The following is a 72,089-nucleotide window of genomic DNA, read 5'->3' as shown; positions in this document are numbered from 1 at the left end:
ACGATCTCTGGCTAAAAAGGTGATCCGAGCTAGATTCTTCTGGCCGACTTTGCAAAAGGACGCGATCGACTTTGTCAGAAATTGTCCGCCCTGCAAGATGCATGCAAACTTCCACATCGCTCCACCCGAAGAGATTATCAGTGTAACCTTTCCATGACCTTTTTCGAAATGGGGGTTAGACCTACTCAGACCTTTCTCTCAAGCCCCTGGACAGGTTAAGTACCTAATTGTGGGAGTGGATTACTTCACTAAGTGGATAGAAGCAGAACCACTGGCTACTATCACAGCTCAAAGAAGTCAAAAATTCCTATACAAAAATATTATTACTCGGTTTTTATTCCGTCACTCTGTTACCACAGATAATGCTACACAGTTCACCGACTCTACATTCAGGAATTTAAAAGCCAGTATGAAGATCAAGCACCAGTTCACATCGGTAGAACATCCCTAAGCTAATGGACAAGGTGAAGCAGCCAATAAAGTTATATTAGCTGGATTAAAAAAGTGTTGTAGGATGCAAAGGGAACTTGGGCAGAAGAGCTCCCATAAGTATTATGGGCTTACTAAACAACACCTCATTCTACGACTAGAGAAACACCCTTCCGACTTGCATATGGAATAGAAGCCATGATCCCAGTAGAGGTCAATGAACAAAGTCCAAGGGTCAGATTTTATGATAAGGTCAGGAATATTCAAGCCCATAAAGAAGAATTTGTATTTCTCTCAGAAGTCTAAGAACAAGCCCAAATAAAAGAAGCAGCATTGAAGCAAAGGATGTCGGCCAGATATAACGAAAAGGTCATACGGAGGAACTTCGCCACGAGCGACCTGGTCCTGATAAGAAATGATACCGGGATAAACAAGTCGGGCGAAGGAAAGCTCATTGCCAACTGAAAAGGTCCTTACAAGATATCCGAAATCTTGGGGAAAAGCTATTTCAAAGTGTCCGACCTGAACGGAGCCGAGCTCCTAAGGTCGTGGCACGCATGTAACTTGAAAAGATATTACAACTAGAAGCACACCTTGCTCCCTGATGTACTCTTTTTCCCGACTTCAAGGTTTTTTCCTGAGAAATATTTTTCTGAAGGGGGTTTTAACGAGGCATCAACCAAGGACTAGGGGTAAGAAAATTATTCCCTTAGTAGCAAAGCATCTTTGTAAATTACACTTCATCAATTAGAATATCTCATTTTATTCCATTATTGTTTTCTACGATACGCATTGACTTAAGCTCCAAAAAGCGCAAAAATGTGTTGCCTGACCTACATGGTCGGCAAGATAAAGAGACAAGGTATAAGTCAGTGTAAAGAGGTTATAAATGACGATCATACAAAACTCGGAACCAAACTACTTATAAGTCAGAAAGCGTCCGAGAAGAATAAAATGCATCACGAAAATAACCTAAGTTACAAAAACGATTCAATAACAAAGTAAGTTGAGCGTTAGCACTAAGTAATGGAAAACAACAAACCTTTAAAAACCTAAGGTAAAGGTTACGTATTAAAGGCTTTCATAAAAGCCTCACAAATAGCTCAAACAGCAAACGAGTTATCCGACATGCAAGCAAGAATATTAAATCCTAAGATAAAAGGAAAGCTCAAATATATAGAAACCCTTTCAAAGTAATTATAACTACTCATGGTAACCAAAATTTATCAAAGTCCTATAAAAAAGAACTAACAACAGCAAAACCAAGAGTCATTAAAGTCCTTCATAAAGGACCAGAGTCAAGAAAAGCATATAAAGGCATATAAAAAACTACACAAAACAGAAGTGTTCATAAAAGGACCCATAAGCTGGGCCTTAACTGAAGTATCAAACAGAGCCAATTAAAGGATTCTGATCAGGAGCTGGAGAGGAGTCAAGATCGGCGGAGGAAGTCGGAGGGTTCTCCTCAATGGGAGCGGCTTCTGGCTGAAAGGAGGAACTCGGCATCACCTCCTCAGGAGCAACGACTTCTCGAGGAGGGGACTTAACCAAATGTTGTCCCGAAGTCTTAAGCTCGGAGTCAGTAGGATGGCGGGGCAGAGAGACAATCCTCCCATCGACCACAATCTTGTCGGGGTGAAGAGGAGACATGTCCAAGTCGAGAGCAAGAACCCGAACTTGATTCTTTAAAATTTCAAATACCTCCTATGTACCCTCAGCGACTAACTTCTCCAAATCAACATAACCCTCCCTAAGCCGCTCTATCTGCTTCTTCAACTCCAAGTTCTCCCTAAAAATTCTAACATAATTCTCCTCAGCCTTCTTCAATAATCCCTCGGCCAGAGCACAGGAAGCCGCAGATTGCCTTTCCCGATCACGAGCTTTAAAGAGCTCAGCTTCTAGACTTACCTTCTCCTCCTCAAAACCCTTCTCGGCCTCCCGAAGAATGGCCACCTTGGCCTGAAGGGCCTCCAAAGAATGCTGAGTAGCATACAGAGGAGTTCTCTCAAACTCTTTTAGCAGGTAGAGCATACTCCAGCAGTTCGAATCCCCCTCGGATTAAGACCTGGAGGTGATTTTTTATAGAAGCGTCATCCATAGCAATAAAGCTATGAAGAAGGATGTGCTTCTCACAAAACTTCACCCCATCAAATTCGGCGTGATTAATATTGAGGGCGTCAGATTCCGAGGTCTTCCTCTTTTTAAAGTTCGGCTCCGAGAAGGGAGGAACTAGAGGAGTGAGAACTAGAGAAAGAGGAGGAGGAAGAGGAGAAAGAGGAGAAAGAGGGTTTACCAGCTTGCTCTGAGAAGATGTACCCGAGTCGAACTTAGTCGGAGAAGAGGTATCTGACTTGCTGCTCTCCTACAGCTGAGCAGCTCGGGCATGTACGTCCCTCTTGGCCTCCTGAACTTTTTGGTAAGCCTTGAAACCGCTTTTCATTTTTTTCTACAAAAAATAATGATACACATCAACAAACAAGTCGGAAAAATGAGCGAGTTATCTATAAAATAATGATAAAAACTACCTAGCTCAGTACGGACAAAACTTGGAGTCCCGAGAAGGAACATTTCAGTGTCAAGGTTTGGAGTCCGTCCCCAAGCCTCTCGGAAGAATTCAACCACAGCCTCATCCGCCTCATCCAAATCCATTAAATTGTATTTCTCAACAGGGGCCGCCTCTACCCAGTATAACTGGAAGCGGGACTCGTTATTCTCATTCAGAAAAAAAGGATGGTGACCCTTAACAGCACAAACTTTAAAAAAAAGTTCTTAAAGTCATGGAATGACTCATCAAAGATAGAAAACACCTTCCGACCTTGAATAGCTCGGAAAGAAACCCACTGTTGTTTATTTTGTTTGTTCGAAGCGCTAAAAGGCTTCGTTAAATGGAAAAGGTAGAAAAAGATTTTCAAAGAGGTCGGGAACCCAAGTTTGCGACTAACGAGTTGATAAATTTTGAGAAATCCTCACGAATTCGGATGAAGTTGTGAAGGAGTCACTCTGCAATGGGATAATACCTCTATTTCAAAATCGGAGAAAGTGAAGGTAACCCCAAGTCGGGTAAACAGGCAGTCATACATAAAAGGAAAATGGAGTTCTGACTCAAGGGCTCACCTAAAATAAACTCGATCCTCAGGGTCAGGGGCCACTATTTCATATTTTGCCTCATCCTCGCTAGACCTACAAATCCTATGGTGCTTTCGGAGTTCCTTTACAAAAACATTATCAACTATGGGGTGGGAACAGAGAACAGATGAATCTACCCATTTCAATAAATCCTCAGGAACCTTAGAAGACATATTTGGAGAAACGAGAAGAGACATATAGAAGGAAATACCTACATTGCACAAAAAAAGCATTACAAACAAGTTTGAAACAAGGCAAACTTTCTTTGTAAAAAAAGGGGTGCAACTAATAGCCATAAAGACATAATCTTTGGAAAAACACAGTAAAACACACCAATCTTAGGGGCATCCTAACACATGTGGGAAAATACAACAGCGATACGGCCACAAAGGTACATTAAAGCACCTTAACCCATCAACAGGCACAAGTTCATCAAACACATAAATTGCATTCCAATAATAGACTCAAAAAACAGTAGAAAGACTATAACGCCAGAAAAAGAAAGATAAAGCAGAAGGAGATACCAACCTCTTTTCTCAATGAAGGTTGAAGACAGATAGTGGAATGGTAGGAGCAGCAAAGAAGTTTCTCAGATGCTCTGCGTCCCTCAAGGTCTATAAAGAAAGAATGAAATCCCAGTGCAAAGAGGTTTGAAGGATAAAGAGAGGCTTGAGAGAACGAAAAGGCGCGAGTATGGAGAGACGAAAAAGGAAGAAAGAGAAAGGGGGTGAGTATTTAAAAGACCCAAATGGTAAAATTGTAAAAACCCTTTTTCCATTAAATGACGTGCACGGTTACAAACGTAACCGTCTCCCACGTGTCCAAAGGGGAAGCCAAGAGACGCAACGATTTGCATTTTGAAATCACGTCGGTTTTTCGATTTGGACATGGAAACCGACCTGAAAAGATCCAACTTTATTCATACTTGAATCTGACTTAAGCAAAAAGATCGGACTCAAGTAAGGGCACTGTTCACCCAAAAATATAAGTCAGACCCAAAAGTATATAAAAGTCCAAAAGACGTCTTCCACATGACCGACCTCTTTAGAGGTTGGACAGAACTCTACAGGGAGATAATTCTCCCCTGAGAGAGTTATAACTTATCCCTAATATCTCTCACCCACTTCTAGAAGAGGGAGCTCAACAACCCTAAGATAAAGGGACGGTTATAGATCATCAGAAGTGGAACTACTTCAACGGTAGTTATTGGCTCATCACCTATAAATACACTGACACTCTCAGGTGTTATTAAGTTCCAATACACTTAAACCTGCTAAGGTCTCTGCTGACTTAAGAATTGGAGTACTTTTTAGGTACCACCCCGCACCTTCTCACGAACCACTCGGACGACCTCTACCAGACGTAGGCCAAGTCAAAATTCGCTCGATTAAGAATTTAAGCCTCACGTACAAATCCAAAGACAATCCGACTTCAAGTAACCCCTGGAACACTAGCTATATACAAAATCTTAATTATTAAATCAATCACCACCAGAGACAGACCCATATATAATGAAAAGAGTATCCTTACAAATATTTTTAAAAAACACTAATACTTATATATAAATGTATATATTTATCCCTGATTATATTATGTTGCCCCCAAAATAAAACATAAATGATTTTCTTGTATTTTATGTTAGAAAATATTTTTTAAACTTAACATATAATAATAATTATATTGTTATATTTAATTTATTATAAAAATTAAAAATAAATAAATAAATAAACTAAAAAATTATTGATAATTAATTTTATTATATTAATTAACTAGTTAATAATTAAATTAAAATTTAGTTTTTTAATTAAATACAACTTAAATTATCAGTAATTTTTTAAGAATATTATTTAAGGTAAAAAGCATATTATCTATATATTATATATTATATTAATATTCATAATTAAAATAGTCTTGATTATAGTAATTATTTTAGTTAAACAATTTATTTATACTATAAAGACGATAATAAATAGACTTCACAATTAAATATGACATAATAAAAAGTAAAATAATTGTTTAAAAATATATATAGAAAAATAATATTTAGTCATATTAAAAATAAAAATAAAATTATTATAAATTACTTTTTTATTATTTTGAATATTATAATATGTGTGAAATTATCTTTTCATTATTTTAAATATTATAATAAATAATTATGTGTACATTTTTAGTTTTTATCAATACGTATAAATAGTTTTAATTTAAAATTTTAAATATTTCTAACAAATTTAAGTAAGTCGAGTGATTAGCTTAGTTGTCCGCTTAAGTAAGCGTCGAAAATTTAAATTTCGTCTTGAATGTGTAACAACTCATTGATCAATTGCAAATCCTAAATAGAACTCAAATTAATTCTTAACTTGTTATTTATCCTGGGAATGAAGTTGTTCCGAGAATTACCTGAAACGTTGATTTGAGTCTGAACGTGAGGTCAATACTCCTTATGAGATAGCGTCCGACTTATTCTTGCGACGAGGTGTTTGCCGTCCGAGTTCCTCGTGAAGAGGTGAGGAATGGTACCTGCAAGATGTAACAGCCCAGACCACCCGCTAGTACGATATTGTCCGCTTTGGCACACAAGACCTCACGGTTTTGCCTTTGACGATAGGGATGATAGCCGATGCCCCCCACACTCACTCGTCAAAACGCGTCATGCTAGCGAGAGGTATCCACACCTTTATAAGGCATGCTTCGTTCCCCTCCCCAACCGATGTGGGACCTTACACAAGAGACTTCGATACTTAAGTTAACAAGGGTTTTAGGCAGGATTTTAGTAGAATAGAACGTGTGTATACTTGAAGGGGTGTCAGTGTATTTATAGTAGAGTTTGATGACCACCTTTTTTAAAGTAGTTCCACCTTTAATTGATAGATAACCGTTTCTTTTATCTTTAGGAGTTTGTTGGGATCTATCTTTCAGGAGAGATAGAGATAGTAGGAGAGATTTGGGGAGACAGTTACGTATTTGGATAAGTAACGCGGTTTTTTTTTTGTTGTTGCCCATGGTATCCCCCAAACCCGACAGGTCAAGGACTAATCCGTCGCGGATCTGAGCTTCATTTAAGGGTCTACCGCTGGCCAATAGGTTGTTGCATGCACAATGCGGGATTCGAAACCTCGACACTTGCTTAAGCGGATGAGTGAGCTGACCACTCGACCAACCCAAGTTGGTTAGTAACGCTGGTTTTTGTCGCCATGTCCGACCTCTTTAAAGAGGTTGGGTAAATGGTAGAGGCCATCCTTTTTTGGGTGGGCCTTTTTGTTCTTGTTGAGATTGACTCTATGTTTTGGGTTAGGATATGAACAAAAATAAAAAAAATATCTATACCTAAATTTTATTATATTTTTGTCTCTACTACTAAATATTTTTAGATCTACATATCAATAATTACCAATATAAAATATATGTTAAAATATAAAATGTATATTAATTTTATAACTGATTTTTAGTGTATAGATAATATTTTTATAATTTATATAATATACTAAACTAATCAAATGGACATTTCTTTTGAAAGAGAGAGAAACAACTAACAATTGGTGGAAGCATATAATTACATCACTTAATAATTGAATTAAACTAATGTAACTAGCCACAGTAGCAAGTAGCTATAGAAGCTAGCTAGCTATATATAAAAGAATAAGGTTCATGAAGATTATTTGAAACCAGATTAGATATAGAGAAAAAATTTATACACTAGCAAAATTTATTATTTTTAGTTAATATTTTTAAATATTATTGAATAATTAGTAATAAAAAATAATAAATAATTTTATTGATGCTATAATATTTCTCTTAGATATAATTATATAGGAAGCTTTTTATCTATTTCAGTGTACTTTTTAGAATATGACTATTTTATTGTTTGTAACCAACCAGATTTAATATAGAAAAATACAAATGATCTAGATTTAAGAAAAGAAAATTTTGTGGACATTCACAAAAAAAATTATATGGTAGGCATGCAACCGTTACATTTTTTGGACAGTTTAATTGATTTGAAAATGTCTTTTTTGTCCAAATTAGCGTCAAGCTAATTTGAGTAGATATATTTAAAATTGTATCATTGGGCAAGTTAGACTGATGATTTTGTTGTAAGATTTCTATTCTTTTATAAAAAATGAGCTTACATATTTGTTTAATAAAAAAAATTTTCTTAATAGAAAATAATACTCTACTGATAAGGTAAGTGTTATTAATTTGTTTTATTGGAAAAAAATGATATATTGACTGGAATTGTCACTAAATATATTTTTAATATAATTAATTGAATGTAAAATAAATTAAAAATATATATATTTTAAATGACTAGAATAATAAATAGGATAATTTTAATATTAATATAAACTAAATTTAATTGCTCAAGTAGGCACTACTGTAATAATATTAATAAAAATTTGTACAAAAATAATGTTATTTATATTTTAATTTTATCAGCTAAACTCATTTCAAAGTTTAAGTATTAAATTTAATGTGCTAAATTTTTAAGGATAAAATAGAATTTCATAATAAATTAATTTTATCTAATATTCATTAATTAAAGAAATAAATTTATTAAAATCTTTTTTAATAAATTAATTAATGATAAATCTTAGGAAAAAAAACTAATCTTATCATTTTTGTTAACTAAATTATGATATAAGATAGTAGTATGGATGGTTTCATGAGCAGGACTTATTAAGAATAACTTAGAAATTAACAATAGATAAATAATAAGGGTTGATAGAAAAAATAAATAATGAATTATGTGCATCGTTAACATTATTGGTGAAAAATATTTATTAAAAAAATAAAATATTAAGTCTTTAATTAACATCTTTAAGTGAAAGATATATGAAAGCTTAATTTGGTAAAAGGGTTAAGTACGATTTTGGTCTCTAAGGCATGGGTTAAAAATTTATTTTTTCTCCAGCCTTTTTTTCACTATAAAATGTTTCCAAAGATTTAACTTAGTTTAAAATCGTCATTTTTACTAAAATTTTAATTTTTATTACCAAATTACCCCTAATTAAAAAAATATAAAAAAAACGGGTTAAAGATTGGGAAACAGGGAAAGAGTTAATCACGCTGGGAGAGGTGGGTTTTTAATGGAAGAAGAGGGAAAAGGGAAGGTGGGAAAGGGGAAGGGAATCCGTCGTCGCTGCTCCTCGATGTCGACGCTAGCAGATCCGGGAGGGTGGACGTCGTGTGCTACTCGCTACTCGCTGTTTCTACTTCTCCTTCTCGCTTGGTCGCCGGTCATTGCTGCTCCTCGCCGGTCGCCGCTGTTTTCAATCAGATTTGCTATCTTCTTGGTCTACTTGACAACCATTCCTATCACTGGAACTAGGATTAACCCAGCTAGGAGTCTTGGTGTTGCCATAATCTTCAACAGAGACCATGCATGGAATGATCAAGTATGTCTTTTTTGTCTTTGGCTTTTTTTTCTCACTCATTTCTTTCTGAATTTCATATGTCCTTTTCTTCATTGTAGTGGATTTTATGGGTTGGACATTTCATTAGAGCTGCTCTTGCTACCGTGTATCACCAAATAGTCATTCGATTTTTCTTCTGTTTATGTTTCTGATTACATTGATTTTGCTTCTGATTACATTTGGCATTTCTTTGTGTTTCTGCTTCTGTTTATGCTTCTGATATCATTGATTTTGCTTTTGATTTTATTATTGTTGCTGCTGGTGTTGTTGTTGTTCTTCTGCTTCTAGTTGTTGTTGTTGTTTCATTATTACTGTTGCTTCTGCTTTATTTCTGGTAGATTTTGGGGAAGGAGGGAAAGGGGAAGGAAATTCGGGTTGATTTTGAAGAAGAAGGGAAAGGGGAATGGTATTTTAATCCGAAGGACGATTTAAAACTAAGTTAAACCTTTTGAACTATTTTGTAGCGAAAAAAAGGTCAGGGACGAAATAAATTTTCAGCCCCTACCTTAGAGACCAAAATCGTACTTAACCCTTGATAAAACTTCTACTTTTTAAAAAGTGTAGCATTTATGTTTGGTAAATCAAATTAAAAATTATTTTTAATAAACACAAGTAACAACAATTACGTTTGGTAAAATAGCTTTTAAAATTTAAAAGTACTATAAAAGACATAAATTTAAACGTTAAATTTGGAAATTAGTTAATATATGAGGTTATATTAAACTTTTAAATTTTAAAAAATACAAGCCAATTTTGAAAAGCTTATTAAGAGGGAGTAATGGAATCCAAGTAGCAGAGTTGAAAGAGAGCAAGAAAATCCAAGTAGTAGAGTTGATGTTAGCTGTGACGATAGACGAGAACCCAGTAACAAAACTGCTGATAATAACAGGGAATTGCACACACACAAAAGCACGTGCAGCAAAAAGGAGTTAGTTAGAACTGACTTGCTAGATCAGTAGAGTTTGTTAGAGGCAGATCAACAAGGTTTGTTAGAAGAAGAGCCAATTAGCTCTTCCAGAAATCTCTATTAAAATCACTTTATATATTACAAACTTAGTATCACTTCAAGTGTAATCATCTAATAATCATTCTGAAAAATCTCAACACACTTTTTAACTCTCTCTTCTCCTTCTTCTCCTTCTTTTACCTGTTTCGTGTTTTTCTTCTCAAGAAATCTGATACCTCACAAAGCTCCATTTTAGTTGCTTTTGAAATTATTTCGATCTTTTAAAAACTGCAAATATAAGCACATACTCTTTTTGATTTACCAAACACAAAATGAAGAATTTTGTGCTTTTAAAAAGTACAAACACTTCTTCAAAAAGCTTTACTAAACCAAACTATAGTCAAATTAAAAAAAAAAACTAGAATTATAGACTCTCAAATTTTGTAAAGCCATAATAAATTATTTTTTATATATATAAGAAACCATTTAATAAATAAATTTAAAATTAATATTAAATTTATTTTCGTTAAGTTTTATTAACTAATTGCTTACACTTGTAAGTTAAGGATAATTACTTATGCTACTTATAATTATTGATTAGATGAAAAATTTTAAAATCATAATTGTCTTAAATTAATATTCTTTTGTTTGCACTTTTCTCTTATTTTATTTTATGATAAAATTTAATTTAATATTTTAAAAAATAATGATAATTCTTATGAAAAAAATAAATGAGCACATATAAATTTTTTTGTTGTGATTTTTTAGAATCTATTTAGAATAATCATCTTTTAATTTAGATTTTAATAAATATTATTATTAATGGTTCTTTTCATACCCTATGATAATTAAGAAAAGTAAACGAAACGAAAAGATCTTAATATTAGTAAATTAAAGATGGACGAAGAAAATATTAAATGAAAAAAATATATCAACTTTATTATTAAGATGTATGTGCAATATTTTTTACTTATATTGTGTATTAGTTTTTTAAGATAACAATATTTAATTTCACCTTTAATATATTATAAATAAGGAGATAAACAAAAGCAAAGATATAAAAAATTTAAAAAGAATGAAAAAAATAATAAAAAAATATTTTTAATTATAGAAATCTATTTAATATTTATCACCAGTTTTTTTTTTCTATTTTTCTTTGTTTTTCTTGTTTAAAATAATATAGTAAAAGACAAATTTCAAAAATATATTATAAAAATATTTTTAAATCGATATGTTTATGCTATATTTAAATACTATTATATAAGAAAGATGTAACACCCTACCATACAGAGTCTTATGCTTAAGTCATAATTCAGAGATGGCAAGGTATTACGACCTCTAAAACAAAAATTTAGTACGTATAGTAGTATGAATAATTGATTATAACTAGGAGCCTTTGTAGAAAAAGGGGTAAACAAAAACCGTAACTCGAACGCGCAACACTCCGATCGATAACGTAACGAGCAAAGGATAAGCTAACGCAAGATCATATATATAAAGAGTGTCAAAAACGGGAATATCAAGACTCAAAATCCGGCTGCGAAGATAACCGGTCCGAGCATAATAATATATACATATAATAAAATAAGGAAACCCCAAAGGAAACCCAAAGGGACACAAATACATACAACCTATTCTCCAAAATCCCCTCTAGAAGGAGTCATCACAGTTTGTATTATTTAATGGAGATAAAAGTATCTAAACAAGATATATAAACCAAAACAGAGTCCCAAGAACAAAGGATCTTCGCTAATCCAGAAGTCTCCAGCATGCCTCAACGAGAAGCCTCGCGTCCTGCATCTGAAAACCACAAAATCCGCATGGGTGAGAACCAGAGGTCCCCAGCACGGTAACAGCTTCCACATATATAATACATAATAATAGAGGAAAGCCAAAGGCAATCCTAGAACTTCCTCCAGATAATATCAAAGCTTATAAACAAGCTAAACCATATAAGGGTATCTGACTAAAGATTCTTCAGTCTAACTAATACTTCCCTTTCCAATTCCTTCAAACCTCCCAACCACCAGCAGGAGTATATAATAGCAAACACAATTATATCAGACAAAGAATATACAAATAGGAGCAGTTAAGACATTTAGACAATTAGCAAGTAATATGCAGTCAAATAGGCAATCTCAAACAATTCACATAGTATGCATATGATGAATGCCTGTCCCTAGTGGCTGATGATATCATCTGTCGGTTATAGAGCCAACCCGACAAGTCCTGGTAGCTAACCATTGGACTGTCCCTCTGTCGCGCATCCCCAACTCGAGTTATACTCGTTATAAACTTGATCATAAACATGATCCATATCCATCACCCTCACTGGTGAATATTTCGGGGGCGAGCTCATCCGGGTCTTTCACAGTGCCCGGCCACACTTACGACATAGGGTCAACAGAGTCTCGAGCCTCCACCTGGAGCACGTGGTGGCTAGCCACTGCTTCCTCCCAGGGATCTCGTGCCTCTGATAGTGGAAGTGCAAATCTCAATTATCAATAATTCAGCATAAGCATGCATAAATTCTCATCCATGGATCAACATCCATATCAGCCATCCGGCTCACGGTTCAGTCCAGAACCAGCCAATATTCATATTATACACAGCCTTTCCGGCTCATGGTTAAATCCATAACCAGCCGTTTCATTAGCAATTACAGCCTTTCGGCCCATGGCTTAACAAGCACTTCCACCACCATCCTCCGCATCTCACATAATCATCTTGATCCTCATTGATCATTCATTTTTCCCTTGCTTCACTCGCAAGTTACCTCATTCACTAGCCCCTTTTTAATAGCTAGGCATGTCATAATGATTTAAGACATAAATGGTGAGATCGGAGGCTTAGAAGTATGAGATTTGGCTTTTAAAACTCAAAAATCAACTTTGGGATGAAAACAGGGATACGCGTACGCGCACTCCACGCGCACGCGTGGATGGCCTCAAAAACTCATCGACGCGCAAGCGTCATGCACGCTAACGCGTGGATTAAAGATTTGCCAATCGACGCGCACGCGCCAACCACGCGTACGCGCGGGTGTTCTCGTGCCCCAGGCACAACACTGGCACAGTTCTGGCATAACTCTCTGGAAAATGGCTGGGCATTGGGTGCAGCACAATCGGCGCGCCCGCGCACATCACGCGCACGCGTGGATGGCGCTTTCTGGAAGATCGGCACGTACGCGCCAGGTACGCCCACGCGCAAGGGGTCATTCTGCTAAAAATTTTCTAAGTTAAAAGCTGCAGAATTCACAGATTTAAACCCCAATCTTCCAACGGACATAACTTCCTCATTTTAAATCGTCTTTCACCCGTTCTTTGAACGGCATGGACATCCCGGATCCAATTTCATTTCTAAACAGATTTGGTACAAAACGGAGATCCGTAGTCCAAGTTATGTCCCGCCAAAGTGTGCCCAAAAACCATATTTTCATACAAAACCACAAAGTGCCAATTTCAAAACAAGCCATTTCCAACTCTTTTCAAAACCAATCAAAACATGCCAAGTTCATCCCGTTTCTTTGAAATCAATCAAAATATATCAAATTCAACATCAAGCCTCCTCAACTCACACATTGACACATTACCACAAATTACCAAAATCACTATCTCATCATTTTACCCCACTTCACCCAAGTGGCTCAAACTCAAACACATTGACATATCATATACTATTCCTCATGCCGATTCTCAACAACACTAATTCCAATAAATTATTATTGTACACAATCAACATCATACTCACCATCAACATGGTTCAACCCACAATTCAACCATAACCAGTCATCAAGTATATATATCACAACATGCATATTTCTCATACATCATACCACTAAGGCATTAATAATCATCATCACATATATGACCACATCATATATCTCAATCATTCAACAACATCAACAATTCAATGCCTATCTTAGGGCCTCTAGCCTAAGTATTTCCTACCACATTACATATTAGATACGGGAAACCGAAACCATACCTTAGCCGATTTTCCCAAGCTCCCCCGGAGCACTTCCAAACCACTTATCCACAAGCTCTCAAGGCCTCAACACCTCCAAGAACAGATTTTTCACCACCAAACCCTTTTCAAGCTTTTCAAAGTCACCAATCAAGCTCCAATACCCACACATACACAACCTAAGCCACAACCATCATACTCATACACAACATCTCAAAACCCAAACATCATAGAACAACAAAATCACACTAGGGTTGAGAATCTTACCACACCCGAGGTCCAAGGAGACAAGATTAACCTTCTCTTTCAAGAGAGTTGGGTCCTATAACATCAAAGAACCCAAAATCTCAACATTTTACCCATGAAACTCGAAAATAAGGGCTGGAATTTCGAACAGAAACACGTGGCTTACCTCAAGATTAGTTGTATGGGTTTTGTAGAGCTCTCCGCGGTGAACGCGTGGCCGCAAACGGAGCGGCAATCGGAGCTCTAGATCAAAAGTTATGGTGGTTTGAAGATCAAGTGAGAGATAGAGGTTTGAGAGAGTGTTCTTCCCCCATTTCCTCTCTTTTTCAGCGTGTTTGGTGTTGTGTGAGGAGAGAGAGAGTGCTGAAAACTAGGGTTTTGGTTTAGTTATGTTGGGCCAAGGGCCCACTTTGGGTCCGGTTGGACCGGTTTGGCCCGTTCGGTCCAATCTTGGTCCGAATTCTATAAAATTGGTACCGAAATTCTCGTCTCAATTTCCTCTATCATATTAAGCCATAAAAATATCATTTTTGGCTTTCTAGAATAAATTCTCATATATGGGTTAATTAGCCGTTAATTAACCGGGTCTTACAAAAGAAGTCATTATATGTCAGGCAAATATGATTGTCTTTTTAGTTCATCTATACTTATTAAAGAGAAATAATATTAATATTAAATATATTGAATAACCTAAAGAAAAAAAATAAAATAATGCTATACATCTAAGTATTTTTGTTAACTAAGTATAACCAAATTAGTCTAACATAACAAATATCAGTTATAGCTAGTATTATTTCAAATTTTATTGTTTAACTTGGTTAGACTTGGTTCATGAAAAACTTGGATGTGTAGCATTACTTAAAAAATATTTTATTTGGATTAGAATTTTTTGTAAAAAAATACTTTTTAAAATAATAAAGTATTTTTATTAAATTTTAAACATATTTATACATTTAAAAGAAAAATTTGTACTAAAAAAATTATTTGATTTTTCTAAAAACCAATAATACTTTGATTTAGAAAAAAATAGAAGTAAAATAAATTTTAATTATTTTCTTTACTAGGCATATCATTTATCATAATTAATAATTATAATTTATACCTTTAAAAATAAAAAATAAATTACTCAAATTGAATAATTTTATTTGAACAATGAAAAAGTAAATTGTAGCAACATAATGTTATTATATTTACAAATATTAAATTTAAGTCTTTATAAATTGTAGCAACATAATGTTAATAATTTACAAATATCATAACTTCTCAAATTAAAAAATAATATATAAAATAGATACATAATTATTTAATAAATTTGTTATTGGTGAATTTTTATACGTTTAGCTCAAACTACTGCAAGTAATTTTATTTTTAAGCATTTTGTAAACAAAATTCTTTTTTTTTTCAATGAGATTTCACAAACAATATAACTCATAATAAATAAAGAAATAAAATTTTTGCACATGGCTTTCATGTGCAGCAGTGCAAGTTTCTTTAAGGTTCAAGCTACTTATGTTATCTTTTTATCTTTTTACTTTATGATTGAAGGGTTATTTTCGTCTTTTTATAAATAGTTACAAGACAAAAAAAATCAACGTGCAACTTAATCGTACATGGAACATTAAAGTTTTAATAAAGTAAATGAAACACCTTAAAACTTTTCAATCATATTTCCAAAAGAGCAATGTTAGTGAATCAAAAGGGTATTAGTAAAAAATCAGCCAAATATCTTTGGGTGGATTCAAAATCTGTACGAATTAATATATATGGATGTTTCTTCTACTAAGTATCAAAATGTTTCTTTTTCATACTAAATGGATGTTCTTTTATATATTTTTCGAATTTTTTTGTATTACAAATGTGAATGTCTTTATTTCTTTAAGAATTTCATATTTTTTTAAATTTTATAGATATTTAATTATTTTTGTTAAAATATAATTAGATGTTTCTTTTGTTAAGTATTAGGATGTTTTTTTTTTAAATTAAACGAATATTTTTTTTTATAATCCCTCTCATGGCTATCCTCCCTACGATGATGAGAAGCACGGGGCTTGTAGCCATAGTCATCATATGCATAATCATCACGGTCATGTCCTCCAAACCTGGCAGGTCTATCATATCCTCGATCACCATAGTTTTCAATGCTGCCATAACCATCTCGAAACTTATCATATTCTGGGAACGTGTCGATATCGGCTTCCCTGTAGGCATCAATCTGATTATACGGCTCATGATCAACAGAAGATCTTGAGACAATCATGTCCCATATTATACCATAATGAAGCATTTCTATCTATAAAGTATAAAATAATATACATTACATATACAAATTTGTCCAAGATTTTATATTACTGTAGTGATGATAAGCAACAAGCAGTTGCACTCACCGATAATTTGGCTCATAGACCGCACCATAACCCTCAAGAGCCTGTGGATTCAAGAAAATAAGATATGTCAGCAACAAATAATCAATCATGAGAGGAGTGTTAGGCAAATCCAGTCCTTATCCTCACTGCCCCAACAGCTAGCTTTCTTTCATGGAGCTTTCAACTGCTTCGAACGCGTTCTTGCGAGTGACGCCGCGGTTGAGGGCGTCCCGGAGAGTATAGAAGTCGCCGGCGCTCCCAGCAACATTGGTGAGAGAAAGAGGTCTGTGTGTGATTGTTGGAGGTGGGTAGGTTAATGTGAGAGAGAAGAGGAAGGCTTTTATAAGTTTTAATTAGGTTTACTTAATTAATTTTAATTTTTTTAAATTTTGAATTCATAAATTTAAAATTAATTATTAATATAAATTAATGTGATTTTGTTTAGTTTTTGGTTGGTAATCTCTCGGTTTCATATACTTTTTCTATATTTGAAGACCTACTAATAGACCTTGATCATGCTACATAGATTATATGAGAAAGTTGAACAAAAAGAAAAAGGAGGGTTTTGAATAAACAATAAAATGACATTATTGCCCTCACTTCCTTTAATTAATACTTACATTATGCTAGTGATGAGATTAACTTATGGCGGTGATTGCTTTGTGTGCTGTTAAACGCACTCTTGTCCTCTTCCTAAGAATTGGCAAGTGATCTACATTTACAAACAAATTGTCATTAAAAAAAAGTCCAATTAGTGAAAGCAACATAGATTTTTCTCTCATTAATTCTGTATAAGGTTAAGCAAAAGAAAGGGGTTAATACAACTCTGATTGCCTTTCTTAAGCTCTAGTTTTGATGACTCACCAGTCACCCCTTTTGTTCTGTTTAAGTGTATCTTTCCGATATGATAGTGATATGCAATTACAAAGTACAATGCATGGAATTTTAGGGCATTAATTGCATGATATAGAGGATATATATGCAAGAAAGTGAAGCTTCATTTCTCTCCTAACAAAATATAAAGTTAATCAACCAAATCATCACATCCTATTATCCAGAGTCAACAAGATTAGCTGAAAAAGTTTAGGGTTGATATCAACCGTATATAGCGCACAAGTGTTTTTTACTCATATTGGATTTTTTTAATAAATAAAATAAATTATTTATTAACCAATATAATAAAAAGGTACGTGTATTTTTACTATTTTTATCAATGACAACGGGATAAGTAATAAAACTGAAAAAGATAAATATTTAAACTAAGATATATTGGTAAATAACAAATTTTATTTATTTTTTAAAATTTTTTATTATTGTTTTACCGATTTTTAGTAAATCGAAATTGTTTAATATCTAAATTTTGGGAGCAAAATTTACTCTTCTTTACGAGTATCAATTTTCGAAAGTGCATCAAAAATTCTTTAAATCGATTAAAATAACAAAAAAAATCTGAAAATGAAAGCAAATAAATTTGAAAGTGTTATGCACCGATTAACAATATAGCCAACTTGAAGCTTTAGCTCGGGATACCGCTATGCTCGGCCTCGAGGATTCGTCACTTCTTAACCAGCTAGAACGTTGGAGGGAGGACATGCACAAAACACTCGGACGATTAAGTCAGTAGAGTTTTTGAAAATATAAAGGTAAAAACTTAAAAGTGAACTTTTTTCTATTCTTGCTTTTCTGTGCTTTCAATCTCTTAGGGGTGGAAAAAAAACAGGCGATCTGCCAGGAGTCTGTAATCTGGCTTGTATTTAGTCTGATCTGTTATAAAAGAGGCACAAATTTAGGCTCTTTTAAAAGCCTTAATATGTTAATAGACCAAACACAGACTCAATAATTAGTCTTATTGACCTGTCAGGCCTGTTAAAATATAATTAAATATATAAATAATTTTTTATTATTAACAAAATTATGAGATATTTTAAATTTATTATATTTTATTATAAATTAGTATATGTTCCCGTATCTTGCACGGGATAATACATAAAATTATATAAAAAATTTTTATTAAAATTTAAATAAAAAATATCTATAATTATTATTATTATTATAAATATTTTACAACTTAAAAATATTAAAAATAATTAATATTTGTTTTAATCAATTTGGATTGGGTGTGAATGGTCATCTCATTTATCCGTTTAAGCAAGTATTTAGAGTTCGAATCTCGCCTTGTGTGTATAACAATCCATTAGTTAGCGACAGACCCTTAATAAATAGAGCATTAATATGTGGTGGATTAGTCATCGACTTGCCAAGTTAGGAAATCCGTAGAAAAAAATTGTATTTGTCTTTAAAATAGATTAATTTTCCATTAATGACAATATTTATGGACTTTTGTTTTGTTGAAATTTACTTGGGACAGTTTTATTTGTTGGTATCATATTCATTCTTGAAGTCAAAACAATATGATCAGCATTGTTACTTGTTAAAACTTCATATTTTATGAAATGATTTCTAAATTTTCAAATTCATAAACTTATGTCATTACAAAAGTTATTAGATTGATCGATTAATATTTCTTGGTAACATAGTGTACCGAAACACCATCGTTGAATATTAGTTAGTGCAAAGAGAAACCAATAACAACTTTTATTATTCAATATATAATTTATTCTATTAAAAAATAAATTAATATTTTCTAAACTTGTAAATACATTTTTTCTAATTTTTTACACTATTTTATTTGACAATATTTACCATGAAAAAATAACAAATGACCATACTATTTTATAATATATATATATAATGTACAAAATAATTTCTTATCTTGAAATTAATTTTGGTTAGTGAGATAAAATTTAAAATATTTTTTTTATTTTCTTACTCAAATTTAAATTTAAATTTAGAATTGATTAACTCATTTTTTTAATTTCAATAAAAAAATAAATTGGTTCGATACAAAATATTGAGCATTTAATAATTTCAATTATTTAAATTTTAATTACCAAAAATTGAATTAAAAATTAATTATAAATTTAATAATCAATAATATATATTATATTATATTAGTACGTAAATAATAATATCTAGTGTATTAATTATTTATTTTTTTGATATAATTAATGTATAATCTATTGAGGATTGATTTATTATCCAAAATTTTTTTCATAAACTTTGTAATATGTGAAAATAGTGATCTTATTTTTTATTATTACTTAAGAAATTCTTCATAATTTTTTAATTATGTAATTAACTTAATTCATAATCTTTATTATTGCTTTTATACTAAAAAAATATCAATTTATATTATTTACATATTTTTCACTACTAATAAATAAATAAGTATTTGCACTATTATACTTATTGTCCTAGATAATGAGTTAAATTACTTGTTTGGTATGTTAAATAATATTTTATATATTAAATTTATTAAATATTAAGATGAAAAAATTGTTGAATAAATTATATAAATAGTCATTACAGAAAAGAAAAAAAATATATATATATATATAATAATCCTTCATATATATAATGTCATATATATATTAAGATTATCTATTTTAATTATGTGAGTAATTATTGTTATTTTCACTTTTTCATTATATTAGAAAATAATATTTAAAACTAAAAAAGAGATAGTTAATTTTTTAAAATATTTAGTATAGTATTTGCTATAACAATGACTTAAAATATTAATCTAAGATATATTTGGGCCTAGTAAGACCTCAATGCAAGCAAGATCAACTAAAATCCATTGTTAGGATCCCAAATCCGACTTAGGTTCATTACCTTAAATGCCCAACGTAGATGAAGTCCACGCATCCTCTCTTAAATCGGCTCAGATTGGATCTCGTTGCTAGTTAGATATGGTAATGAGTACTTAGGGAAACGTGAGAAGCCCACTTTCCATCCCTCACTCTTATTTAAAAAAAATGATCCGTTCCTTCTCTGTCATTGCAAGTTCTTGTTTAATTACTCTTTAGGGAACGCAGATCTCCTCGAGTATCTACGAATATTCTTTGAAAATTTTTGAAAAAAATTAACACAAAAATACATAATATAATAATCATAAAATAATCGATTCAATATAATTCAACACAATTTATAACATATTCGTTATGAAAAATAACATTTCAAAAGGAGAAAACATAAAAATATATTTCAACATAATAACATAACATAATTTTTTGGAACGATACTGAGCGACGTAGTGACGGACTTGAGAGGCAGAGAAAGTGAGTTAGAGAGAGAGGATCGAGACTGAGAATGAATCTGAAAGAAAAAGAAAGAATTTGAATTAGAGGCAGAAATTAGGGTTACTAAATTCAAGAAATGAATTTATGTATATATAAATTATGATAAATTAATAATTTTATATTTGCGTATATTTAATATGTTCTATGGGGCAGGTACTTATGTCCATGTCCCCATTAGGGTGACAAACAGAAAAGCCCGCCCTGTCTTGCCAAAAGCCCGCCATCTGGGGGCTGGCCTGCCCCGCCTTGCTTAGTAAGGCGGTCCTGAAAATATCTCAATTGCCTATTTTATTCATAAATTTATTATTTTAATGACTAATAAATTAATCAAATTAATTAATGACTAATAACTTGTATTTAATGCGTTAAAAGAAATAAATCGAGAAACACTCTCAGAAACATGCCACGTCAGTTCCATTATTAAGTGTAGAAATCTGATTTTTATATAATAGAATAGATATTTTTGTATATTTTAAATACTTTAAAAGATTAAAAATTCTTATAAATATTAAATATGACATATTACATATAAATATTTTTGTTAAAAAATGATTTTTATTTTAAATAATATTTTTATTTTTGTAAAAAAAAATATCAAGCCTTTTAACAGGTTTTAAACCAGGTCAAGCTGAACAATAGGCTAGACCTAATACTTTATAAAGTGCCTATAGTAGGCTGCAGGTCAGACTCAAGCCAATTAATTACATGACAGGCCAGGCCTGTTAAGAGTAAAGCCTGGCCTGACCTGACCTGTTTCCACCCCTACAATCTCTTGTCCCTTAGTTAGTGGTTGTCCCTTTTTTATAGATGATTGGCACAGTGATGTTGAGTAACGGCCTCGCTAGTTTGCGTTTGTTTTGCTTACGGAGATATCTCCTGATTTTGAATTTATTCCAAGATTGTTGTTTGCAAATAATTCAATTCCGAGATTCTTGGTTGTAGTGGTTAAATCTAAGTTTTACCGGATATAGTCCAGAAAGTAAAATGAATGGAATTGAAATGAATAACATTAAATTTAAATAAAGTATTAATCTGCCTTCGATAAGATCGAAAAACTTTTAAAATCAAATACAAAATATTGAATCTTAGAAGAAAACTGAAAAAATAAATTTGCTGAAAAGATAAATTTGCAGGAAAGATAAATATGACAAGAATTTTAAAGGAAATTTAAAATACATGGAAAGAACCCTACAAAAAAAAAAAAAACTCTTAACAGATTCAGAAATTCGCTAAGAATACGAGTGTACGAGAGTGTTTTCTAATACGAGATTCCAACCCTTATTTCTTCAAATCTTACCTATTTATAACTGTGTAACCAATGTCCAATGACAATATTGTGTATATGTTCATTCTCCTAACAATCATGTTTTTATCTTTCTGAAGTTTTAGTTGCCATCGGCATTATGACATACATGAAGTATATAACATAACTAGCTGGTAAACAACTAAAAGCAGCAAAATGTTTAACGGGCTTCAATTTCGTTGTAACAAAGATTAATCTTTTAAGGTTTTAGCATGTCTAAAGACTTCGGGAAACTGCTAGTAAAAGTACCAGTAAAGAACATTTACAAAAATGTTTTGCAATCTATTTAATTTGAGGTAATGGATTAATATAATCTCAATATTAAAGTACAAAAGTTATGTTTCCCCTTTCTACAAAAATTGAGAATCATTCCTGGGAAATGTTTAAAGCACACAACTTGAAAATTGCACAAAATCTTGAGAAGATGTAAGACATCATTCTAAATCATCGGTGACAAGTAACAATCACTGCAGAGTCATATAACCAAACAATATACACTTTTTACCATTTACAGAAATCAAACCAACCACTGTTAAGAGGCCAAATGAATAAAAACTCCTAACTGGTGGTGTTATCTGGTAAACGTTTCAGATCCATTTCAACTTGGTGGATTGTCCATTGCATATTCTCCAATTTCTGCACACCACCAATCAGACAATTTAAACAAGATCATCGCTAAGGAGTATTGATATGAATTTTAGCTCCTGCTTTCTCAGAGTTTCAATTTTGTTCAACAGATGTATATTTCTCCTACAATTTCTTATTGCTGTCCCAAATTTTGTGAGGTTGATATATATGTATATATATCTAAAAAATGTAAATATAAAATATCATAAATTTTCAGCAAAATAAATCACCTTTACGATGTCATGATACTGCCTTGCAATGTTGTCAAAGTGAGGATCAACACCTTGGTATTCACGCAAGCGAGTTACCTGGTACAATTGCCAGAATACCAACCAACACAAATATGATGAACAACCACAACAATGGAGGAAAAGACAATCCATAAGAGTCATGAACATAATAATACTATATGACTACCATTTAGCTGCAATCACATTCCGAAACCATTTAAAAGGTATAATTAAAATGAGACCACAAGCTAGGTGTTTAATTTCCAAATTTTTCAACCATGGAACTGGAGACATAGGGAGTAGGAACATACTGCTTTATTATATGCAATCGATGCTTCTTCAGTTGCCTCAACAAGATATTTCCTGAGATAAAAAATGGATAAAAGATAGTTGATTAATACTATATCAAGAACTGCTTATGAACTTACAGATGTCATCAGTTGTACCTTATCTTATGAAGCGCGGGTATAGAGTCCTTTGTATAAGTTTCAAGCAGGAGAATATGTTCCAGAACCCTGATATGCAATGGCAAATATATCTTTTATTAAACAAACAACTTTCTACCAATAATAAAAAAAATAAAGTTTAATTTACTCTGGAAAACCTCTCCAGTTCACTTAATTTTCAGTTAGACGGGTATCAATTAAACATTTCTAATCAAGCCCGTATACTGTACAAATGTTTTTCATCAAGTACTTTTAGATTAAAAATAGTCGTATACCTGCACTCTGCGAAATTTTTTACAGTATTGGGTCTTGATGACAATACTTTTTAAACTAGAGGGACCTGGTTCAGAAATGTTTGTAATATAAAAACATGATATAAATATTTATCTATAGGTATTTAATTGAAAAATTTAAGGAAAATAGAGATTTGATTATAAACTTTAAAATACAATAACCTATTTCAAAATTGGCTGAAATTATAAAGACCTTCAAAGTAATTGAACCAAAAAATAATATGGAATACAAGGCAAACCAGCTATTCTGTCAATTGCAATTTATGTCATTTTTAACTTTTGATGTTTCGAAATATCTGTTCATGTACAATATTTAGGTAACATTAATTTTTGAGAAATGTTAGGTGACCATTATTTATTTATTTTGTCTTATATTTGAACCACTAAAAGTGTTAGCTCCTTAGCATTCCCATTATTTTTTTTCATCCATTCATAACTCTTGTTCAACAACATGCACAAATTCTGTTGCGGTTGAACAGCACAGAAGAAGAAGGTTCAAGGCACATTGAGGCACAATGGTGACCGGCACAAAATGCAACCACCTGGTTTGGCTGTGTAGATGACGGCGATCACAGGGTCATCATCCAGGAAAAACACAATGAAAAGAGCCATTCATGGTGGACACTAGTGGAAACACAATGAATAGTTGCAGAACAGCAAGGTGCGGTGATGGGAGCACAGGGTGGACAAGAGGCTACCAGAATAGTCACAGCAGGGGAAGCACCAAAAAGAATGTTGGAGAAGTCATCAAAGAAATAATGTGGTGAATAGCCAATCATGGAATTTTAAAAAGAGACCGAATAAGGAAATTTTACAGATGAAGACTAGGAAAAGCTGAATTTCAAATGACCCCTACCAAGAAAATAGAGTTGCAACTTGTCTTTTTACCAAATGACTCACTTCTGTGATTTTCTATTATCATCTTATCATTTCAAACCAAACCCTCAAAGCAAATTGATATTGGATAATCATGACATCATAAAGGGCGTATTTCAAAAAACAAACCTCAATTTTGCACTCATGGTCTCACATCTTTTACAGAGCCACGTCTTCTGCAGCTCATCCTACAAATACATTGTCACATTGGGAAAAATCAAGATACAGCCTTAACTATCAAATCATGGATTTTATCATATTATAGTCACTCACATGTTTATGCTGATGATCCAACTTCAAATCCTTAACAAGTTTGATAAGCACTCCAAGTATCTGCTCTAAGACCTGATAGAGAATAAGGTTGTTAGAACTGGTATCCAATTAGTACGGTAGAGAAATGAAAGAAAATCCACTGTATAGTGTACAACTCTAAGAAAACTTGAGAATTTCTCCTCCCCCAAAACACGCCTATTCACCAGACATAATCCCTCTCCACCTAATGAACTTCCTTCAATTCAACCCCAACTACTAACTAACTTTCCGCTCAAACTGAGTGATAAATCAATGGGCTCATGTCAGTTGAAACCCACATCCTCCCCTTTTTTCCTACTTGGCCCTAACAATTTTTTTCAATATGTAATCATCATGAGCATTCTGCCAAAAAGCAAATCTTAAACACTCATTCACTCTCCCTCCCTCCCTCTATAATGCGTGTGTGCACACAGATTCAGTAGAGCTATGGAAAATGCATCTGTCTGCAAGAAAGATGGTGGTTGTAATAAATGCATGTGTGTACATTATAATATTCAGCAAATTTCCTATCTGCAGAATATAGATCATCTCGCAGTGCAGCTTCTTCTCTTTCAATCTCCTCAATCAACAGCTTGACCCTGGAAAAAGAAGTGATATGAAGAGCATGAAGTCATAATCATGGATATGTACAGTATGGAACTTACATATACTGAATCATGCAATCAACATATTAATGCTATGTTACTCACTTTATATTAGAAATTTCATTCAAAGCTTGAATGTTTCTGGTTAGCATAAGACATAAGTAATGGCAAATATAGCTGTGATCACCTAGAAACCTAAATGAAACAGAATATTTTTAAAGGGAATAAAAATCCTCTATATTTGTAGTGCTAGAGAAACCAAGACTTGCATAAGATTGATACCTGTTACTCAGACCAACAGAAGTAAAACAAATATTGAGTATTGATAATTTCATTAACACAATACAATCATTACATAAAACGTGATTGATATCTAACTTCGTACAACTTCTTTAACAAGTATCCAGACATGACTTTGCGGGCCATTGTATAATGTCGAGGTCGACTGCCTATAAAAAAACCTAGCATGTCCTAACTCTGATGACATATGATTCAAACAAGGGTTTAGATATACTTGTAGGTCCAATATATAACAAAATTGCTTTATTCCATAAAAATGTTCTTTGGGTAAAAATCAATACAGCTTGCCAACTACTAAAAGAATTAAGGTAATTTCATGAGATCAGACCTTTCTGGAAGCCGAGAACTTGAACTTTGAATTCCTGATGATGAAGAATCTGAGTGAAGAGAAAAGGAAATCAGCTGGCAAAAAAATCACATGCCAAACCACAAAAAAAAAAATTATCAATTAACCTCAAATCCCTATATAAGATCAGTAATATGCTGGTCAAACTTACCATTGTCATCTAAAACAAAGGCATTGGACAATTTATCACATTTCAGTTTCAAGTGGGCCTCTATCTCACGTGAGAGTGACATGTGATATTCTGTCATATCCTAGAAAGTGTGTTTCATATGTCAATAAGGAAAACATAACCAAGTGAATCACATCAAAATATAACCTATCATAGAAAGTCCTTGCTTAGAAGCTGATTTTCATATTTTGCTAAATAGCATACCACAGATAATGGTGTTTGTTGATGTTGAGTTTGCCGCAAATAAGCAGGTGTAATACCAAGAAAACGATTAGGTACACCACCAACTGCAGCTTCCACTGAATCCATAGCAGATACGGAAGAATTAATCCCAGTAACTGAACTGTTTGGAGTAGCATAATTAATCAAAGTTGTGCTTGAGTTGTTCGTGGTGCTGGTGTTGGTACTGTCAAGGGAGCTTCGAGACATTACACTCAATTTTTCAATATCCTCAGTATGGACTTCTCCATCTTTGGAGATAAGAGGTAGCCTCAACCTTTGGGCTGCTTCAGCCACAACCAATTGATGCTCCAAAGTCTCATAAACCTGATACAGATGGATATGTAACTTTTTTGTTAAGTCAATGAAACATATTCTATCATAACATGACAGAAAAATATACAAATGTTTCTATAAGAGCTAAAAAAGTCAAGGTTCAATTTGGTCTCTGAAAATGGGCACTCTTTATTTTAGTACTTTAAATAAATCAATTATTGAATCTCTAACATTCCGCAAGTCATTTCAATCCCTGTTTGGTCAACCATCACAATTTTGTTTGAGTAACAAGTTAACATATCATGTAATGTTGACCAATGGTGTGGCATACACCACATCATCAATCAACACTACATGGAAAGCTATGTGACATGCTGACATGTCCTTTGATGTGACACCTCAGCAAAATATGACTGTTGACTAATCATATACTGGCCAAGGACTAAAATGATCGATGAAATATAACTTCAGTACCAAATAGTTAATTTTGAAATTTCAAAGACTAAAATGAAGCATACTTGTAATGTTAAGGTTCAAAGATATATTCTTAGGACTATTAAAGCCAACTACCAAAGAAGCACATCTTTACCATTGCCAAGCAAATATTAATCCACAAGAAACACATTATTTAAGCTAATTCCTCTGCTAACAATAATGAATAGTATCAATAAGCAGAAGATAGACCCACATCTCATTTACAAAAATTCAAAATATTAGACTCAGGCTTTATTTGCTAAACAAACTGAATCAAGTAAAAGACTACCAAATGAAGCTCCCGAAGAGGTGGTATATCTATTATATCTATTATATATAATGGGGATATGGGAGAGACTTCATGCATGACTTTTCCTAAAATACCCTTCATTTTATATAATCTATAGGAAAGAATTTTTTTGGTTACACAATACCTCTTGATTAGAGTGTAAGCCACTCACCATCTTAACTAATTCCACATTTGTTACTTTTACACACATTTAAAATATAAGTGGGTAGTGTCTATTAATACAATAGTTTATTGTAACTCTACATTCCAATTTCCAACAAAGAACATTGGTAACTTAACTAACGCCTGAAGACACCTTCCACCTCTAATAAATTCAAGAGTGATTTTCAATCTTACATAAATGTGCCATTGCAAATGGGATAAGGGATAAATAGCTACCAGTTGTTCCAAAATCCCCCATCTTCTGTTTAATTATATTGAGAGCTTAGACTTTATAGCACCTATTTCCTCATTTACTTGTGAAAGAACCTCTTAGAATAGAGCTAGGTAATTTCATGAAGAACTCAATAGTATCTTTTGTTATCAATTTCATAATACCTAAATTAAAATCACAGTATCTTAATTATACTGATGTTCAAATATCAACCCCTGTAGCCTATCATTTAAGTTATGATAAGGAAGGAGACAATTCATGTAACAAACGATTCCCATAAGGAACAATTTGGTAGAGTGCAACCGTTCTCTCCGTATACATAATGTAAATATTACAGGACCAAAATTGACAGAGTTACAATTCTAATAGTTGTTTCGAAATTAAACTAGCTTTCCAGGATAATAACTCAACCTGAGGGGAGTTCCTTAACCCAAGCTGAGGATAAAGACCGCCAGTATCTCGAAGTCCACCAAGGCTAGACATTGAAATGGCTTGCTGATACTCTTCCACCATAGCAATGGCCTCAGAATATATTGCCTGAAAGTGTAACCAACACACGGTATCAGAACCACATATCAGTAAACCCCAATGCATCCTCTCATGCTAACTTTTCTCATGATTATGACCATCTCTTGTGGAAAAAGAGACAAGACAACCCTTCCAAGAGTTTGTGGATCACACCATCCAAACATTTAGACCCAAGTCAAAATTGGTTTTAGAAAAAATCTCAATAGCCAGAATTGTTTGCGAAAAATCAAGCACAGGAGCAACATAGCACAATTAATAACCTTTAAATGAATCAGATTGAATAGGTCATGCCACTATGTCATTCAACCACCACCAGAATTTCAAAAAACAGAAAAGAAAAATGAATATATTATAACGGCTTCATACTATTGCTATTTTTTTTAATCACTTTATAGATACAAATATCATAGAAAATAGAACTGAAACCCTAATTCATTCTATAGAAAACACTTTACCATGGCTTCCAAGTAACGCAGTCTTTCCCTACACATTTCCTCTCTGGCCTGCAAATCCATTCAGCGAGTCAATACCAAAGTCAAACATTCGTCAAAATGGGTCAAAAAATGTGAGTGTTTTTAGAGAGAGAGAGAGAGAGATACGAGTTGGAGATCGTTGTAAAGGGGCTTGGAGATGAGAGATCCATCAGGAGCCAAGCAATGGCGCTCCAGCTGATCAACGACCTGTGTCACATCAGCAGGGAGGTTCTGGCCGTGGAGCCCCTTCACCATTGATGAGTTCAAAACGGTGACGTTTTGGTGGAATGGTTGGAACTTGGAAGGCGACTGCTCTTGTTCAGATTCAGTCAGTTACTATCACTGTTGTTGAAGAGCTTCTGAATTTGGAGTTCAAACGTGAGATTCAACGGCAATTCAACTTGATCAATTTTTTAAATTTAAAAACTAAAGTATCAATCTTTCAAGTCACTAAAATTCCCTCCTTAGTTGTTGTTTCATAGTTATCAGAACCGAACCGGTAATTGACCCGATCATATGACTGGGTCACTGGGTTACTGGTTTAACCGGTGGGTCACTAATTTACCCGGTTGACCCGGTCATAATTAAATAAAAATATAAAATTATAAAAATAAAAATAAAACAAAAAAATTAAATACATGTTTTCAAAAAAATATATTTATCATTAATCAAATATCAATTCTTAGATAATATTTATGGTGCAAAAATAGATAATAAATTAGTCACTACTATAAAATATTTTTTCAATTTAAATGAACGAGAGAAAATAAAAGATAAAAAAATCAATATTAATATATCAATATATTTATATATTAGGTATTGTTATTTGTTTGGTATCCATGCCAATTCATGTTTAAAAGAATAAAAAAAATTCATTTATGATTATTATATATTTAATTTTTGTCATAAGAATTATAAAGGTGCTTGATGGCGTAGCGGCAGGAGCGAGGGTCTGCATACTCATCACTCCAAGTTTGAATCTTCCATGTCGCGTTTTTTGGAAATTGATGTGGACGGGAGCTCCTACTGTGGTTCAGCGGCGCGCATGTGTACCGTGGACCCGCACGGGTTTGATGCGGTCTGAAGTTCGAATCGGCCGGTTTTCAACAGATTTGACCACCGTTGACCAGTTCAATTACATATTCGGTTCAACTCACTAACCGAACCGACCAGACCACCGGTTTACTGGTTTTTCGGTCAAACCGACCGATCCGGTCCGGTTCTGATAACTATGTGTTGTTTTGTTCCAAAAAGAAAATGAGAAGAAAGAAAATGAAAAAAAAGAGAATGAAAAAAAAAGGAGGAAAAAACAAAGATAATAAGTTTAAAGCATGCTAAATAACATTATATCAATATCCTATAAAATATGAATTAATTATGCTATGTACCGCGTTTAAACCAAAATTGATCATCAATTAGGTACTATATATAAAAATATATATTTGACATTTCATAATTTTTTTATTATATTACTATAAATAAATTTAATTATTCATCTAATATAAACTAAAATGTTCTATATTATGGTGACTACTATAAATCCTTTTTAGATATCACATTTTTCATATTGTTTTTAATAAGGATGCGAAAACCGAACCGATCATCAAACTAATAAAATAACCGGTTCAATGTCAATGGTCCAACTAAAATCAAACGGAAGTTGAGCGAGTTCAATTCAATATACAATAAAATTATTAAAAATACAATATACAATTTCAAAACTGACCGTATTTTATCATTAAAAATAAAAATTTATTAACTTCTAAGTTCTACTTAAATAATAATCGGCAACCATTCTCAGAACAAACCCTCAGAATTCAAAATAGAAGAGTCAGAGATTCCAAAAACAAACAAAACTAAGCAATGAATCCAAACTCAGCAATCACACCACCAACAACTCCAACACAGAACACAACAAACAAAAAACAGCAACTCACCCCAACCCAAAATACAACAAACAGAAAAGAACAGTAAAATTAACAAAATAAGCAAAACATAAATTAAAACAAACATAGATTTCAGCAGTGATTACTCATAACCATAAATATTATTCGGTTATTCCAGGTTCTAGAATCATTTAAAAACAGAAACTCAAAATCATAAAAATTAACAAAAGAAAGAAAAAAATTGAAAATGCAGAGCTACCGGCACCGACGGAGTAACCAAACTGACGGCGACGGAGACACGAAACAGGCGGCGAGGAAGGAACGAAACTCAACTGCCGGCGAGGGAGGAACGGCAAGACAGAGACGAGGATCGAGCAAACTGACCAGCACGGTGGGAATCAAACTGACCACGCTTCGATCAGCAAGTCCACGACAACGATGTAGAGAAGACGTCCACGAGCTTCGACCTGCAGGTCCAGAGGAGACGACGTCGAGGAGAAGATGATCGACGGCCAAGAGCTTCTCGAGCTGACCCTCAGTCTGTCACTACCGGCGGCGACGGCACCCTCTGGCGAGGAGCAGAGTTCGGCGACGGCGGGGGTGGACGCTGTCTGCTGCTGGTGCTGGCTGAGAGAGGTTTTCGGCGACGGAGTCAGAGAGTGAGAGAGAAAGGGGTGGCGTGGGGTTTTGTGGGTTATATATACTAGCGGCCTTTTTAGCGATTTTTCTATTATTTTTAAAAAAATAATTTTTATATTTTATTTTAAAATTTATAAATTTGATGAAATATTTTTTTGAGTAAAGGACATTTTTGTCCTTGACTTTTTTTTTTGCGGACATTTTCGTCCTCAAGCAATGGAAAATACATTAAAGCCCCTGACCCTTGAAAAACGTGGACATTTATGTCATTCCGTTGAATTCATCCGTTTGCACTGGACGGAAAAGGCTGAGCTAGCAGAGGTGGCGCTGAGGTAGCACGTAACGGAGGCCAGGTGGCATGGAGCATTTCGTAACAGGACGTATAAGTCCCTGGAGACAGAGCATTTCGTAACAGGACGTATAAGTCCCTGGAGACGAAAACGACGCCGTTTCGTCTCCTCCCCCATCTGCCATTTTCTTCTTCCTTCGTCCCTTTTCCCTTCCATTCTTCTCCCTCAGCCCCTGCCTCCATCACCGCCGCACAGCCGCGCCTCCGTCAGCCACCATCAACGCCGGCGACCTCCTCCTTCTTCTCTTTTCGCGTCTTCTTCCCTTTCTCACTCCCTTACTCCCATTAGTCTCTCTCTCTCTCTCTCTCTTGCCAGCCTTCACCAAAGGTCAATTTGTCAAAAAAATTCCATGTGTCGAGGGATAACACTGGAGGGTCCAGACAGAGAATATAAAAATAAAGCTGAAGCAAAATATATACCTTCAAAAGTAGTTATAGTTCTCTATCACTATCTAGTTGTTGTGCTTGTGCATTTGTTGCTGCCTTATCAGCTTCTTCCAAAACAAAGTTCTTCAATGAATCAACATCCCTTGAACCTGGCAATTCAAAAAACATGTAAACTTAAAATTCGATCTATTAATGCTCCCTCAAACGTTGGTTAACACATGGGGTGAGAGTGCAATGGGGAATAGATAATACAAGCATCCAGCAAGTAAAACAAATAAATAATTAAGTGGATAAATCAGTTAATAATTGATGGTGAAAAAAGCCATGATGTTTTTCATTGAGTTAAAGAATACCTTTCTTCATTCATGGCTGCTTAGATAATTAGATAAAGCAGTAAAGAATCACACATAAATTATATCCAATAATCCAAGACCATTCAAAAATATTTTCCTCCATTCACGCACTTGTGTCTTGACAGTGTTGATACTTAATTAACTGTCAAATGCAATTCAGAATTTTACAAGAACAAAATATATCAATCATTGAACTCATAAATGTAGAAGCAGAGTGCAGAGTAGACTCAAACATAGCATGAGATTTTAAGAAACATGCGACACTACATTATAAGCATATGCCACAAAGCTCCTTTGATGATCACTGCAATCCACTTCCCCAATCTCTATTTCATCAGTTCCTTCAATTGCTTTTCCCAAATCATCCCACAACGTCCCCAAGTTCTTACTGTAATAATAAGCATCATCATTTTACAGCTTAGAAATCACTCTTTGCTCAACAATATAAAAGCAGTTAAGAGAATGAATGAATCAATTACCAATGCTTGCACCAGGGAACTCAGAACTTGACAAACCACGCAGTGTCCTTCTCCTTGATCTATGAAGGGGAAAAGTCAAAAACATTCCATGTGAATCTCATTGAAATTTTCACTCCCCATCAGAAGAAAAGCAACATCCCAAATGTCAATTTCAACAGTTTTCTCGCAAAACAAACAAAAACAACATGGGAAAAAAAGGGAAAAAGAGTTCACCTTTACAATTATGCAAATTGAGGACCCTCAAGCATATGAAACCATTGGCAATGACGTCGAGGTCGGAATCGGTGACGCCGGGATAGAACGACCGCGAAACGGACTGGGCAAGGTCCAATTCGAGTAAGCATGTGAAACCATCGCCAGGATCAAACGAAGCTCGTCGTCAGTGAGAGTGTCATTTATGCAAAGGTTCGAGGGTCCCGATCCGACACTGTTCATTATTGTTGGTGCGGAGGAAAACCCTAACCCCTCGAGATTTGAGACTAATTTTTGCAGAGAGTCGGCGGCGCTACAGTAGTGGGTCACCGAGAAGGTTGTCGCGGACGAACGGTGGGTGGAAGGAGGGTGAGGAGAGAGAGACTAATGGGAGTAAGGGAGTGAGAAAGGGAAGAGGACGCGAAAAGAAAGGAAGGAGGAAGTCGCCGGCGTTGATGGTGGTTGACGGAGGCGTGGCTGTGCGGCGGTGATGGAGGCAGGGGCTGAGGAAGAAGAATGGAAGGGAAAAGGGACGAAGGAAGAAGAAAAGGGCAGATGGGGGAGGAGACGAAACGACGTCGTTTTCGTCTCGAGGGACTTATACGTCCTGTTACGAAATGCTCCGTCTCCAGGGACTTATACGTCCTGTTACAAAATGTTCCATGCCACCTGGCCTCCGTTATGTGTCACCTCTGCCAGCTCAGCCTTTTCCGTCCAGTGCAAACGGTTGAATTCAATGGAAGGACATAAATGTCCACGTTTTTCAAGGGTCAGGGGCTTTAATGTATTTTTCATTGTTTGAGGACGAAAATGTTCGCGAAAAAAAAAGTCAGGGATGAAAATGTCCTTTACTCTATTTTTTTTTTCAAAGATAGATATTAAGCTTAATAACCCCTGACTTATGGCAGAGAGAAGATGAGACCTTTATCAATTGATGACAACGAGCCTTATCTTAGACAGCGGCTCAAATCGAAGGTAGACAAAAGATCCTTTTCATTGCTGCGCTGTGTTGGAGCATTTGAAAAGCGAGGAATATGTGTGTCTTTGAGAAGCTAATAAGCCCAGCGCCGGAGATAGTGCAAGAAGTCAGCAGTCTAGTGCGTGAACTAAATAGCCATACCTAATGAATGCTAATAATTTCTCTTTATTCTTATTTTACTCTTTCTTAAGCTATTTGTCTTCTAATCACATTTGGTGATAATTGGGAATACCCAACTTCTTTTGTACTTCCTTATGGAAACATTATTATTTTATAATAATAAAAATTTGATGAAATAATTTAAAAATAATAAATATAAAAAATTTATAAATTATTTAATTTTTAGAAGGTATAAAATTTATAAATTTAAATTAAATAAGATATTAAAAAAATATGTGTAATAAAATTAAAATAAATATTTATAACAACAACAACAAAGCCTTGTCCCACTAAGTGGGGTCGACTACATGAATCAAACGACGTCATTGTACTCTGTCATATATCATGTCTACAGAGAGACCGTTTACATGTAGATCTCGTTTGTTTATAGAGAGACCGTTTACATGTAGATCTCGTTTGACCACCTCATGGATGGTCTTCTTAGATTCTCCTCTGCTTTTTGCCCTTTATCCATCTTCCATCTCATCCACCCTCCTAACTGGATGTTCTTCTCACATGTCCAAACCACCTAAGACGCGATTCAACAATCTTTTCTACAATAAATGCTACTCCAACTCTCTCCTTTAATTATTTATAAATATTATTAAATTTATTTATTTTTTAAACAATATTTAATTTGACAAAGGATGATTGATTTTTCTTCTTTGTGATATCTTGAGCACTCATTTATGATGGAAGAAATTACGAAGCTTTTAACGTACTGGGATACCCAGTAAGTAAGAACTTCCACAAAAATATTTTTAACTTAAAGTGGCAGATTGGTTTCTTTCTCATCACATGAGAGTATGTTTCAATTGCTCCATGAAAAAAGTCATAAGCTATTCTATATCCTAAAGTCGTATCATATTGTTTCTTACTATTCATTGTCCATATTCACACATTTTTTTGCGGTCAGGGAAATAGTAATTTGAACAATTTACTATAATAAATAAACTGGCATCTAATTTTATTAGATTATATAAAGTGCAAAACGGATATTAAAATGTATTTTTTTTATAATTTATATAAATCGCGATAGAGGTTCAGTAGTTTACGAATACACGTAATCTACTACGGACGGATTACATTCGAAACCAAACTGTACATAATCTGCTATAGAGTGTCGCAATTTGTGTGTAAATTGCAAACGTGTATAGACCGCTACGCCCCCTACAATGATTTATGATGATATGCAAAATGGCTAAAAACAGCTACAAGGGTCTTGCGGTTTCTGTGTATATGTGTTTTTTGCTCCCAATTGAACATTTTTTCAACTGCGATATCTGTGTATATGTGTTTTTTTTTCTTCCAGTTGAACATTTTTTCAACCTGAACCTTTAACTTTAGCATAGTTTTCACCAGAGTTTCAGTGCTTCACCCATGTCTGATCATATTGAATTTTCCTACTTAAACAATAATAAGTTTGGATGTTTCACAAAAAGAGAGAAGGGAATTGCTAAGAATAGGTTTAGATTTTATTTTTTATTTTTATTTTTTAAAAATAATTTTTATTTTCAATTTTTTACATTTAAATTTTTTTTAAAAAATATTTTATTTCTAAATGTTGAAAATAATAAAAATATGTTTAGATGGTTTATTTTTAAAATATATTTTTTAATATTTTAAAATATAAAATTATATTTTTATTAAATGTACATTTTTAGTTATTTAATTTTTTATTAAGTTAACAATTTATTTTTATATAATATCAAATATGAAATACATTTGTTGAATTTATAGTCAATTTAATTCTAAAATTTATAGTTCTAAAATTTAGAATTGAACAAGTATATTTGTTAAATTTTTTTATTTAGTACCGAGTACGTACTACCTAAATAAAAAGAGTTATGATGAATAATAGATTAACTTACTAGTCTTATTTTTTAATGGTTGATCTATATAAATGCAATTAATTATTTTAAGATTGTAATTTATTTCATATTTGATATTATATAAAAATAAATTGTTATTAAACTTGAAGGAAAAATCAGGATCATCATTGAGATTCCCTTAATCAAAATGGAGAGAACTTAGCCAATGAAATAAGCCCATAGTTAGAAAAGGTATAGTCTAGAATAAAAATAAATAAATAAACAGAACATCCCAGGATCCCAACCTATGTTGCTCCATACATAAAAAAAAAAAGCAAACCAAAATTTCATCAAATAATTCATACTCCACACTAAAGCATAAACCGCTAGACCCTGTAGCGGTTTATGCACGTTTGCAAATCACACATAAACTGCGACACCCCTACTGCGGATTATGTGATGCTTTGCTTCGAACGCAAACTGCGACACTCCTGTAGCGGATTACGTGCATTCGTAAATTGCGAGACTCCTGTCGCGATTTACATAGTTTATGAAAAAAATACATTTCGGTATCTATTTTGCAAAATATATATATTTTGATAAATTTAGAGGTCAGTTTATTTATTATGGTAAATTGCGCTAGTAATTATTCTGTTCGCGGCCTCATATAGCACTCGTCCTCCTTCATTCTAGTACCTATCTTGATGCAACAAATGGCAAACTCAAAATATACCAAACTTAGGGTTTACAATGGGTGGAACCATGAATGGATAAGCATCTGATAGCCAAGGGTCGTGATAAACTTTTTACCCTTCTTTACTATCTTTCTCCCATCCAAAATTCTCTTCTAAGCCCATGAATGAGACTGACCTGCAATATGCCAACAATGTTTTTCAAGAAGAGCTAGATTCTTAGTTTTTATTTTCTTTTGTCATACAATCACACACACACTTACACTCATGCACATACTCTAACATACTCTACTTAAGAGTTCTCAATCTACTGTCTCCATTAAGACTCGAACCTGGAGATGCAGTTTATGAAGCTTACATATTTGCCATTAACCTCAGACCATAGATTCATAGTTCTTAGATTTTTAATACCAAGACCACCTTGTATTTTTTCCTACTCATTTTGTCTCCTACTTGTCTCAGCTGATCCAAATCATTTTCCTTTCATTTTTTGTTTAACCACACCAAAATTGCATCATTAGTCGATGAAGTTCAGCAAAGAGAATTTGGAAACTTAAAACATAGCCTCACCAATAACTTACCGGACTTATCTACTATATAAAGAGTGTAATTTTCACTTTCAAAACTAAAGTTTTTTTCTGACCTTGATGAAATTAAAAATAATTTTTTTTGACCTTTTATTCGAAGGAAGGCCAATGTATTTGTCCTAGACGCCAACATGTTGGATATTTAGTTCAGCAACCAACTAATTTTATATATGTTATGGAGTATTAGAACTAAAAAACAACTGATTTGTTCAGATTAATTTTTTGGTCATTCATAGACTCATAATCTAATAAAACAACCAACAGATTGATACAATTCTGTTGGAAAGCCTTGCCAAAAAGTATAGAATGAATAACAAAGAAGAGATAGCTAATAGTTGGACACTAATAGTTGATATGAAAACCTTGAATCAATTTGTTCAGCTCTGTCTTAACAGATACCCTTATTTGATTTACATAACCAAATGGTTGTCCTTTCACCATGACAGAAAATAATATAATTGTTACAAGTTTTTTAACTAAACCAATCCATCTCTAAAGGCCAGTTTATCCATAATAAACCACAAACATTGTAACTAAACTTTACTCATATTTAGCTTAATAAACCATCATAAGCTTTACTCATATTTAGCTTAATTGCCATATCATATGAACTTCCATTCTACAATATAGATATGAGTCTCTAGGAAACACAAAGCTTAAGTAGCTTCTAGATCAATTACAATTCTACTGGTTATGCAGGAGATTGAAATCAACTGCATTATATATATATGGGCAACTCTGTGGTGACAATGTATTAGGTGACCAAGAGTGACCAAGAATGACTTTTGGTTGACCTATATATATATATATATATATATATATATATATATATATATATATGGGCAACTCTGTGGTGACAATGTATTAGGTGACCAAGAGTGACCAAGAATGACTTTTGGTTGACCTTCCAATAACCTTGAGACACGTGAGTTATTGGAATGAGTTGCTAAACGGGTTGTCAAAGCAAGTTTAAAGTTGAGCACGGTTATTATTTTGGGTTTACCGTTAGGGCATTTAAGTAATTTTAAGATAAAAAAGAATGGGTTGAGATGGACTGCAGAGAAACAATCAGCCAAAAACCGAAAAGGATGGGCCGTTGGGATGTTCACCATTAAATAAAAAACAAAGCTGAATGAAATAAATGGTAGAGAGCAAAAACCTAGATTCAATTGGAAGAAGTCCGGAAAAAATGAAACTCAATTGTTATTATTATTATTATTATTATTATTTTGAAATTTATATTCAATTTTATTATTATTGTTATAACTTAACAATTAAAATGTAAAACATAATTTTTTCTCTCGTTAAAATTTAGATGGCATATTGTTTTTCAACTTAATAAACTCCTTTGTTCCGTTATCTCGTTTACTTTACGATTTATTATCGATTTATTTACTTAAAATAATTCTTTTGTGTTAGAAAAAAATTATTTGCCTATTATTTTTATCAGATGACATAAAGTCATTTTAAGTAATTTATATTAATCGTGTATCCTTTTGATGATTTGGAGAAAAAAAAAGCATTCACATTGTAGATAATTAAAGTGAAGACTAAATTTTTTAATGCAAGAATTAAAATTATAAAATATAATTATTTATTGTCCTATTTTTTATACATTCTGAAAATAGAAAAACGAAAAAACAATTAAAATTATAAAGAAAATTAGACTTTTATTTTTTTCGAGAAGATAAAATAGTTGAAATACATGAAGCAATCTAATTTATTAGTTTAATGACTGACTTGTCTTTTTTTTAGATTTGGGTTAAGGTTCACAAAAGCAGACCAAACCCGCAGAGTTCGACCCATTCCCAACAGACCCATACTTCCGACTTGGATCCCACCCACTCCAACGTAGACCTTCTTCCTCCAATAGTAACATATAAAAGTTCCACGAACGTTGAAGAAGATGATGTTCTTTGTGGACTCTCTATACACTGTCGTGGAATCCTCGTCAGAACATATTTTGTTGCTGCCTCTGTGTCATAGTTGTCGAAACTGAACTGATCATCGAACCGGTTAGACTTCTAGAATTATTATTTTTAATTATATTCTTTCATTGGATGGCATACTATTATTTTTTAGACCTTGTCTTTGGTGGAGATGGTATTTTTCATACCTCGATGGATCTAGTGGAAAGATGAAAATTCAATAGCTAGGATTGTATCCTTACAACAAGTGTTAGAAATTCTATGTTTAACCCAAAGTTTAATGAATTTGCAGACCGGTTCAGTATAGTTTAGTTGGACCAATTATTTAAAGACTGGTTTTTTTTTTTTTACAAAAAATGAATTGTTTTTTACCAATTATATTTTTTTTTGTAACATGGACTTAAAATAATGTAACATAACTCCATACTCTGAAAAAATTGCCTGAATTACTACCTATATCTTAATGATCAAACACTACATATTTTAGTGAAACACATATTCTCATGTACAACTTCAGCTTTCATATTGACATATGATTTTTTTTCCTGCAAAAATTTGAAGAAAATAAAAAGGAGTTTATAGTAAATCCCAAGTGATTTAATTTATCATTTCTAATAGGAACAATAGTACATATTATAAAAAAATTAGAATAATAAACAATACACAAAAATTACAATGATAAATTTTACAATATCAAACAAAAAATATTCTATAATTGTTTTAATATTCTCAATATTTTTTTATTTAGTATTATTTTGGAAGATAACATTTTATTCTCAAAAACCATAGTGTCTTGGTTGAATAGAATCAGTGCATTAGGTAACGGAATTCCTAAAAAGTTATATACCAACACAATCCACAAAATACTACTCTGATTAATAAAAAAAATAATAGCAAAATTGATCAGCTTCCAGCTTCGTCGCGACATCGGATCTGCAGTATTGTGACTAGGTCAATTGAGATGACCTCGAACACCCCAACACATTCGGGCTTGAAGTCAGGGTAGTTCGTGTTCCCATCTTCCTCTGGCTGTAAAATTTCACCGATTTGTTTATGTGAATTGCCTCCCAGCACATCAATTGCAGGTACATTTGATTCCACATCCTTAATCCAACTCATCATCTTGTTATGAACTTCAAGCTAAGGGAGACAATCTTCTTGCTGCTTAGTACCCTTATCGAATCCTCTGTCTCCTCCATATCTCCATTAGATTTCAAGTACTGAAAAACGGCTGCAAAGAATTCCGATAGTGGCCTCCACCTACACCCCCACTTCGTAATGGAACATTCTCAGAGACTTGGACGTTGCGACTAGATCTAGAGAGGTGATGAACAGCGGTGGCGATGGCAATGACGACGGCGAGGCGAGGTCTCTCTCCTCTATGAATCTCTCTGTTTTGCTCTTCTCTTACATCTCCTCAACCAGCAGCACTGAGTCCACGCCAACTTGCCGGGAAAGACGACGCAGCGATGAGACCAAGGGGATCCCCTCCAGCATGACGCGACATTGGTGCTTTCTTGTAATAAAAAATTTTATACTTTTTTTTTCAAATTCCTCTCAACTGTAATTCTGCTTTATTTGTGAACCAATTTATGTATTTTTTATTATTTGAATTTATAACCTGGTTTTTCAGGGTTCAGATTATTCTTTTCCCAACAAAAAAACCTCCTTATTTTCTAATACGTTTGCACAGATATGATTTTTAAAAAAGAATAATATTAAATCATATTTTCTTATCTATGAGAACATTATACTTTAATATATTATAAATTAACACTGCACAATCAATAGAAAATAAAAATATATATATTTCATTTTGTGTTATTATTTCTAATGGTGTAAGATCATACTTTATACTCTAAAATAAAATCTAAAATTTAGAGAATTTAAATCCATTAATATCGCATGCAAACTTTTTTAACCTGCCTTATTTAGACGACAAGCCTGTTTGTCGATTTAAAAATATAAACGCCATGTATGCCAATCCTTCAAAATCTAATTTAATACGTAACATTGTTATTTCACTAACAAAATTAATTATAAAAAAATTTTGGTTTTCGTAAACTTCATTTTATTTCTTTACTTTTTAAATTTAAATTTGTAATTTTTTGCCATTTTATAAAACAATAATACTGGCATGTAGGTACCTTTTATCTTTTTAATTAATATTGAAATGGATATGTAAAAAGATCACAAACTATGATAAATAGTTTCCAATTTAAAGGCAACGTAAAAGTGCAGAATAATGTTCGATCGCGTAGTACACCAAAGTGCAGCATCTAAATTGGTGCCATAGCAAAATAAAAAGCATTGTTCCTAATGGCTTAAGGTTCTCCTATTTCTAAAGGTAACTTGATATCGGTTGTGAAAAAGACGTCGTTGAGGCCTACGAAGACGTAGGGATCGTCTACTCTGAGACAGACTCGAAACTTGATGACATGTACTCAAGGTGATTCAGGCGGCGATAATTCCTGAATGATGAAGCCATGTCGCGATAATGTGCACGGAGTCGTTCAAGCGCGTTGCGGGTCTCGTAGTGGACAAGTTTCTCCTCCTCTAACAAGTCATCGTTGAAGTCATCAACGACCATCGAATGCAACTCCAACACCTTTCTCATCAAGGCCGCTGCAGCATCTTCGCGTGCAAGATGTTCGTCCGTTGAGTATCTACCGACCGCACTGCAAAAGGAATACTCCGAGTCGGTTGGAACGACAACCAGGAATCTGTGAACAGTTCCCCTGATGGTGGATTCGTAGGTTTGCTTGTGGTACACAGGCGGAGGTTCGTGCAGACTAGTACACACTTGCCGGAGTGAGGTTTGGCGGCTCTTGTAAAGAGCCACATGGCTCCAATCACGATCCGGAACGAATTCGACTCCTGCAAAGAAACATGTGGTCAAACACGTATTGCATGTGCGAAATGGGGATGTTCAAGTAGGTGGAGGATGACGGACACGTACCGTGGTCGTGGCGGTTGACGAGGGTCAAGTGGTGAAGGACATCGTTCTGGTTGAATGACCATGGATTAGCACGAATGCTTGAGCCAGATCGTCGCCGCGCTGATCGCACTGCACAAATTAGTGCCCGGATGTGCTTCATAGATGCAACTTCATCAGCGGTGGCGGCAGGGTTGATCGGGTGCGACATGGCTGTCGGGTTGGAGAGACAACGTGAGTTTGAAGGCCCTTATGTGTGTTCTATACGAGGCAGCGTGAAGACAAGAAAATGTCTGGATACAAGTATAAATAGGCAAGAGATCCATCCCCTTCACCACATAAAATGGGCCCCACTTACTATGTTCATTTGCAGAAAGAGTGGAGACCTATTGGCCAGAAAAACCATTATGGAGTTTCGGTAGGTGCATCATAAGAAATGTGAATTAGCTTAGAATACTATGCTTGTGTGTAATTTTTGTTAGCCACGGCCACGGTATACATTTTAAATAGTATAAGTTAACTACAATAAAGAATTATTGAACTACAAATTTTGTACCATGTTTAAAACTCATTACACATGAACATAGGATAGAGTTTAAACTATAATCTAATTAAGCATAACAGAAAAAAAAAATACAATACTTGTTTTGGCTCTGGTACTTCATTTTGGCTCTGTAATACATTACTTGTTTTATCCTTTTTCTGATTTCTTAATTAAAGTCATTAGATGGACAACGCGAACTAGAGTTATGAACAATATTACAGTTAATTCGTCTTAACCTTGTTCAACTTAGTAAGATAAATTATTCATGTGAACCAGCTTTAGGAACAGTTTTGAGTAATAATTAGCGAAACTAAAAATCTATAATATTATTTATTGTTGTCAAAATTTTGAAAAAAAATTATCTTTCTGATAATTTTTTATTAGCAATTAACTCTTTTTTAAACGCTAATTCAAAGCAAAAGTTTTATTAAGAGTAATTTAGTTGTATGTGATTAGAAATAAATTGATTAATTACATACTGTAAAGAATTATTATTATTAACAAATAAAAATAAAATTCAGTCTAAATTAAAAATAAAGTTTGTTTAAAAATAAAATTACAGTATAGACGGTTTATTTTTTTTAAATGACTGTTTCACATATAACATTCATAAATACACTTTCTTTAGTGTTTATTATTTCATCAAATTGCATTGAGTGTCCATCATGAATAATTTTATATTGTATATATAATTTTAATATCTTATATTAATTTTAAATTTACAGGTTTTCTATTCCATGCAAAATAGTGATAACGAGTAGAAATAGTATCATTTATATAAGTATCTAAATTAAAAAAAGTGAACTTAAAAGTATAATTTAAAATTTAAAATAAGTTAAATAATATTTATACAGAATTGCATCATGATTCATTTAGTCTTTAATTATTGATGTATATATAATATTTTTAATAAAAATATGAGTGCTAACAGTACAAGAATATCAAAAGAGAAAGTCTAGGGGGCTAGCACTTTTTGTTGAAATCTGGCCAGCACTTAACCATCAAAAGAAAAATGATTAATCCTACACCATTAGATATCATCTCACACCATTAAAAATATTAATGATGGCTAATTGATGGCTAAACATCACAAATTCTGCTGGCCTCCTAGTACTCCTCATATCAAAAATCTCTAAAATAAGGAGTACACAAAATACCAAAAATTTATAATAGTAACAACTCAATAGTATTAAAAACTCTAATTTGAGTTACCTAAGTAGAAAATCAAACTAAATAAATTAAAACTTTAAAAATCAGTTTGAAGCTCAAATATAAATCCAAAATAGAACTTTAACTTCTGTAGTTATTAGTTTAATTGAAAATAAAATAAAACCAAAATTTAAAAAAAATTCTATCAATACATTACAAATTCAAAATTTCTGTACCAAAATTAACTAGGTCTTCTCTTTAAGTTAAAAATTTAATAAAATAGTGATTTTAATTATATCGACCAATGTCCTAATTAAATACTTTTCTGTCTTAAAAAGATTGTACATGAAAAGAATTTAATTAATTTGTGCAATTTAAAAAATAATTATTCGACTAAAAGGAAAGAAACTGCTTGTTAAGAATTTTTTAAAATGTCATTAATATTAGACATATTGTGTTACATTATATCCAGTTATAAAAATTTTATTTTTTTTATTCTTATATTAAAAATAAAACAAATTTATATTGCTAAATTTTAATCTTTAGAATACAAATTATATAGTAATTATTTTATATATTAGACGAACATAAATTAATTATTTACTTAGTCATAAAAAATTTTAAGAGGTGCGAACATGTGAGTATATAGAGCAATGCTAGGGGGCCAGTAACTTTTGTGATTAGTAGCCATCAATGATAATTTAATGGTGTGAGATTTGTGTCAGATTTCATCCAATGGCTCACCTTTCTCTACTGGTTATATGCTGGCCAAAATTCAATAAAATTGCTGACCCCCTAGACTTTTCCATATATTTATGTTGATGAGTGCGTTTTAAAAAAAATGTAATAGTTAATTTATTACTTTTTGAAAATTTGTCCAAATTAAATAATTTTTAATTCTTTTGAATAAAAAATCTTTTAAAAAATTAAATAATATGCAGTGATAAACAGGGAATACATTATACAAAAACTAATTATATCTCAATATAAAAACATCTTCGATGAAAGATTAAATACGCGTCTATATTTAAGTGAATCACTTATAATTATTCAAATATCTATTGTGTAAATAGCTTTCTACATTTGGAGGTTCACAAGAATGCGCGCACCTTAAGACTTAAATATAAAACAACAATTGAGTCTAGTTCTTTGAAAATGCTATCACTACTATGTTTCTGAATATTAATGGATACAACAACGCATCAAACCTTATAATTTCTTACTGACTTTATGTCTAGTTTTTGGATGTAGTCTATATTTTGTAGTTGGTTTAGTAATTATTTAAATATAATTCTTTTCCTTAATTATCATATACAAAAGAAAAATTTTTAAAATCTAGTAGGGGTAAGCATATGTCGGCAACAACTCCAATCTAAAGTAAACGTGAAGGCTAAATGAGTGAATCACACAAAATTTACACGCAAATCGAAGTAGTTTTTAAAAAAAATAACAAAAGTTATGAATAATTTAAATGTAAACAAAAAATGGGTAACAAAAATAAAAGGTGGATACTACCATGAAGATTTCATTATTGTCTTTATATGAAGATGCTTCTTTTTTACCATTAGATGATGAAATGTATGGTTTGATTTTGATGTGTTACAAAAGTGTTATTTTTTTTAAAGTGTGGCTAAACAAACAAAGTACACTTTTAACACAAAAATCTTCATAAAAAGATGTTTTTAGTATCTTCATTTGAGTAGTTGCCAAAATAAAATATGTCCCTAACAGTGAGTAAAAAATATCTAACTCAGAATGGCATCAAACAAAAGAAGTTGACACTTAATTTTATACTTTGGCAACTAGGAAAAATCAAATACGATGTGGTCAATTGAAAATTACATGCCATAGTCAGATGAAGTACACTGCAATAACCAAGTCGAATAGAAATCGATAAAAAAAATGGTTGAATATGGGAGTGTAGAACAAAGTACACATGAGGTAATGCACGGAATCATAGACCTGTCCACCAATCCCAGGAATCATGCAAGTCAAGAAGAAGGCGCGAGCGCAAACGCTGTTTTAACCGGGTCGGACCATGTCTCTGGTTTAGCAATGCGGGATGTTGGTTAACGAATTCTTCATCTATTCACATCCTTTGGTTAATAACCCACTGCGAATCCCTCAAACCTTCTCTTCACGTTTTCACACCTTTATTGGCTTGTCCATGGAGGGTGACTCCTGTTAAAAAGACCAGCATCATCGCCCAAAGTAAATACACATACTTATTCTCCACAGTGAGTGATTATTTCTCGAGCTAAGGAGGATCTATCTAGGGAATATATTCTTCGCCAGTTGCTGTCCAGTAAAAGGTATTCCCCTGACTCTTCTAATGTTGTCTCTGTCGTCCCTTCAGTGACAATATCACTCAACTTTATATAAAGCATTCACACCGTTGGAGGCAAACGCGGCCATGTGTCGTTTGCAAGAGATTGAGAACTATAATTCGTTAGTTTACATAGCTTGTTATCCACCGTTTTTATCCAACCCAAGGCATCTTTTATCGGTTTACGACAGTGTGAACCATGAGAGTTGTGGGCTATGCGAAAAGAACTACTTTCCTATTGAGACAATTATTTAACTAATTCATGTTGTAAGAATGAAATAGTTTCTCTGCTAGTCCGTTAGCTAACATTAAAAGCAAGCAACGTAGCTCATTTCATTAAAAAGGGCTATCCTTGTGTACTCAATATTCAGGACCCTTCAGCCAGTGTTCTTATTTATTATCCTAGTATATCGGGAAAGCTGCTGTCCTTTTTGCTGCAATAACACCTAATGCTTTTATGATTTGTCAACTTCCAGTGGGGGTATTCATAGCGACTGCAAGTAGACAAATTTTAAGCTGTGAACCACAACAGAGAAACACTGTGCACTTTAACGTTGAACACGGGTCCCAAAATAATTTAACAATGTTACTCCTTATAGATGGTTGCCATTTGTTTTAAACAAAAACATTTTATTAGTCCAGAAATTCAGCACTCGATATGTTATTGCCAATTGTTTTTCCATGATTTTCATTATTACCATGTTATACTCTAAATTATGCTTTCGTTGCTGTGTTCAACTTAGTTACCTTTTCCTAGCTACCTCATTTGTCTCGATGTGGTTGTTTCATGTTTCTTATTTTTTTGGGGTTTCGGGAACCACAAACGGGATGATGACCAAAAACCACTCAGTGCCATTGCATGACTAAGCAATGTAAGCCATTTCAAACTTATTGTTCCTATTATTTTTTGTCCCCATAGTCCAACAAAAAAAGTGTCCAGATATTGGAAAAAAGAAAAAACAATTCGACCCAAAGACCTTTACTTCAAAGGCTCGAACCAACAAAAAAATTTGGTTAAAAAATTCCTAAAAGAAATTTAACCCAGCCCATAAAAGGACATAAAAGAAGAGTGGGTTTAAAAGGCTTTGTGCGCCTTCCATTGGGCAGTACTCAAAACTTTCACCCAATGCAAGAATGAGGTATCATGGTATTCACATCATGTTAACTGAATTAGGGTTCATGCAAATTAGTGGGTGACTTTGATCCCGCACCTAAATATAGTGACCTTTGCCTGACCTCCACTAGCATACGAACCCACGAGTTGGTCACCTAATTAACGGCACCCAACTCCTTCTGCTAGAATGCTGAGGAAAATGGTTGTCTGCAGGTTAACGGTAAAATGGAGAAGGAGATGGAGTTACTTGATGGGCCGGTGGAGGTTTCCTCCGACGATGACGAAATTCAAGAATGGCCTGCATCAAAGCCTTTGAACAGCAGCCCACTCCTCAAAACCATCTTAAGTCATACCCAAACCCCACCGGAGTCGCAGAGGTAATTATGTTCTAGTTCATTTGGTTTTGAGACTTTTTTCGACTATTGGAGCTCATGTTGGAGTTGTGTAAACACAATTTCATTCTCGACCGCAAATTCATTAAACAAACAATTGTCTTTGTGTAGGAAAGAAAACAGCCACGGGGTTCGACAGGTAGGTGACACCTTAAATGTGGCTTCTCAAGTTGTGAAGATCCAACAACAGATAGATGACCTAAAGGCTATAATCGCAAAACAAGGGCAATTCAATGACGATGTGCTCGAAATGCTCCAGCAAGCCATGAGTGGGAAGGACGGTTCACCAATGGTTGGTAGCAACTCCTCGTACATCATTTGGTCTAAGAATAAGGGGACGACTACAACGGAACCCCTGAACAAGCCGGACACCACAGGGCTAAGAACTTACAAACGGTGTAAGACCAGGACCAAGAACAACAGGAATGATGACCCGGATTATGATCCAAAGTTGAATCATATCACCAACTCAGACGATGGATCGTTCAAGTTCAGCCGAGGCAAGGGCAAAAAAAAGGTGTCATTCAAGACTGCTATGCCGAAGTCCGGTCCTAGGGGGAGGCGTAATCTGTTTCCGGCTTCGATGAGTTCACGTGGATGTCACGAACCCAAAATCTCGTATGTCACGAACACGACCGTTAAGATTGCTCGAGCAAGGAACCTTCAATAGAAGTTCATGCTGCATCGAAACCTGGATAGCAGTTTCATGGCGGGAGACATTGGTAAAACAATACCCAAGGTTTGTTCCTTTAACATTGTGGTGGTAATTGAATTTATTCTATTTGATGTCAACTGTTTCTATTTCTGAATGAATTTAAATCCTGCTATCATTTTTCAGGGTATGCCGGTCTCGTTTCAACCTACACTCGACATGGAGATAGAAGGCTTACACTTGGCCATCGCCGCCTACATCTTTAACACAAAACTGGATCAAGAGTGAGTTTTACATATCCACACTTGTATACTGGTGCACGAATTGTGACTCTCTTACAATTTCGCACATATGACCAGCAAGTGCACTGGGTCGTCCAAGTAATACCTTACGTGAGTAAGGGTTGAATCCCACAGAGATTGTTGGTTTGAAGCAATCTATGGTTATCTTGTAAATCTTAGTCAGGAAGTCAATTATGTTTATCAGTTGAATTGCAAATAAACAATAGAGCATGGATTAAGGGTTACTTGTTATGCAGTAATGGAGAATATGTTGGAGTTTTGGAGATGCTTTATCTTCTGAATCTCTACTTTCCTCTGTCTTCTGATTCATGCACGCACGTCCTCCTATGGCAAGCTGTGTGTTGGTGGATCACCGTTGTCAATGGCTACCTTCCATCCTTCCAGTGAAAACTACGCTCACGTGCTCTGTCACAGCACGGCTAATCACCGGTTGGTTCTCGATCCGGTTGGAATAGGATTTACTATCCTTTTGCATCTGTCACTAACGCCCAGCCTTCAGGAGTTTGAAGCTCGTCACAGTCATTCAATCCTTGAATCCTACTCGGAATACCACAGACAAGGTTTAGACTTTCCGGATTCTCATGAATGCCGCCATCAGTTCTAGCTTATACCACGGAGATTCTGATTAAAGAATCTAAGAGATACTCATTCAATCGGATATAGAACGGAGGTGGTTGTCAGGCACACGTTCATGGTTTGAGGAAGGTGATGAATGTCACAGATCATCACCTTCATCACAGTTAAGCGCGAATGAACATCTTAGATAGGAACAAGCGTGTTTGAATGGAAAACAGAAATACTTGCATTAATTCATCAAGACACAGCAGAGCTCCTCACCCCCAACAATGGGGTTTAGAGACTCATGCCGTCAGAGAATACAAAGTTTAGATCTGAAATGTCATGAGATACAAAATAAGTCTCTAAAAGTTGTTTAAATACTAAACTAGTAGCCTAGGGTTACAAAATATGAGTGGACTATGATGGATGATGCAGAGATCCACTTCTGGGGCCCACTTGGTGTGTGCTGGGGCTGAGATTTAAGTGAGTCACGTGCAGAGGCCATTTGTGGAGTTGAACGCCAGTTTTTATGCCAGTTTGGGCGTTCAACTCCAGTTTTTGATCCTTTTCTGGCGCTGGACGCCAGAATTGGGCAGAGAACTGGCGTTGAACGCCAGTTTACGTCGTCTATCCTTGTGCAAAGTATGGACTATTATATATTGCTGGAAAGCCCTGGATGTCTACTTTCCAACGCAATTGGAAGCATACCATTTCGAGTTCTGTAGCTCCAGAAAATCCACTTTGAGTGTAGGGAGGTCAGAATCCAACAGCATCAGCAGTCCTTTTTCAGCCTGAATCAGATTTTTGCTCAGCTCCTTCAATTTCAGCCAGAAAAATACCTGAAATTACAGAAAAACACACAACTCATAGTAAAGTCCAGAAATATGAATTTTTCCTAAAAACTAATAAAAATAGACTAAAAACTAACTAAAACATACTCTAAACTATATGAAATTATCCCCAAAAAGCGTATAAAATATCCGCTCATCACAACACCAAACTTAGACTGTTGCTTGTCCTCAAGCAACTAGACAAATAAAATAGAAGACTAATAGGTTGAGAGGCAATAATATCTCAGAGTTTTTGAATGAAGCTCAGATCCTACTTAGATGAGCGGGACTAGTAGCTTTTTGCTTCTGAACAGTTTTGGCATCTCACTTTATCCATTGAAGCTCAGAGTGATTGGCATCTATAGGAACTTAGAATTCAGATAATGTTATTGATTCTCTTATTTCAGTGTGATGATTCTTGAACACAGCTTCTTTATGAGTCTTGGCCGTGGCCCTAAGCACTTTGTTTTCCAGTATTACCACCGGATACATAAATGCCACAGACACATAATTGGGTGAACCTTTTCAGATTGTGACTCAGCTTTGCTAAAGTCCCCAATTAGAGGTGTCCAGAGTTCTTAAGCACACTCTTCTTTTTGCTTTGGACCTTGACTTTAACCGCTCAGTCTCAAGTTTTCACTTGACACCTTCACGCCACAAGCACATGGTTAGGGACAGCTTGGTTTAGCCGCTTAGGCCAGGATTTCATTCCTTTAGGCCCTCCTATCCACTGATGCTCAAAGCCTTGGGATCCCTTTTAATTGCCCTTGCCTTTTGGTTTTAAGGGTTATTGGCTTTTTCTGCTTGCTCTCTCTCTTTTTTTTTTTTTGCTGCTTTTTCTTGCTTCAAGAATCATTTTTATGATTTTTCAGATTATCAATAACATGTCTCATATTCATCGTTCTTTCAAGAGCCAACATATTTAACAGTCTTAAACAACAAATTCAAAAGACATATGCACTGTTCAAGCATTCATTCAGAAGACAGAAAGCATTGCCACCACATTTAACCAATTAGAATTTGTTTTATTTAAACTCTAAATTTTATTGCTTCTTATTCAAAAGATCTACTATTTTATTCATGTTTAATGATGATGAGAAAAATAAACTATAGCTTAATTGGAGATAAAATCAAATAGATACTAATTACTATTATATGACTTCTAAGGTAGACTTTTTATAAGGACACTGTCACAGAGTTAAGGCAGAAATTGGAAATTAACAACCTTTATTCTGGGGGTATGGGGGTTCCTCTGATCCTTGGGAGGCTTGGTATCACAGAAGACTTTTGGCGCTTCAGTTCTCTTAAGTCACGTCCCTGCTCCTCTTGTTCTTTAAGCATATGGGTCAGCATTTGACTGTGTTCCTTCTGTTGTTTTATTATTTGCTCCATAGCTTCCTGTATCTTGGTGACAGACATCTCAAGATATTCCCAATATTCCGCTTGAGGAATCTCTGGGAGGAATTCCTGTGCTCTCTTCTTGATATGCTCCTCCTGTGCTTGTTGTCTCTCCATTGATACTTTGGTGATTGACTTTTCAATTAGGATATATTCAGTTATTCCCATCTTGACTCCAGCGTCCTTGCAGAGCAGAGAAATCACGCTTGGATAAGCCAACCTGGCCTCTCTTGAATTTTTATTAGCTATCTTGTAGAGTTCAGTGGAAATCAGCTGATGAACCTCCACTTCCTTCCCAGTCATGATGCAATGAATCATCACTGCTCTTTTAACTGTGACTTCAGAACGGTTGCTAGTGGGCAACAGAGAACGCCCAATGAAGTCCAGCCATCCTCTGGCAACTGGTTTGAGATCCTCTCTCTTGAGCTGGTTTGGGACGCCCTTGGTGTTGGTGGTCCACCTGGCTCTAGGGATACATATGTCCTCTAGAATCTTATCCAGGCCAATGTCTGCTCTCATCATCTTCCTGTTGAAGGAGTCTGGATCATCCTCTAACTGAGGTAGCTTTAATATCTCTCTGATCTTGTCAGGGGTGGTATGAACAATCTTTCCCCTGACCATGGTCCGAAATTCGTAGCAGGCAGTTCCAGATAGTCTTTGCTTGTCAGTCTGCCACATATTAGCATAGAACTCCTGGACCATGTTCCTTCCTACTTTCGTTTCAGGATTAGCTAGGACTTCCCAGTTCCTGATTCGAATTTGCTCCTGGATCTCCGGATATTCGTCTTCTTTCAGATCGAATCTAACTTCCGGGATCACTGATCTCAGACCCATTACTTTAAGATAATGGTCTGAATGTTCTTTAGATAAGAACTTCCCTTGATTCCAAAGTGGTTTTGGAACGCTCTCTTTCTTGCCTCTAGGAGTGTATTGTTTCCCTTTGGGAGCCATGATCTTAGTAGTGATCTCGGATAAACACACCAAACTTAGAGGTTTGCTTGTCCTCAAGCAAAATAAAAGAAAGGAGAGGGATAGAAGGAGATTGAGTAGCACTTGTTGATGAAGGAGGGGGGAGGCCGAACCCAATTTAAAGGGGTGGGGGGTGGTTTTTTTCGAAAAATTGGAAGAGATAAGATAAAAAGATTGAGTTGAAAAAGATAAGATAGAAGATAGAGTTTAATTTTGAAAAGATATGATAGATTTTTGAAAAAGATAACTCTGAATTTTGAAAAAGATAATATGGATATTTGAAAAAGATATGGATTAGTTGAAAAGATTTTTGAGTGAAAAAGATAGATTTGTTTTTAGAAAAGATTTTGAAAAGAGTTGGATTGAATTTGGAAAGATGGATTTTTAGAAATTAAGGATTTTAGAAATCAGGGTTCTTGATATGTTCATGTAAAAATCATGCATTGAAGCATAAAATTTGAAATTAAAATGGAAATACGTGTTGGATTACTGGGTTTGGCTCCTCCCTGTCCTCCTGGCGTTTGAACGCCCAAACACTGCCTGTTTTGGGCGTTCAGCGCCCAAATGCTGATCTCCTGGGCGTTCAGCGCCCAGTTGCTGCCATTCCTGGCGTTCAACGCCCAGTGGGTGGCCATTTCTGGCGTTGAACGCCCAATTGCTGCCATTACTGGCGTTCAGCGCCCAGTGGATGCCCATTTTGGGCGCTGAACGCCCAAAATGCCCCTTTACTGGCGTTTTCTTGCCATTGAGCTCCCTTTCTCTATTTTGTGTGCAAATTCCTTCTGTAACCCTGTAAACTTATACAAATGATTCTGTACCTTAGTGTCAGTGAACTTTATATAAACAAATAAAAATAAAAATAGGGCGGAAATGCTTAGAGGATTGATGCCCCATGGCTGGGTTACCTCCCAGCAAGCGCTTCTTTATTGTCTTTAGCTGGACCTTGCTGAGCTTTTAATCTAGCTTCAGCCTTGAGCAGTCTTGCTCAATGTTGCCTTCAAGATAATGCTTGATTCTCTGTCCATTGACAACGAACTTCTTATCAGAATCAATATCTTGAAGCTCCACATAACCATATGGTGACACACTTGTAATCACGTATGGTCCCCTCCACCGGGATTTCAGTTTCCCGGGGAATAGCCTGAGTCTAGAGTTAAACAACAGGACCTTCTGTCCTGGTTCAAAGATTCTAGATGACAGCTTTCTGTCATGCCATTTTTTTGATTTTTCTTTATAAAGCTTGGCATTTTCGAAAGCTGTGAGTCTGAATTCCTCTAGCTCATTTAGCTGGAGCAATCATTTTTCTCCTGCTAATTTGGCATCAAAGTTTAGGAATCTGGTTGCCCAGTAGGCCTTATGTTCCAGTTCCACGGGAAAGTGGCATGCCTTACCATACACGAGTTGGTATGGAGAGGTTCCTATAGGGGTCTTGAATGCTGTTCTGTAAGCCCACAGAGCATCATCCAAGCTCCTTGCCCAATCCTTTCTACGGGTATTTACTGTCCGTTCCAGGATTCTCTTTAATTCTCTGTTCGAGACTTCAGCTTGCCCATTGGTTTGTGGATGATATGGGGTGGCCACTTTGTGGCGAATTCCATACCGAACCATGGCAGAGTAAAGCTGTTTATTGCAGAAGTGAGTGCCCCCATCACTGATTAACACTCTAGGGACACCAAACCTGCTAAAAATGTGTTTCTGGAGGAACTTCAGCACTGTTTTAGTATCATTAGTGGGAGTGGCAATAGCCTCAACCCATTTTGATACATAGTCAACTGCCACCAGAATATAAGTGTTTGAGTATGATGGTGGGAAAGGTCCCATGAAGTCAATTCCCCATACATCAAACAACTCTATTTCCAAGATTCCTTGTTGAGGCATGGCGTAACCATGAGGCAGATTACCAGCTCTTTGGCAACTGTCACAATTACGTACAAACTCTCGGGAATCTTTATAGAGTGTGGGCCAATAGAAGCCACATTGGAGGACCTTGGTGGCTGTTCGCTCACCTCCGAAATGGCCTCCATATTGAGATCCATGGCAATGCCATAGGATTCTCTGTGCTTCCTCTCTGGGGACACACCTACGGATGATTCCGTCTGCACATCTCTTAAAGAGATAGGGTCCATCCCACAAGTAGTACTTTGCATCAGTAACTAATTTTTTCTTTTGTATTCGATTGTACTCTTTGGGTATGAACCTTGCAGCTTTATAGTTTGCAATATCGGCAAACCATGGTGCTTCCTGAATGGCAAATAGATGCTCATCAGGGAACGTCTCAGAGATCTCAAGAAAGGGGAGGGACGTCCCTTCCACTGGCTCTATCCGGGACAGATGATCAGCTACTTGGTTCTCTGTCCCTTTTCTGTCTCTTATTTCTATATCAAACTCTTGTAGAAGCAATACCCATCTGATGAGCCTGGGTTTTGAATCCTGCTTTGTGAGTAGATACTTAAGAGCAGCATGGTCAGTGTACACAATCACCTTTGATCCTACTAAGTAGGATCTGAACTTGTCAATGGCGTAAACCACTGCAAGTAATTCCTTTTCTGTGGTTGTGTAATTTTTCTGGGCATCATTTAAAACGCGACTGGCATAATAAATGACATGCAGAAGCTTGTCATGCCTCTGTCCCAATACTGCACCAATGGCATGATCACTGGCATCACACATTAACTCAAATGGCAATGTCCAGTCTGGTGCAGAAATGACTGGTGCTGTGACCAGCTTAGCTTTCAGCGTTTCAAACGCCTGCAGGCATGCTGTGTCAAACACAAATGGCGTGTCAGCAGCTAGCAGGTTACTTAGAGGTTTTGCGATTTTTGAAAAATCCTTTATAAACCTCCTATAGAATCCTGCATGCCCCAGAAAGCTTCTGATTGCCTTAACATTGGCAGGTGGTGGTAATTTTTCAATTACCTCTATTTTTGCTTGATCCACCTCTATTCCCTTGTTTGAGATTTTATGCCCAAGAACAATTCCTTCAGTCACCATGAAGTGACACTTTTCCCAGTTTAAAACTAGGTTGGTTTCTTGGCATCTTTTCAGAACAAGTTTCAGGTGATCAAGACAGGAGCTGAATGAGTCTCCATATACTGAGAAGTCATCCATGAAGACTTCCAGAAATTTTTCCACCATGTCAGAGAAAATAGAGAGCATGCATCTCTGGAAGGTTGCAGGCGCATTACATAGCCCAAATGGCATCCTTCTATAAGCAAACACTCCAGATGGGCATGTGAATGCTGTTTTCTCTTGATCCTGGGGATCTACTGCAATCTGGTTATAGCCTGAGTAGCCATCCAAAAAGCAGTAATAATCATGACCTGCTAGTCTCTCTAGCATCTGGTCTATGAATGGTAAAGGAAAATGATCCTTTCTGGTGGCTGTATTGAGCCTTCTGTAGTCAATACACATGCGCCACCCTGTAACTGTTCTTGTAGGAACCAGTTCATTTTTTTCATTATGAATCACTGTCATGCCTCCCTTTTTTCGGACGACTTGAACAGGGCTTACCCAGGGGCTATCAGAAATGGGATAAATAATCCCAGCCTCTAGTAATTTGGTGACCTCTTTCTGCACCACTTCCTTCATGGCTGGATTTAGCCGCCTCTGTGGTTGAACCACTGGTTTGGCATTATCCTCCAATAGGATTTTGTGCATGCATCTAGCTGGGCTTATGCCCTTAAGGTCACCTATGGACCACCCAAGAGCTGTCTTGTGTGTCCTTAGCACTTGAATAAGTGCTTCCTCTTCCTGTGAATTTAAAGCAGAGCTTATGATCACTGGAAAAGTGTCACCTTCTCCTAGAAATGCATATTTCAAGGATGGTGGCAGTGGCTTGAGCTCTGGTTTAGGAGGTTTTTCCTCTTTCAGAAGAAAGTTCAGAGGCTCTTTCATGTCCCCTGAATCCTCCAAATCAGGCTGAACATCTTTAAAGATGTTTTCCAACTCTGATTCGAGACTCTCAGCCATGTTGATCTCTTCTACCAAAGAGTCAATAAGGTCAACTTTCATGCAGTCTGTTGATGTGTCTGGATGCTGCATGGCTTTGACAGCGTTCAACTTGAACTCGTCATCGTTGACTCTCAGGGTTATTTCCCCCTGTTGGACGTCAATGAGGGATCGTCCAGTTGCTAGGAAGGGTCTTCCTAGAATGAGAGTGGCACTCTTGTGCTCCTCCATTTCCAGCACAACAAAGTCAGTGGGAAAGGCGAATGGCCCAACTCTGACAATCATGTCCTCAATCACGCCTGATGGGTATTTAGTGGAACCATCAGCAAGTTGGAGACATATCCGGGTTGGTTTAACTTCTTCAGTTAAGCCAAGCTTCCTGATAGTGGATGCAGGTATCAGGTTGATGCTTGCCCCAAGATCGCATAAAGCTGTCTTGGTGCAATCACCTTCTAATATGCATGGTATCAGAAAACTCCCAGGGTCTTTAAGCTTTTCAGGAAAGCTTTTCAGAATGACTGCACTGTATTCTTCAGTGAGGAGAACTCTTTCTATTTCTCTCCACTCCTTTTTATGACTCAAGATCTCTTTCATGAACTTGGCATAAGAAGGTATTTGCTCAAGTGCCTCTGCAAATGGAATCTTTATTTCAAGAGTCCTTAGATAATCTGCAAAGCGAGCAAACTGCTTATCCTGCTCCTCTTTCCGGAGTTTTTGAGGATAAGGTATCTTGGCTTTATATTCCTCAACCTTAGTGGTTAAAGAAGCCTTTTTAGAGGGGTTGTTATCAGCACTTGTGTGTGTCTGATCCCTCACTGGCAATTGAGTGCCAGAGTCAGAAGCTGGAGTGACGTTAGACGCCAGCTCACTGTCTGTTCCTGGCGCCTGAACGCCAGAAATGTGCCCCTGTTGGGCGTTCAACGCCAGATTCTTGCCCATTTCTGGCGTTGAACGCCAATCCTGCCTTGTTTCTGGCGCTGAACGCCAGTTTTGGGCATGGTCTGGGCGTTCAGCGCCAGCCTTCCACCCATTTTCTAGCGTTTTAGTGCCAGAATTATTTTTCCCTGGGCTCTTACTGTCCTCAGGTGAATCTTTGGTGGGTCGCTCATTTCTTGAATTTTTGATGCCTTGAGGTGGGGTATTTAATGTTTTTCCACTTCTTAGTTGAACCGCTTGGCATTCTTCTGCTATTTGCCTTGATAGCTGCTGCTTTGTTTGCTTAAACTGTTCGTCCATGTGTATATTAGCTATCCTTGTCTCCTGTAGCCTGTCCTTGAATTCAGCTAGCTGCTTTGTTAGAAAATCCAATTGCTGATTGAATTCAGCAGCTTGTTTTACAGTACTGAATTCAGCAGTTACTGTTTTAACCTCTTCATTCATGGAAGGGTTGCTGCTTAGATACAGATGCTGATTCCTGGTAACTGTATCAATGAGCTCTTGAGCCTCTTCAATTGTCTTTCTCATATGGATAGATCCACCAGCTGAGTAATCTAAAGACATCTGAGCTCCTTCTGCAAGCCCATAGTAGAAGATGTCTAACTGAACCCACTCTGAAAACATTTCAGAGGGGCATTTTCGTAGCATCTCTCTGTATCTCTCCCAGGCATCATAAAGAGATTCATTATCTCCTTGTTTAAAGCCTTGGATGTCCAGCCTTAGCTGTGTCATCCTTTTTGGAGGAAAATACTGATTCAGGAATTTTTCTGTCAGCTGTTTCCATGTTCTTATGCTGGCCTTAGGTTGGTTATTTAACCACCTCTTAGCTTGATCTTTTACAGCAAATGGAAACAGTAATAGTCTGTAGACATCCTGATCTATTTCCTTATCATGTACTGTGTCAGCAATTTGTAAAAATTGTGCCAGAAACTCTGTAGGTTCTTCCTGTGGAAGACCGGAATACTGGCAACTTTGCTGCACCATGATAATGAGCTGAGGATTCAACTCAAAGCTACTAACTCCAATGGAGGGTATGCATATGCTACTCCCATATGAAGCAGTAGAGGGGTTAGAATATGACCCCAGAGTCCTCCTGGACTGTTCATTTCCACTTATGTCCATGATGGATATATGGATATAACTTGGACTGATTTATCTTTTTATTTATTTTATTTTATAAAAAGTAAATACTTAAATAAAATAAAATAACTAAAAAGAATTTGAATTTTGAAATAAAATTATTATTTTTTTTCGTAAAAAAGATAAAAATAATTAGTTAAAAAAAATAGAAATTTTTGAAAAAGAGGGAAGATATTTTCGAAAATTAGAGAGAGAGAGAGTTAGTTAGGTAGTTTTGAAAAAGTTAAGAAACAAACAAAAAGTTAGTTAGTTAGTTGAAACAAATTTTGAAAAGATAAGAAGTTAGGAAGTTGGAAGAGATATTTTGAAAAGATATTTTTGAATTTAGTGAGGAGAGAGAAAAACAATAAGATAGTACAAGATTTAAAATTTTTAGATCTAATGCTCCTTGTTTTTGAAAATTTTGGAGGGAAAACACCAAGGAACACCAAACTTAAAAATTTTAAGATCAAGACACAAGGAAAACTCAAGAACACTTTGAAGACTCACAAGAACACAAGAACATGAAGAAAGAACACCAAACTTAAAATTTTTAGAAAACCAAACCAAAATTTTCGAAAACCAAAGGGAATTCAACAAGAAAACACCAAACTTAAAGTTTGGCACACAATTTAATAGAGAAAATATTATTTATGAAAAAGAAGGTTTTGAAAAGAGTATAAAAGATTCTAACCCAATTACCAAGAACACAGATTAACGCTCTAGCCAAATGAGTTATGGAACTTTCGAAAATTTTAGGAAAGATTATTTTTGAAAACACCAAACTTAAGATTTGGCACAGGATTTAATAGAAAAATTATTTTTTTTTTGAAAAAGGTTTTAAAAATATGATAGCCAATTATCATGAACATAAACACCACGTTCTAAATAACTGAGCTATAAATTTAAAGTGTTTTAACAAGGGATAAATAATAAAAGACTCTAAACCAAAAAGAGAAAATTTTTCCTAATCTAAGCAACAAAATAATCTGTCAGTTGTTCAAACACGAACAATCCCCGGCAATGGCGCCAAAAACTTGGTGCACGAATTGTGACTCTCTTACAATTTCGCACATATGACCAGCAAGTGCACTGGGTCGTCCAAGTAATACCTTACGTGAGTAAGGGTCGAATCCCACAGAGATTGTTGGTTTGAAGCAATCTATGGTTATCTTGTAAATCTTAGTCAGGAAGTCAATTATGTTTATCAGTTGAATTGCAAATAAACAATAGAGCATGGATTAAGGGTTACTTGTTATGCAGTAATGGAGAATATGTTGGAGTTTTGGAGATGCTTTATCTTCTGAATCTCTGCTTTCCTCTGTCTTCTGATTCACGCACGCACGTCCTCCTATGGAAAGCTGTGTGTTGGTGGATCACCGTTGTCAATGGCTACCTTCCATCCTTCCAGTGAAAACTACGCTCACGCGCTCTGTCACAGCACGGCTAATCACCGGTTGATTCTCGATCCAGTTGGAATAGGATTTACTATCCTTTTGCATCTGTCACTAACGCCCAGCCTTCAGGAGTTTAAAGCTCGTCACAGTCATTCAATCCTTGAATCCTACTCGGAATACCACAGACAAGGTTTAGACTTTCCGGATTCTCATGAATGCCGCCATCAGTTCTAGCTTATACCACGGAGATTCTGATTAAAGAATCTAAGAGATACTCATTCAATCGGATATAGAACGGAGGTGGTTGTCAGGCACACGTTCATGGTTTGAGGAAGGTGATGAATGTCACAGATCATCACCTTCATCACAGTTAAGCGCGAATGAACATCTTAGATAGGAACAAGCGTGTTTGAATGGAAAACAGAAATACTTGCATTAATTCATCAAGACACAGCAGAGCTCCTCACCCCCAACAATGGGGTTTAGAGACTCATGCCGTCAGAGAATACAAAGTTTAGATCTGAAATGTCATGAGATACAAAATAAGTCTCTAAAAGTTGTTTAAATACTAAACTAGTAGCCTAGGGTTACAAAATATGAGTGGACTATGATGGATGATGCAGAGATCCACTTCTGGGGCCCACTTGGTGTGTGCTGGGGCTGAGATTTAAGTGAGTCACGTGCAGAGGCCATTTGTGGAGTTGAACGCCAGTTTTTATGCCAGTTTGGGCGTTCAACTCCAGTTTTTGATCCTTTTCTGGCGCTGGACGCCAGAATTGGGCAGAGAACTGGCGTTGAACGCCAGTTTACGTCGTCTATCCTTGTGCAAAGTATGGACTATTATATATTGCTGGAAAGCCCTGGATGTCTACTTTCCAACGCAATTGGAAGCATGCCATTTCGAGTTCTGTAGCTCCAGAAAATCCACTTTGAGTGTAGGGAGGTCAGAATCCAACAGCATCAGCAGTCCTTTTTCAGCCTGAATCAGATTTTTGCTCAGCTCCTTCAATTTCAGCCAGAAAAATACCTGAAATTACAGAAAAACACACAACTCATAGTAAAGTCCAGAAATATGAATTTTTCCTAAAAACTAATAAAAATAGACTAAAAACTAACTAAAACATACTCTAAACTATATGAAATTATCCCCAAAAAGCGTATAAAATATCCGCTCATCATATACATGATGGCACTAGAAATTGCAATTATATAAATAGGTTCAAATAACATGGAAACTAATCACTTGACTTGGCCACGGGAGATAAAATTGAATCTGTCAAGTATTTTTAAAAAGGTAATATATCCAATTTAATCCCTGTTCTAAACATTTTCCCATCAAAAGTGGTTCTTGTTGGAGGACAAAACACGTATTTAGTAGTTTACTCATTAACTTTGATATGATTAACGAATTCAGGGAGATGCTTGTTTCAAATCCACACTGTGCGATGACACGGAAGGCACTGAGGACATTAGAACCGGGAAAGCAAATAGTGGATGACGTATGTGACACATCCATATCTGCTATCTGGTTTTGGCAGCAAGATCTCTTCTTGATGACATTTTTTTAACGCAGGTGCTGATTCTGCTGGCAAGGATGCTTGCGTTTGACTCGACCAGGCTGCAATGGTATCTTCCAACGGCATTTGTGGTTATTTTCCAAACCCTATAATCTGGTTTACATTGATCAACTGCGATAGGGGATAAACAGGAAAGTAGCGAATGCCCATGATACATGAGATGCGACGGATAATTACACCGCTTGAAAAGTTTGAATAATTTTTTCATTAAGAAGACAATTAAATGTTTCATTTTTTATATATATTACTAAATAATCAGGTCCAATTTCAGTCTTACACAATGATGAAATTGACACTTTATAATATAAATAATTAATTTTTTTACTTGATGTCGTTAATACTAAAGAAGCTAGAACTAACTTCATTAGAAGAAACATGAATAAATATCCGTATATTTGAATGTTACTTTTCATTTTAACTGTTCTCTATCGTTAGTTAATATAGCTAGATTTCCAAATTTAAATTACTCATGGATCTGATTATTCAATAATAATCAACCATGTAATGAAAAATGTACAGAAATATAATTACAAAATAACATGCAAAATAATTGAAGGCCTAAAATATATAAAATTCAATAATAAATCTTTAATTGAGTCGAAAGAATTTAAAGAATGAAGTTAAGTAGGTTTTCTTGGAAATAATTGAGTTAAGAAAGAACAAGTGAAGAGGATTAGAATTTCAGAGAGCATTAAAAAAAACATGACTTTTAATACTTAAATTTAAATTACTGACTTAATTTTTTATTTTAATTTTGGATTATCTTTTTATTCTAATTATTTAGTTATTATTATAATCAACATGATATTGTTATAAAATAGTTAGATATTTTCTCTGTACATTATGGAAACAGAGGTTGATTAAAAAAAATTATATCGGCGTCAAACTTATTTATTGAGTGTGGGCGAATAAATTTTTATCCCATGTACTACATATGCCGCTATAACATTTTAAAGGGGGCACTTGTCCCCCACAATCTCCGAAGTTGATCCGTCCCTGTACACGTGGTTTTTAATTAACCGAAACTCTGACTGGCGATGTAATATTTTTTATTTGTAGCAAATAGCGACTGGGCGAGGACCTATACCTGAAGCAACCATTTCTGCTATACGCAAGGACTTCATGGGCTCGCTGACGAAGTGCTGAAGGTACGTAAACATGATTAAATTTCTGCCTGCTGCCTACATGACCATCGTACATGACTGATTACACACTTTGTCTCCGGTAATTTTGTGGTAGATTTACTGCCCTATGTGGTGCGATAACCATTGGTTTCTCGTTATTATTGACCTCTCACGAAAGCAACTGGTGTATCTTGACTCGCTGCGGTCCCCAACAGCCAGGTCAAAGAGCCGTCACCAGATCCGAAAATTGGTAATGTTCTTATTCCGTAAGGTCTAAATAGCCTAACTGCGTAGTAATGACAATGAACGATTTTTTGAAAAAAGCATATGTCCCCATTTCTATACTGCATGACCTTAACATGTAACTGTAGATCAAGTTGCATTAGTGTCGACAAAACTACTAGCCATGGGGTGTTGAATTAAAGGCCTCCACCTGTCGAATCCTGGTGTCTTCCTTTAATATCCACATCAAATGTACAGCTATTAGTTGAAAAAAATGGGTGACTTATATTGTAGAATACTAACCATTCCAATTTGTTTAAAAAATCCAAAAGTCATGATTAAATCAACTTTGCAGTCTTAATTTACGGTTGGAGTAACTAGATCTTCCTCTACCTAGGTAATAAAATCACATGCAGAAACAGTTCACATGTTGAAATTCAAAATTAAGGTTGCTGTGTTTGCGATAAGTGTATGTTGCAATAGTTTAATTCCGGACCATTTGGTTATAGTTATTTATTTAAAATTCCCAACCTAATTCTTGCATTAAACTAGACATAATTAACACAAATGAACTATTATTGTTACACAGGCAATATTTCTGGATGACCTCTTGGATGACCGTGCTTGGTATGCTAATGCAGATATTGACAAAATAGAATGCAGTGAGTTTGACATAAAGGAGCCTGAAGTTGCCCAACAACATCCTGAAAGGTGAATTATTTAGATGTAGAACAAAGTAAAATTTATATTTAATGGTTGCAACTATTACGTTACTTCAATTGGTTAAAACAAATTGAAATCTGATTGGGTGACTTGATTTGTCTTGTTATCAAACACGGGGCCAATAACCCGAATAGCAATGATTGTGGCGTATTTGTTGCGCAGTGGATGATTATGTACCACTTGTTCTATGACTACGATATCGAGGTATCATCTGCACTTACCTTACATGCAACTATAATGAATTACCTCACTTCCCAATGAGCTTGTATAAAATATCGTCAAACGTAAAGCTACACTACTGCGTAACCTAACCCACAACGCGCTTGTGATTATTATAGGCATTTCATTTTGTGACTGATTATGGCAGGATGTGCCTTGCAATCGACATGGTTTTAAAGTATCACAATGATAACAGAATGGAAACCGTTGAAGCAGCTCTAAATTACTGGAGGAGTTTCACAATTGCTCCATGGTAGCAATCCGAAAGGCGTACTTTGCCGCTGAATCTGTTTCTTTGGTTTGAGGCATACAAACTTTTGTTCCGTTCAAGGACTTTTTAGTTGTGCTATTTTGTAAGGTCATTTGTGTAACCAATATGTAAGTGAAAACTGATCTATTTGTGCTGCAGCACATGTGATCTTTAACATGTTATGTGGATTTGATTCTACCGGACATATATATTTTGAATGGCGTGTAGGCTTTAATTTACAACATTGTTGGCATAGCCTTTAATAATGGTTAGAGAATACAGATTGAGTGACATACTTTTGTTGGTGTGCCTTCAGAAATGGTTGCCCGATAACTTTGGCGTATACTTGTGTACAATGACTATAACTTTTAGATGAAGTTTCTTACTGTCATTACCAGCACCTTTTATGTTCACAGATTCAACCATTTAAATTGTCAACACAAAGCATTCATGCATGGCAAATTGTTAATAATATAGGTCCACTCACCAACAACGTTGCAATTGATGGAATATATTTTTTCCACTCCCCAACAACGTTGCAGTTAATGGAATATATTTTTTCAAGTGTGACCTAATGCATCTCCTTTTGTTGGTGATTTGATATTGATGAAAAGTTAGATTGCACAAATGCCTAATGTTAAGTAATGATTTCTTTTAGTTACAATTCTAGCCTTATTTTAATGGCCAACAGTTTAGACATGCTCAAAAAAAGAAATTCAAAACTTGGAACTACATAAGTAAGTGAATGACATAAGTTACTGCGTCGCTTAAAAATTCTTCACAGTAACAAAAGATAAGAAAAAAAAAACCTGCCTTAATAATGGCGAAAATCAAAATGAAGGAGCCATGATAGGAATAGAACAAACTACTTGCACTCAACACCAAAAGTAATGCCTCAAAAAGGTCTCATTTATGGGACAACCATCACATAATAACCAATGTTTACATCACATTAACCTACCAAAAAAACCAACTAAATTGACAGCACAACTAGAATCATTTACATTGAACAACCAAGGTACAACTATGTAAATTTTTCCTAACCACCTAAAGACTTTAATCACATGCAGTCATGACCATGAACCTACTTTCGTCGTGACCTCTTTCCGGAAGTATAAACTGGCCTACAGCCGGATCCACCACCCTGCAAACAAATAAATCGCTTGTGCAATCAAATGGTATAGTTCAAAACATTAATGCACTAGAACTATCATGACATAAGTAATAAGTATAGATGTCAAGAATTACCACATCAAGCGCATACGGATCACCAGAATACCAGGAATTAATCAACAAATACATACCTCATCAACAACATCGTCATCCATGGCAGTGCAATTTCTTCTGTCGTGGCCTAATCCGAGGCACCGCCTACAACGCCTCCCGTTATTCGCATTTGTGCTACCCCGAGGTGCACCCTTGGACCTGATAACCTTTGGGTCGAGAATGTGAGTTTCATCCGCTCCTACTTGAACACGACTGCTCCTTTGCCCTATGCCACCTAGAGATTCAAACTCCCTCGACATTCTGGCTACCTCTGTCATGGCAGTGTTGTATGTTTCCATGCATTGCGCGGCTGTAAAATACAGTGACAGGCAGGCACTCCACAATGCACCGTATCTAACACAAAATCCATCCGTGGGATTGACTGAGGCATGCTGACTACTACTATCGGCGACCTTGGCATCTTTGCACCCCCTGCGCAGGACCAATCGGCTCGGCAATTCTTCTTTCTCTAGCTCTTTCAGGACACAAAATATATGGCAGCAAGGTATCCCTAATCTCTCCCACAACTTACAAGAACATTCATACTTATCACAACTTATATCCACGAAAACCGAGTATACATGATGGGGCTTTCGATACTTTCAGAACATGAACTTCTCCATGCCACCGATACTGTCCCTGTGCAACACTAACAATGCCCCAACTCCCTCAATCTGTTTTTGCACCTCATAGAATATTTTCCTCATGTAGAACTTGCTCACAGATCTTTCCAATGCTTCAAGACCCGTTGTCAACACCGGATTTGAGTAAAGAGTCTTGTAATCTGCAATGAACTCGTTATTCCAGTAATCTTTAACTACTCGATCCAGGTTCTCGACCAGCTCAAGTAAGCAATTCCCAGACTTGATAAATTTCTTAAGTGATGAATTAATACCCTCGCACTGAGAAGTGGTTCGTATGCCGGCATAAAACTTCTCACACAAATAAGCATTTTCCCACATCTCTCTCTTTTCGTATGTCTTTGCGACCTAATCGTTGTCCTCTAAACCGAATGACGTGATCATGTCTACCCAATATCTGTCAAATTCTTCCATATCAAAGTGACCATACACAGCAGTCTTAAACGCAGCACAAAAATCTTTGTCTTTAATATTAACAACTGCATTTTGAGCAAGATGCCAGGTGCATAGTCTATGTGTCGCACTAGGGAATTCACATCTAATGGCTTCTCGCATGGATTCATCGCCATCTGTGACAACGACTTTCGGCTCCTTGTGCCTCATTACCTCCAAGAAGCTACTTAACAACCATTTGTAGGACGGAATCTTCTCGTCCTCTAGCAAATCAAACCCAAAAATAATTGTCTGTCTATGATGGTTGGTGCCAGAAAAGATCACAAGAGGTCTGTTATATAAGTTTTTTCTGTACGTTGAGTCAAATGCTAACACATCACCAAAGCATTCATAGTCATGCTGCATGTTACCATATGACCAAAATAGGTGCCCAAGGTGCTTCTCAGCGTAATAAGAGTACTGTACAACTGCCATCGGATCCAACTCAGCCTTGCCCTTCAAATAGCTTATTGCTGCGGCTGTATCTCCCTCGACAATCCTTGATTGCCTAACTCCATCCATATAATTATACAAGTCCTTACTAATGAAGTTAAGATTCCGATATCCACCACACATGTGGGCAAAGAAGCCCATTATTTGAGTTGTTTTGAACCCAGCTTCATGCATGCTATGTATATGCGCTTTGTCCCCTTCTAGGATCTTCCTATGTGGAGCCATGACATTAGTGAACTCCTGGGGCACCAATTCGTGATTATGTTCCTCGACCAATGTTTTCGTCCGCCATTTCCTACAACTTTTGTCCAGAAACACCACAAGCTTGGCATTGCAATTCGTTCTCGTCTCCGGTTTATGAGTCCTTTTTCTATCAACTCGCTCGTAATGCTTCTTTTCACGCAGCCCTTGCCGATTGCAGAGGAAAAACTTCCTAACAATATTCCCCTCCTCGTCTTTAATAGAATCTCCCTTTCGCACTGCAAAGCTAATTCCCTTTGCATACGCGACATAGCTTGCATACGCATCTCCAATCCCATTAAATTCTGCAGATAACAACACGGAAGCAATCACAGGGTCTGGACAACTGAATTGTTTACCCATGACATTCTCGGAGTTTGCAGGATCCTCTGCAGCAGCATGCATATAGCTTCCACCACCATCCCTACCGTCGTATTCACTGTCGGAATGGCCACTATCCCCTTCCTTAGTCAGCGGTTCCTCCAACCCGTTCAAGTCATCCCCATCTCCCGAATTGGTGCTCCAACCATCAGTCCAATGACCTGACAACTCTGACGTGCTGCCATCATCCAAATCTGACTCACTATCAGACTTCCCTGGATTTAAAAAAAAATATCCATCGAGGAACAAAGCATGTCGTACACATTGTCACTTATGGAATTAACTTAAATGGAGAAAATTGCTACTTAAATTAGCATTAAGCGAAGTCCATAGTCGTCAGTCAATAGTTTATCACAGTGTATGGTCTAAATAAATTGGTTGACTCATTAGTTTCTAACATTACAAAGATAATTTCTTAATTTTTGGGTTAAGGTTGACCAGAAGAGAATTGCTAAAAGAATATATCAAATTCAGTTTAACCAAAATCATTTATACTAAACGCACATAGTTTTGTTTTCAAAAGCATAAGTTTGGTCATTTGATTTTACAGCATCGGGACCTCAAGACCATGACAACGGTTAAATATTCTATTAAGTTTACTGTTCTTGGTAAAGTCATAAGGATCTGCTTTTGTTCCAATCACAAGCAGCCCCTAATAAACAATTTTTTTCGGTTGTCGATTACAGGGTTCATCTTGTTCCTAAGCATCATAATAGAGGTATTAACTTACTTTCAGAAATTCAATTTAAGCAACTCTGTGCATTTTTTTGGGAAACAAAACCAGTATATCCAATGCCTAATACAACAAATTAACAACCATCTCAACAAATTCAGCATAATTGCATATTCCTCCGATATAGAACAAAGCTAAAAAATTATACTCACCAATGTAAGAGCGCAGAATAGGAACGAATAGGAGCCAAATTTCACCATTTCCGAAGAGCAACGACACAACCCAGCAGACACAAGGGACACCAGCGAGTCAGAGATCCAGAACCAGCCTCCAGAGTTCAAGGGTTCCACCCTTGAGAGAGATCGAATGGGCACTTCAAAGGAGACAGAGGAGAGGCAACGATGGCGCGAACCCTACCGTTCCACTATTCTTCTGCTCTTCCTTGCTGAATCGCCGACATAGATTCCAATCGCCTCTTTGGGGATGGCATGCAGCCACCTCCCGCAACAGTTTGCACAGCTTCAAGATGAACCCTAACTTCTCTAACTTTCTTGAAGGTCTGCTCATTCATTTCTAAAATTTGGGATATTTTTTAATTTTTCTTTTTGATTTCTATTTCAATTCCCCTTGTTTCAAGTATTTTCAAATTCGAATAAATGACTCTCACAAACTACAATTACTAATCCATTACATTTTTCCTACTTACCGGTGTTTACTCACATTTACCGTGGCTCATTAACCAAACCAATTATTTCTATGGTCAAACTCATTTGTGAGTTAGTCAACATTCATTCCATGTGTCACGCTTCAATTGGCTACATATTTATTAGCCACCTTGTCCACCCAAATACCTTGGCCACCACAAAAGTCACCTATGGGCAACTCTGTGGTGACAATGTATTAGGTGACCAAGAGTGACCAAGAATGACTTTTGGTTGACCTTCCAATAACCTTGAGACACGTGGGTTATTGGAATGAGTTGCTGAACGGGTTGTCAAAGCAAGTTTAAAGTTGAGCACGGTTATTATTTTGGGTTTACTGTTAGGGCATTTAAGTAATTTTAAGATAAAAAAGAATGGGTTAAGATGGACCGCAGAGAAACAATCAGCCAAAAACCGAAAAGAATGGGCCGTTGGGATGTTCACCATTAAATAAAAAACAAAGCTGAATGAAATAAATAGTAGAGAGCAAAAACCTAGATTCAGTTGGAAGAAGTCCGGAAAAAATGAAACTCAATTGTTATTATTATTATTATTATTATTATTATTATTATTATTATTATTATTTTGAAATTTATATTCAATTTTATTATTATTGTTATAACTTAACAATTAAAATGTAAAACATAATTTTTTCTCTCGTTAAAATTTAGATGGCATATTGTTTTCAACTTAATAAACTCCTTTGCTCCGTTATCTCGTTTACTTTACGATTTATTATAGATTTATTTACTTAAAATAATTCTTTTGTGTTAGAAAAAAATTATTTGCCAATTATTTTTATCAGATGACATAAAGTCATTTTAAGTAATTTATATTAATCGTGTATCCTTTTGATGATTTGGAGAAAAAAAAAGCATTCACATTGTAGATAATTAAAGTGAAGACTAAATTTTTTAATGCAAGAATTAAAATTATAAAATATAATTATTTATTGTCCTATTTTTTATACATTCTGAAAATAGAAAAACGAAAAAACAATTAAAATTATAAAGAAAATTAGACTTTTATTTTTTTCGAGAAGATAAAATAGTTGAAATACATGAAGCAATCTAATTTATTAGTTTAATGACTGACTTGTCTTTTTTTTAGATTTGGGTTAAGGTTCACAAAAGCAGACCAAACCCGCAGAGTTCGACCCATTCCCAACAGACCCATACTTCCGACTTGGATCCCACCCACTCCAACGTAGACCTTCTTCCTCCAATAGTAACATATAAAAGTTCCACGAACGTTGAAGAAGATGATGTTCTTTGTGGACTCTCTACACGCTGTCGTGGAATCCTCGTCAGAACATATTTCGTTGCTGCCTCTGTGTCATAGTTGTCGAAACTGAACTGATCATCGAACCGGTTAGACTTCTAGAATTATTATTTTTAATTATATTCTTTCATTGGATGGCATACTATTATTTTTTAGACCTTGTCTTTGGTGGAGATGGTATTTTTCATACCTTGATGGATCTAGTGGAAAGATGCAAATTCAATAGCTAGGATTGTATCCTTACAACAAGTGATAGAAATTCTATGTTTGACCCAAAGTTTAATGAATTTGCAGACCGGTTCAGTATAGTTTGGTTGGACCAATTATTTAAAGACTGTTTTTTTTACAAAAAATAAATTGTTTTTTACGAATTATATTTTTTTTGTAACATGGACTTAAAATAATGTAACATAACTCCATACTCTGAAAAAATTTCCTGAATTACTACCCATATCTTAATGATCAAACACTACATATTTCAGTGAAACACATATTCTCCTGTACAACTTCAACTTTCATATTGACATATGATTTTTCTTTCCTGCAAAAATTTGAAGAAAATGAAAAGGAGTTTATAGTAAATCCCAAGTGAGTTAATTTATCATTTCTAATAGGAACAATAATACATATTATAAAAAAATTAGAATAATAAACAATACACAAAAATTACAATGATAAATTTTACAATATCAAACAAAAAATATTCTATAATTGTTTTAATATTTTCAATATTTTTTTATTTAGTATTATTTTGGAAGTTAACATTTTATTCTCAAAAACCATAGTGTCTTGGTTGAATAGAATCAGTGCATTAGGTAACGGAATTCCTAAAAAGTTATATACCAACACAATCCACAAAATACTACTCTGATTAATAAAAAAATAATAGCAAGATTGATCAGCTTCCAGCTTCGTCGCGACATCGGATCTGCAGTATTGTGACTGGGTCAATTGAGATGACCTCGAACACCCCAAGACATTCGGGCTTGAAGTCAGGGTAGTTCGTGTTCCCATCTTCCTCTTGCTGTAAAATTTCACCGATTTGTTTATTTGAATTGCCTCCCAGCACATCAATTGCAGGTACATTTGATTCCACATCCTTAATCCAACTCATCATCTTGTTATGAACTTCAAGCCAAGGGAGACAATCTTCTTGCTGCTTAGTACCCTTATCGAATCCTCTGTCTCCTCCATATCTCCATTAGATTTCAAGTACTAAAAAACGGCTGCAAAGAATTCCGATAGTGGCCTCCACCTACACCCCCACTTCGTAATGGAACATTCTCAGAGACTTGGATGTTGCGACTAGATTTGGAGAGGCGATGAACAGCGGTGGCGACGGCAACGACGACGGCGAGGCGAGGTCTCTCTCCTCTATGAATCTCTCTGTTTTGATCTTCTCTTAGATCTCCTCAACCAGCAGCACTGAGTCCACGCCAACTTGCCGGGGAAGACGACACAGCGATGAGACCAAGGGGATCCCCTCCAGCTTGACGCGGCATTGGTACTTTCTTGTAATAAAAAATTTTATACTTTTTTTTCAAATTCCTCTCAACTGTAATTCTACTTTATTTGTGAACCAATTTATGTATTTTTTATTATTTGAATTTATAACCTGGTTCTTCAGGGTTCAGATTATTCTTTTCCCAACAAAAAAACCTCCTTATTTTCTAATACGTTTGCACAGATATGATTTTTAAAAAAGAATAATATTAAATCATATTTTCTTATCTATGAGAACATTATACTTTAATATATTATAAATTAACACTGCACAATCAATAGAAAATAAAAATATATATATTTCATTTTGTGTTATTATTTCTAATGGTGTAAGATCATACTTTATACTCTAAAATAAAATCTAAAATTTAGAGAATTTAAATCCATTAATATCGCATGCAAACTTTTTTAACCTGCCTTATTTAGACGACAAGCCTGTTTGTCGATTTAAAAATATAAACGCCATGTATGCCAATCCTTCAAAATCTAATTTAATACGTAACATTGTTATTTCACTAACAAAATTAATTATAAAAAAATTTTGGTTTTCGTAAACTTCATT

At 35.1% G+C, this 72,089-nt stretch overlaps 2 protein-coding genes and 1 long non-coding RNA gene across 3 annotated transcripts; all 3 read right to left on the bottom strand.

The window, feature by feature from the left end:
* Positions 1–13,924: 13,924 nt before the first annotated feature.
* Positions 13,925–14,474, bottom strand: LOC140181532 (uncharacterized). Its single transcript, XR_011876247.1, has 3 exons — positions 14,294–14,474; positions 14,149–14,203; positions 13,925–14,060 (listed from the first exon to the last, which is right to left on the bottom strand). It is a non-coding gene; the product is annotated as an uncharacterized lncRNA (long non-coding RNA).
* A 7,792-nt stretch (positions 14,475–22,266) lies between these two features.
* LOC112772518 (AUGMIN subunit 4) lies at positions 22,267–29,318 on the bottom strand. Its single transcript, XM_025817487.3, has 13 exons — positions 28,958–29,318; positions 28,814–28,861; positions 28,242–28,367; positions 26,383–26,724; positions 26,161–26,260; positions 25,992–26,040; positions 25,264–25,357; positions 24,741–24,812; positions 24,597–24,655; positions 23,299–23,367; positions 23,164–23,215; positions 22,853–22,930; positions 22,267–22,631 (listed from the first exon to the last, which is right to left on the bottom strand). Exons 1-13 carry the CDS (start codon positions 29,084–29,086, stop codon positions 22,554–22,556), a joined length of 1,296 nt encoding a protein of 431 aa, XP_025673272.1. The 5' UTR covers positions 29,087–29,318; the 3' UTR covers positions 22,267–22,553.
* A 36,893-nt stretch (positions 29,319–66,211) lies between these two features.
* On the bottom strand, positions 66,212–68,302 carry LOC112769756 (protein FAR1-RELATED SEQUENCE 5-like). The gene is made up of 4 exons (XM_025814227.1): positions 68,255–68,302; positions 68,151–68,165; positions 67,970–68,021; positions 66,212–67,584 (listed from the first exon to the last, which is right to left on the bottom strand). The coding sequence occupies exons 1-4, from the start codon at positions 68,300–68,302 to the stop codon at positions 66,212–66,214; spliced, it is 1,488 nt and encodes a 495-aa protein (XP_025670012.1).
* Between the last annotated feature and the right edge of the window lie 3,787 nt (positions 68,303–72,089).

The sequence above is a fragment of the Arachis hypogaea genome, chromosome 18, assembly GCF_003086295.3.
Source record: "Arachis hypogaea cultivar Tifrunner chromosome 18, arahy.Tifrunner.gnm2.J5K5, whole genome shotgun sequence".
In the NCBI taxonomy this organism is placed as follows: Eukaryota; Viridiplantae; Streptophyta; class Magnoliopsida; order Fabales; family Fabaceae; genus Arachis; species Arachis hypogaea.
The sequence above is the reverse complement of the archived record's forward strand: the minus strand, read 5'-3'. Positions and strand labels throughout refer to the sequence as shown.

Excerpts from the sequence above, each read along its gene's own strand:
- LOC112769756 (XM_025814227.1), bottom strand. The coding sequence starts at position 68,302 with ATGGTGAAATTTGGCTCCTATTCGTTCCTATTCTGCGCTCTTACATTG. Across the intron at positions 67,585-67,969 it reads TTATGACTTTACCAAGAACA|GGAAGTCTGATAGTGAGTCA; the intron begins GTAAACTTAATA and ends TTTTAAATCCAG.
- LOC112772518 (XM_025817487.3), bottom strand. The coding sequence starts at position 29,086 with ATGGTGAAGGGGCTCCACGGCCAGAACCTCCCTGCTGATGTGACACAG. Across the intron at positions 28,862-28,957 it reads TTTACAACGATCTCCAACTC|GCCAGAGAGGAAATGTGTAG; the intron begins GTATCTCTCTCT and ends ATGGATTTGCAG. Across the intron at positions 28,368-28,813 it reads TGCGTTACTTGGAAGCCATG|GCAATATATTCTGAGGCCAT; the intron begins GTAAAGTGTTTT and ends TTACACTTTCAG.